The sequence below is a fragment of the Lepisma saccharinum genome, chromosome 16, assembly GCF_977018435.1.
Source record: "Lepisma saccharinum chromosome 16, izLepSacc3.1, whole genome shotgun sequence".
NCBI classification, from domain to species: Eukaryota; Metazoa; Arthropoda; class Insecta; order Zygentoma; family Lepismatidae; genus Lepisma; species Lepisma saccharinum.
Genome location: NC_139244.1, coordinates 20554077 through 20626165, shown reverse-complemented (window position 1 = coordinate 20626165; position 72089 = coordinate 20554077). Strand labels below are relative to the sequence as shown.

The window sequence follows — 72089 nt, the reverse complement described above, 5'->3', positions numbered from 1 at the left end:
GTTGTTTTGTTGGTGGATAAAAATTGAAAGCAGGAAAAACTATATCTGTATCCGTAAACTTTGTTAATGAGGTGCGGCATATACGACTGAGCATTGTTCGCAATTTGTTCCACGCCGTGGAGGAGTTGCGACACTTGGTTATCCTGTGGGCTAAAGAGTCAGGCACGTTGCATGATATACAATTAGGAGAGTCACTGATTCCATATTGGTATGTCCTATCTCTTGTCACTATAACACGATGAACCACTTTGTACCATATTGATTGGGCAGCTTTTGAAAGGTGTTTGGCGGAGACATTTTCCCATATTTGTGGCCAATTATGTGTATTGAAATCCCGGACTATTCGTGGTACTGTGTGCTTGAAACTATTGATTTCACTATATAACTTTTTAACAGATGGTGTAATTGTCTCATGTCGTAATAACTGGTAGCATACCTGTAAAGCGATGTCCTTATAAAACGAAAATCTTTTGGGGATACTTTGAATATCGATGGGAGCTTCTAATGGAATGTTCTGTATTATCTTCTGTATACATGCTTGGGTCGTTGACTCGTGCAGTGAGAAAGCTGTTTGAAGGCCAGTCTGTACAAACAATGCTCTTGCCTGTGTGTTCACGTGTATTAGTGCCAACCCACCTGTCTTCTCTGATAACGTGACCTCATTTATTGCCACCCGGAAAATTGTATCGTGCCACAAAAAGCAGCCAACTGCTTTGTTGACCTTGGCTAAGTGCTGTGTTTTGAAGGGCAGGATTTTTGCTACATACCAAAGTTTAGAGAGGGCAAAAACGTTGATAAATCTTACTCGTGTTTTTAAACTCAGAGAGCGCATCTTGTTCACTCTGAGGACGTAGATTGCCCTCTCGCACGTGAGATTACTATTGGCTTCGATCGTTTCATCGATATTTGCATAGAAGTTTATACCTAAAACTTTTATTTTCTTGTCTACAGGGATCGCCGTATTGTTTGTGAAAGGATTCTCCTTGCCAAGGGGCATCAGGAATGACTTTCGATTGTTTAGTTTTGCTCCTGATGTGAGCTCAAAAGTATGTATTTGGCTTTTAACACTGTACAGATCTCTTTCATCCTTGAGAAAAATCGTGACGTCGTCCATGAAACTGCCAACTTGTATTGTGGTGGAAGCCATAGAAATGCCCTGTAAATGATGTTGGATACTAAACAAAAAGGGGGCTATTGTGAGGACGTACAATGTGCTACTCAAGGGACTACCTTGTAGTACACCTCGTCGCATTTTAAAACTTGTTGTCAAGAAACCATTTATTTTGAGTTTTAGCAGCATATGATTATATAATGTTTTTATCCAATTAAGAAAAGTGTCTCCGAAGCCATATGCTTCTAAGACTTTGTACAGATATTCGTGGCTCACTCTGTCATATGCTTGAGAAAAATCTAAAGATAGAATTGCCTCTGATGCATTCTTATTTTGTTTAGTAATAATTACGTCTCTTATCGTTTGTAGCAAGTGATGTATACTTTGGGACGTATTACAAGCGAACTGTAAAGTGCCAATAAGTTTAACCATATATTTTTTTAAACGCTGATTTATGCACCTACTTATAAGTTTGATGTCAGTGCTCAATATGGAAATTGGCCTAAAATCTGTGACGAACTTTGGATTTGCCTTTTTGGGAACTAACACTATAACTCCCGTGCTACTGGTCTTCCCTATGGTCCCTGTTGTCAACACTTCGTTGACCCATTCCGTTAATTCGTCTCCTATTAGATCCCAGAAACATTGATAGAATTCTGATGGTAATCCATCTTCGGCTGTAGTTTTATTCCTCGGAGCTTTGAATACTGCATCATGAACCTCCTTTTTACTAAACGGTTGTGTGAGCTCAGTTCTTTCATTTTCTGTCAGTGACGCAGGGAGGTAGTTCAAAAAATTGCATTGCGTTTCTATTGGATTAAAGGCTTGACCAAGAAGATTTTTATAGTATTGCAAAAACCTGTCGTGTATACTATGAGGGCTGGTGACAACTTCACCGGAATCTAAAGTTAATTTATGAATTACGTGACTCCTGGCGTGTTTATGTTCTTGAAGAATGTGACTTAGTGTGGCTTGCTCGTCTGGGTCTATAGGAAGAATCTTGCTCTTTATTATTGCTGCAGATTTTCGTTTCCTATGTATAGCAAGTAATTGCGCTTTTATTTCATTTGCATAAGGACGATCGAAATTACCTTGCAATGCTAAACGATGTAGATCATTCAAGACTGCATACAAAAAATTATATTTGTTTCTTTGATCTCTACTAACCTCTGCACTGAAGAATTTACTGACCTGACGAAATTTAGGCTTAACTCGAGTTTCCCACCACTCGATTAGGGTCTTGTGTACTGGCCGAGAGGCCTTGAGTTCGTTCCACGTTTCCCTGATTAGCTGGACATAACTACCATTGCGTAATAATGTGCTATTTAAAAGCCAGTATCCGCTACCTTGTCGGGGTTTGATCAAATCTAAATTTATTTTGAGAATTGGGACACTATGATCACTAAAGCATACTGGAAAATTTTGAACACTAATTATGTATTCCTGAAATCTTGGTGCGACATAAAACCTATCGATCCTTGACGCACTATTGGAGGTGATATGTGTGTAACCTTGACTTTCGCCATTGGTGTGTATCCAAGCGTCACGCAGTTGTAACCCCTGCGTTAATTCATAGAGCGCACGTGAGAAGTTGTATCCTGGATTTTGATCTTGTGAACGAATTACGCAGTTAAAATCTCCCACTAGTATAGTGTCTAGTGTGTGGGATGTCAACTCGGGCCCTACAACTGTTGAAAAAAAATCTTCTCTTTCCCGTCTGTTTTGGCTTCCTGACGGAGCATACACATTACAGAGAAACACTGAGCCTAATTTGGCACTGATTTGTCTGCCCGTGGGATGGGGCACTACATTACGTAAATCCAAGTGTCGCCTACATGCTATGGCAGTCCCTTGTGCAAAGGGAGTAAAATTGTTGTAAACTTTAAACATGTTCAGTACAGAAAAATCATCTATGGCTACCTCTTGTAAGAGGGCCACATCAATAGACGATTTAATGAGAAAGTCATTGAGAGCAATTATTTTGGTCTTACTTTGCATTTTATTCAAATTTATAGATGCCAAGGTAAATGTTTGCATGATTAGAACTGTCCACAAAAGAAAACTAAACTTACTTACATTCTTCAACATTACTAAACTCTAATTTCTGCCTAGAATGCATTAACTATGCTTTCCACTAAATAAATCTGGGGTAAGTTTGTTACTCGTCGAAGGTTTCTCTTTAATTACATTTCCTGAATGACTTGTTAAACTACCCTTTGAAACATCTTGTTTTGGGGTACCAGGTTCTACTCTAAATTCGTTATGAACTATTGTGGAACTTACGCATTCATTATTTTTCTTCTTCTTTCTACGTAGCACCATGGACTCTTCCGCCACTGACCGTAACCTTGATACAGATCTTGACCGTGATTTCCTAGGAGAGGTAACTACGGGGAATTCTGACTCCGGGAACAAAGCACTTGGGGGTGGGGGCGGGGGTATGTGATGCATCTCCTCTGCAGTGGTCAATGTTGGCTGCTCCATCTCGTCCCTTCCTGTTGGTGCATTCTTCTCACTAACTTCCTGTCTGGTACCTGTCTCCTCGTCGGTGATTCTGGGGCTATCCGTGTTCCCTCCATTGCTATCTCCTGACGCTGGGACTTCTGCAACTAACGGAGCTGAATCTCTTGGTTTAGTCCGTACGGGTAGCACAGTTGGTTCATATACCATCGGGACATTGTCAGCGGGTATATTAACCGGACCCCTGCGGGGCTGGTTCCCTGAGGATCGACGCTTAGGGCACTGAGCAACTACATGATCCTCCCCCGAACACGCGAGGCACGTACGCACCTGCCCAGGGTATGTTACCCAATAAGAGTCTCCATTCATTGTTACATATGAGGGTATGGGTTTACGTAGTATCATTTTAATCAAGACACGTCCAGTTCGAGTAGGGTAAATGTGATCTGCAGAGTATGTCTCGTCTTCAATTTTTAACACTTCCCCATAAGACCTCATGACACGACTTATAACTTCTGCACTTAATTCGATTGGGACTACATGGATTCTGACGATTACATGCCGCTGGTGGGCCCATTCTACTTCAACTTTATGATCACCATCTACGTCACTGTAGATTACCTCAGCACCAAAATCATTTAGTAGCCGTTCTCCTACCACTTTTGTCGCAAATTTCACGTACAAACACTTACGAAAGTAATCTATTTCAAAACTGAGCACTTGGTTCGTAGGCACTTGGTAGACATCATGAAACCATCGATGAAAATCCAATGACGTAGGTCGCGTTTTGACCTCACGGAAAACAAATTTCAAGGTGTTTTCTCTTTGTGTATTCATCGTGAACTATTTCATCGTATCTTCACTGGCTCACAGTAATTGTAGTCAAAACCTCGCTTGCACTCCAAAGGAAAAAAGAACTAACACAACACTAGCAAACCGTATACGGCCCTAGCTAACTCGGACAGTTCGATAACTAAGCCTTCTCACGCGAAGAGTGGAGCTCGGTACGAACTGATACCTGCACGAGCTGCAGGTAGACTGAACCACCTCGTCTTACACTATTTGGTTTAGCACGCAGCATTGAAGAAACATTTCCTTTCACAAGATCGTTATTGAAAAATAAGCCACCGACGAGGATGGGATTCGAACCCACGCGGGCAGAGCCCATTGGATTAGCAGTCCAACGCCTTAACCACTCGGCCACCTCGTCTTACGCTATTGTGTTTAGCACGCAGCATTGAAGAAACATTTCCTTTCACAAGATCGTTATTGAAAAATAAGCCACCGACGAGGATGGGATTCGAACCCACGCGGGCAGAGCCCATTGCATTAGCAGTTCAACGCCTTAACCACTTTTTTTTTCTTTTTTTTTCTAAAGGAAAGGCCCTACGCGGAAGCTTCCCCCATCACACTTCATTCACTCATATCATTTCATTCATATTTCAATTTCAGGACTTTTTCAGGACAGACAATCACAAACATCCATGTCCGAGCCAAGATTCGAACCCGGGACCCCCGGCGTCGTAGCGCGATGTGCTAACCAATCCGCCACGGGTGCCGACAACCACTCGGCCACCTCGTCTTACGCTATTTTGTTTAGCACGAAGCATTCAAGAATCATATCCTTCCACGAGATGGTTATTGCAAAATAAGTCATCGACGAGGATGGGATTCGAACACACGCGGGCAGAGCCCATTGGATTAGCAGTCCAACGCCTTAACCACTCGGCCACCTCGTCTTACACTATTTGGTTTACCACGCAGCATTGAAGAATCATTTCCTTTCACAAGATCGTTATTGCAAAATAAGCCACCGACGAGGATGGGATTCGAACCCACGCAGGCAGAGCCCATTGGATTAGCAGTCCAACGCCTTAACCACTCGGCCACCTCGTCTTACACTATTTGGTTTAGCACGTAGCATTGAAGAAACATTTCCTTTCACAAGATCGTTATTGAAAAATAAGTAACCGACGAGGATGGGATTCGAACCCACGCGGGCAGAGCCCATTGGATTAGCAGTCCAACGCCTTAACCATTCGGCCACCTCGTCTTACGCTATTGTGTTTAGCACGAAGCATTCAAGAATCATATCCTTCCACAAGATCGTTATTGAAAAATAAATCATCGACGAGGATGGGATTCGAACCCACGCGGGCAGAGCCCATTGGATTAGCAGTCCAAAGGCCTTAACCACTTTTTTTTTTTTTTATATACAAAGGAAATACCCCCTACACGGAGGTATCCACACCATTCACTCTTTTCTCACTTTTACACTTTTCAATTCTTACATTTTCTTTGTTTCTTATTAACTGGACGAACACAAATACCCATGCCTTACCCGGGACTCGAACCCGGGACCCCCGGCGTCGTAGCGCGATGTGCTAACCAATCCGCCACGGGGGCCGACAACCACTCGGCCACCTCGTCTTACGCTATTTTGTTTAGCACGAAGCATTCAAGAATCATATCCTTCCACGAGATGGTTATTGCAAAATAAGTCATCGACGAGGATGGGATTCGAACCCACGCAGGCAGAGCCCATTGGATTAGCAGTCCAACGCCTTAACCATTCGGCCACCTCGTCTTACGCTATTGTGTTTAGCACGAAGCATTCAAGAATCATATCCTTCCACAAGATCATTATTGCAAAATAAGTCATCGACGAGGATGGGATTCGAACCCACGCGGACAGAGCCCATTGGATTAGCAGTCCAACGCCTTAACCACTCGGCCACCTCGTCTAACGCTATTGTGTTTAGCACGCAGCATTGAAGAAACATTTCCTTTCACAAGATCGTTATTGAAAAATAAGCCACCGACGAGGATGGGATTCGAACCCACGCGGGCAGAGCCCATTGGATTAGCAGTCCAACGCCTTAACCACTTTTTTTTTTTTTTTTTTAAAGGAAATACCCCCTACACGGAGGTATCCCCCACCATTCACTCTTTTTCTCACTTTTACACTTTTCAATTCTTACATTTTTCTTTCTTTGTTATCAACTGGACGAACACAAATACCCATGCCTTACCCGGGACTCGAACCCAGAACCCCTGGCGTTGTAGCGCGCTCTGCTAACCACTTCGCCACGGAGATCGACGCCACTCGGCCACCTCGTCTTACACTATTTGGTTTAGCACGCAGCATTGAAGAAACATTTCCTTTCACAAGATCGTTATTGAAAAATAAGGCACCGACGAGGATGGGATTCAAACCCACGCGGGCAGAGCCCATTGGATTAGCAGTCCAACGCCTTAACCACTTTCTTTTTTTTAAAAAAAAAAAGGAAATACCCATTACACGGATACACGGAGGTATTCCCCACCATTCACTCTTTTTCTCACTTTTACACTTCCTACATTTTCTTTGTTTCTTATCAACTGGAAGAACACAAATATCCATGCCTTACCCGGGACTCGAACCCAGAACACCTGGCGTTGTAGCGCGCTCTGCTAACCACTTCGCCACGGAGGTCGACACCACCTTGTCTTACACTATTTGGTTTAGCACACAGCATTGAAGAAACATTTCCTTTCACAAGATCGTTATTGAAAAATAAGTCATCGACGAGGATGGTTTAGCAGTCCAACGCCTTAATTACCTCGTCTTACATTATTTGGTTTAGCACGCAGCATTGAAGAATCATTTCCTTTCACATGATCGTTATTGAAAAATAAGTCAGCGACGAGGATGGGATTCGAACCCACGCGGGCAGAGCCCATTGGATTAGCAGTCCAAAGCCTTAAGAGTGGGCTGGAGGTTGGCATGAAAAGAGTTTTCCTGCCCCGGCGCGATACAGAGACACCTAGCGACATATCAGAGAACTAGCAATTCTTCTCGCTTGTGTCCTAAACTAGAGGAAGAGCCCAGGCCGGGGGGCAGAGGACCTACCCCCCATGGTGGAAAGACTTGCCACCATGTTTCCCCCCTGCCTTCACCACCCCCTCCCCTTCGTGACCGCTGCGAAAGGGCACCACCTGTTTCATTTCATTCTGGTTTTGGCTTCTCTCAAGATTTCTCCACTGGCAAAATATTCACTGCATGGGAAATGGCCACGGCAAACAGTCAGGACCTTCACAAATGAGATTTGGATTGAATAAATTTTGTTGATTACAGTGGCTGCTATAATTATGTAGAATTTCTCTTTGTGCGGTTGAGATTATAAATTGATAGTAAAGAAGGAGGTAGAGATTATCAGTTGAAAGTAACGACGAATCAAGTAAGAATAACTAATTGAAAGTACGCTGTGTAAATGTATAGCATACCAGTGGCAGTAATAACAAGGCAGAGGCATACTAGTCGCCATTTTTTTTGTAGGGGGTTTCGTGTATCTAATAGTAATAAGCACAAAAAATATTAACTGTTATTATTTTAACTACTACGAACAGTGCTGATAATAATTCGAGATGGACGGGAGCGAGACTATTTCGAATTTAAAGGAAAAAGTCTCTGATATGTGGAATGACCTAGGGATAATCAGAAGACGCGAAAGACAAACCAATGGAACAAAATGTACAACTAAAGTAGTATCAATGATGTAAGGTAACGAAAAGGTAAACATTGAACTTATACTTTATGTATTACCCATCTTAAAAACAGCTCAAACGTATTTGAAACTTTCTACATGTTATCATTTTGTATCATTATGACACGTGCTTCCCCTCGAACTAATATTTATTGTTGTTAATTTCCTTTCTCGTTGCACAAATGTTTATTGCTCTTTCCAGTTCTAGAAATATTTTTAATGTTATTCGTAATACCTTTAATTTGCTGCGTGATTTTTGTGTTATTTAATATTAAGACCTATTACTGATGATGTCACAGAATAGTGACTCACCTGTATGTATATATCTTGTAAGACCTGATGCTATGGTAATTATGGACTGTGTTTAGTTTTTAGCTTTGGCTTTCGCACCCCTCAGGATAAGTCACGTATCATATCTGGTCATCTTGCTCCGAAATAACTACAAGTATTACGGTCACAATGGCAGTCTTACGGATGACGACAAGATGGAATGTTTACTGGAATCCGAACAATTGAAATGTAACACCACCGAGAATGTAGATACGTTGATTGATTGGTTGATTATTTTTCGAGTAAATATATTTTACAGTATTTTTCAATAGCTGTTAACTCGACATAAATCTTCTTTACTGATTTGAGTTGATTTTTGTTATTTAGCGTCGCTTTCCCGTCCCTTTTGGCTAATCGCGACGAGTTTAAAATCCTTTTTACACCACAGTAAACTATCTTATGAACATGGACGTCCGCAGGATCTTTTCCAGGGCGGGGGCAAAAACATTATTTCAGTCTGAAATTATCACGCTCCTTAAACACAATTATAATGAGTAACATATATTACTGTGATGGAAATTAAATTATCTGTGAAAGATATATATATAATTATTATGTGGACATTCATTCTCCCGTGGGGGGACATGGCCCCTCTTGCCCTCCCTTCCGGACTCCCATGCTTATGAAGGTACAGGAACTTTTTTCCTAAAGAGAAAATAAACTGAATAAATAACAAGCAATAGCTCTGTCGTTGACAGCTAGCACTAAGTTCCTCTGCTTCAATGAGAAATGGATATTTCTTGCATGCTTTAGTGTATTAAATTTTATATGTACTATGTAAAGCAGAGGAAATATACCATCTTGCGTGAATAATATATTGTTAATTTCATACAGTGTTTATCCTCTGCATATGTTTCTAATTATACATTTTCGTAGTTGAAAATTACACGTTTGACACGTCTGTATTTGTATTTTATTTTCTGCTTCTGCCACATTTGACAATTAGCGACGAGGAGGATGAATGAAGACACGCACGCACTCAGTCAGTCACTCACTCACTCAGTCACTCTCTCTCTCTCTCTCTCACTCTCTCTCTCTCTCTCTCTTTTACACTCTAACACTCTATGTCCAGGCTAATGCCACGGCTGGAACGTGGAAACTTCCATGGTCAGACCATCGGGCAACTGCTGAGCGCGCTCGGCCACAGTTTCCTTTCTTATAATCAAGTCCCTTTGTGCAGTTCTCATCGTTGATTTTTTTAATTTTTTTTTTATTAGCGTTGCTTTTCTGCCACGTTTGGCTACTGGCGACGATGAGGATGAGTAATGGTATGATGAAATTGATGAAGAGACACATACAAAGAACACCCATGCTCAGGTCAGGATTCGAACCCGCAACCTCTGGTGTCGCAACGGGCTGTGCTAACCACTCTGCCACAGAGGTTGGCAAATTTATTTCGTGATATAGAAATACTTCTGGATGAATAAACTTTATCAGGGTACAAATTTTCTACGCTTTTCACTATTCACTTCACAACAAAAGTAAGCATTTCACTTGAAAAATCTACATTCCTCGTCTATAGTCCTTTTCTTACTCCCACGAAGTTTGGGAAGCCATATGGTTCTCTGAAACTTTTACAGAAACTGACTTTTCTTCCAGGTAAATCCTTGAAAATCAAGAAACAAACTCACAGAAAGTATGCACGCTGCCCTCCCCCAGCTGGCAAGATATTTTCGTACTTCAGAAGTAACATGTCCATCAGCTTGCTTAGTTGACACAACATCTACTCTATAATGGAATGTATACCTGTGTAGGGAAAATTGGTCAATGTGTTGAAGTTTGGATGAGTCTGGTCTTGTATCACGAGAAAAGAGAAAACGGGATAACTACAAATGTATAGATAATTTCAAGCATGAAGTGTTAAGTGGGGCCAAGGCGGGCCGCATTAACGGATGCTGGGGCCTACATGCGGCCCGCGGGCCGCGAGTTTGACTGGCCGAAATATCAGGAGAAAAGTCGTTACGCTTCTTCCAGGAGACTCGAACCTGCGCGCGTCCCGTAGCTGGAGAGCCCAAAGCATGACGCCTTAGACCGGACGGTCATGATGCAGGACAGCAGGCCCGTAGGCAGATTTTTTTGGGGGGAGGTGGAATGCTCATCCCTTATCAGCAGCTGCCATCTAAGGGCGAAAAAGTGAGGGAACCCCTGAAGATGAGTTTTTGTTTCCTAATTTTGATTTGGCAAAGGGGAGCTCTCTCACTGCACCAAGCGCCGTCAACCCTATGCCGGTCGTTTGAGTATCTTGAGTTTGAGTTTCTGCAAGTCTTCTTTATGTATAGATAGGCTAATCTACATTTATAGTGGGATTGAACTATTGGGCGTCCACCAGGTACCAAACTCGGGACCTTTTTTGACATTACGAGGATCATCTTTACCATTACGCTATAGGGGAGGCAAAAATATCTGAAACTAAGAAGACATTTTGAATGGACATGTAGAATGTAGGAGGCAGGGTTCGCGCTGAAAAGGAAGAAGACTGAATTCTCCCCCCCCCCCTTTCCTAACCTGTACATCTCTAATGTAATTCTCAACCAAGCCAAGAGTCTTGTCTAGTGTTGCCCACGAGACGAGACTTTGGCCTGTCTCGTCTCGAAAATATTCGTTTGTCTCGGGACACATGATCAATCTCATCTCGAATTTTTAAAAGCCTGTCCCGTCTCGTCCCGTGGGCAACACTAGTCTTGTCCTTCTACATTTTATGTCACTTTTGTTATTGTTATGGAGAATTCAAATTAATAATTTGTCTTTAAATCTCAAGTTAGCAAGTCAGCCAAAATTATGTTTTTATACTAAATTTTAGATTAATTGAAGATTTGCAAAGAAACAGTAGACCTTTTCATGATCCTTCCACTACAAAAACAAATGTTTTGTAAGAGTCACATCAAGTTTATGTTTGGAAATAGTGAAGTTCTAGGAACCACACACACACACACACACACATATGTAAGCAACAACGATAGTAGGCTATTGTAATTTGGAGAGGATATGATTTGTGAGCGGAACAAGCATGGGAATTTAACGAAGTTCCTTTGCGAATCATCAATTATGTGTGTGTGTGTACACGTATTTCCTATCTGCACCGTTGACTCACAAAGTACTACATGTGAGGTAAAACTATCGAAATGTAAAAAGAGGAAGCGCTACCACCCTCCCCGCCTTTTCTACATTTTTTTCAAATCGAACACCAGGCACGTATCGAGATATATATTTCGGAGGGGCGTCCTAACGTAATGTCTCAAAATAATAATATTAATAATGTTAAATTAAAATAAGTATAATTATATTAAATTAATTAATATACGTATTTTTATTACATTAATAGATAAGAAGGCGATATAACAACAGTGATACAGTATAACATCACGTATTCATTATCTAGCTTACGTGTAGTTAAGGTCGGCAAAATTTGTAAATAAATAGAAACTGCCCTGGCAAGGAAATTAATGCCAAATAGATAAAGAATATAATATTTGTTGAGTATGAAAAAATGATGTTAGATCCAGTTGACGAAAGTAAAATTCCTGGTAATATTTTGCATGTTATTATAAGTAGTAATAATTCTTGCATAAATCTTCTTTGGTACTGTCATTCAAAGTCGTATTGCTTTCCAATATTTTTGCGGAAATAAACAAATTGCGATTAGACAACAACCTTATTTTCATTACTTAATTGAAGTTATTTTATGATCTCATTAATTTTTGTACTTGGTAAGTCTTTCGGGGGGAGGTTGGGACTCCTGGACCCCCCTGAATACGTCCTTCGCGGTAGGGATCGAGATAAATTTACTGTGTCACTGGTTCCAATTCACGGTAAATATGCTCTGCTTCTCTACACTCAAACATACACAAACTCATGGCCTTCCTGCTTTCTTGGTTTCTTGCCTGGGAAAGAGGCAATAAATCAAGCTGTGACAGCTACGGGACCTTCTGAGGAGGGGACGGGACCCAGCTGTGCAGAGGATTCAAACACCCGCGCGAAATAGCCCTCCCGTCACCCTGGGGCAATTTTCGAACAGAGACATCTAGTGGCCAAGTGGCGAACTATGATGAATGAAATTCGGCTGAAGCGGCCGTATCTTTCGCCGTCGATAATACATGACATTTTTAAACAATCATTTTGGGCCGTGCAAGTGACTTTTGAAAGAAAAGCCCTCCCTAGCTCAGTCATAAAAGGATTGAGCATTACGTTAGTATGCATCATAATGGCCATTTTCGTTGGTGCTACCCACAAATCCTATAACCATTCTGTGCTTATTTACGTATTTCCTTATGGGAAATTGAAAAAAAATAATGGAATTTGTGCACATTTAACGAACTGAAATTGCATAAATGTGTCATGTACTCAAAGTTTCATAAACTAAGTTCACATCCACTGCGTGTTTTCCGGCAAATTTTTGCCCTAAAACGTTATATTCAACAAAATGCAAAAAAGCCCATGTTAAATTTAAGCGCTTTCCACGGCGACCTTCGCCAAACTCCACCTCCCTCTTAACCACTCGGCCACCTTTTTTTTTTATATATTTTTTTTTATTGTCTCTTCTGATATACAAGTTATGGAATTACATTGTTTTTGACATAAGTGTATTACTGCTATTAAAATTTGTATTTCTATCTGGTTAACCTTTACATATTTGTTTGACCTAAATTAAGTATAATGCACTAATAAGAAATTTGCATACCATTTCTTCCTTGCTTGGAGAGGAATTTTTTCATATTGTTCTTGCAAGAAGATACTGAATTGTTTCTGAAAATTGCTCTCGTCGTTGTGAAATATATATAATAAGTATTCTGTTATCAACTATTGTACTGCTCGTTGTTTTGTTGGTGGAAAAAAATTGAAATCAGGAAAAACTATATCTGTATCCGTAAACTTTGTTAATGAGGTGCAGCATATACGACTGAGCATTGTTCGCAATTTGTTCCATGCCGTGGAGGAGTTGCGACACTTCGTTATCCTGTGGGCTAAGGAGTCAGGCACGTTGCATGATATACAGTTAGGAGAGTCACTGATTCCATATTGGTATGTCCTATCTCTTGTCACTATAACGCGATGAACCACTTTGTACCATATTGATTGGCCAGTATTTGAAAGGTGTTGGGCGGAGACATTTTCTCATATTTGTGGCCAATTATGTGTATTGAAATCCCTGACTATTCGTGGTACTGTGTGCTTGAAACTATTGATTTCACTATATAACTTTCTAACAGATGGTGTAATTGTCTCATGTCGTAATAACTGGTAGCATACCTGTAAAGCGATGTCCTTATAAAACAAAAACCTTTTGGGGATACTTTGGATATATATGGGAGCTTCTAATGGAATGTTCCGTATTATCGTCTGTATACATGCTTGGGTCGTTGACTCGTGCAGTGAGAAAGCTGTTTGAAAGCCAGTCTGTACAAACAATGCTCTTGCCTGTGTGTTCACGTGTATTAGTGCCAACACACCTGTCTTCTCTGATAACGTGACCTCATTTATTGCCACCCGGAAAATTGTATCTTGCCACAAAAAGCAGCCAACAGCTTTGTTGACCTTGGCTAAGTGCTGTGTTTTGAAGGGCAGGATTTTTGCTACATACCAAAGTTTAGAGAGAGCAAAAACGTTGATAAATCTTACTCGTGCTTTTAAACTCAGAGAGCGCATCTTGTTCACTCTGAGGACGTAGATTGCCCTCTCGCACGTGAGTTTACTATTGGCTTCGATCGTTTCATCGATATTTGCATAGAAGTTTATACCTAAAACTTTTATTTTCTTGTCTACAGGGATCTCCGAATTGTCTGTGAAAGGATTCTCCTTGCCAAGGGGCATCAGGAATGACTTTCGGTTGTTTAGTTTTGCTCCTGATGTGAGCTCAAAAGTATGTATTTGGCTTTTAACACTGTACAGATCTCTATCATCCTTGAGAAAAATCGTGACGTCGTCCATGACTCTGCCAACTTGTATTGTGGTGGAAGCCATAGAAATGCCCTGTAAATGATGTTGGATACTAAACAAAAAGGGGGCTATTGTGAGGACGTACAATGTGCTACTCAAGGGACTACCTTGTAGTACACCTCGTCGCATTTTAAAACTTGTTGTCAAGAAACCTTTTATTTTAAGTTTTAGCAGCATTTGATTATATAATGTTTTTATCCAATTAATAAAAGTGTCTCCCAAGCCATATGCTTCTAAGACTTTTGTACAGATATTCGTGTCTCGCTCTGTCATATGCTTGGGAAAAGTCTAAAGATAGAATTTCCTCTGATGCATTCTTATTTTGTTTGGTGAGAATTACGTCTCTTATCGTTTGCAGCAAGTGATGTATACTTTGAGACGTATTACAAGCAAACTGTAAATTGCCAATAAGTTTAACCATATATTTTTTTAAACGCTGATTTATGCACCTACTTATAAGTTTGATGTCACTACTCAATATTGAAATTGGCCTAAAATCTGTGACGAAATTTGGATTTGCCTTTTTGGGAACTAACACTATAACTCCCGTGCTACTGGTCTTCCCTATTGTCCCTGTTTTCAACACTTCGTTGACCCATTCCGTTAATTCGTCTCCTATTAGATCCCAGAAACATTGATAGAATTCTGATGGTAATCCATCTTCGGCTGTAGTTTTATTCCTCGGAGCTTTGAATACTGCATCATGAACCTCCCTTTTACTAAACGGTTGTGTGAGCTCAGTTCTTTCATTTTCTGTCAGTGATGCAGGGAGGTAGTTCAAAAAAGTGCATTGCGTTTCTGTTGGATTAAAGGCTTGACCAAGAAGATTTTGATAGTATTGCAAAAACCTGTCGTGTATACTATGAGGGCTGGTAACAACTTCACCGGAATCTAAAGTTAATTTATGAATAACGTGACTCCTGGCGTGTTTATGTTCTTGAAGAATGTGACTTAGTGTGGCTTGCTCGTCTGGGTCTATAGGAAGAATCTTGCTCTTTATTATTGCTGCAGATTTTCGTTTCCTATGTATAGCAAGTAATTGCGCTTTTATTTCATTTGCATAGGGACGATCGAAATTACCTTGCAGTGCTAAACGATGGAGATCATTCAAGACTGCATACAAAAAATTATATTTGTTTCTTTGATCTCTACTAACCTCTGCACTGAAGAATTTACTGACCTGACGAAATTTAGGCTTAACTCGAGTTTCCCACCACTCGATTAGGGTCTTTTGCACTGGCCGAGAGGCCTTCAGTTCGTTCCACGTTTCCCTGATTAGCTGGGCATAACTACCATTGCGTAATAATGTGCTATTTAAAAGCCAGTATCCGCTACCTTGTCGGGGTTTGATCAAATCTAAATTTATTTTGAGAATTGGGACACTATGATCACTAAAGCATACTGGAAAATTCTGAACACTAATTATGTATTCCTGAAATCTTGGTGCGACATAAAACCAATCGATCCTTGACGCACTATTGGAGGTGATATGTGTGTAACCTTGACTTTCGCCATTGGTGTGTATCCAAGCGTCACGCAGTTGTAACCCCTGCGTTAATTCATAGAGCGCACGTGAGAAGTTGTATCCTGGATTTTGATCTTGTGAACGAATTACGCAGTTAAAATCTCCCACTAGTATAGTGTCTAGTGTGTGGGATGTCAACTCGGGCCCTACAACTGTTGAAAAAAATCTTCTCTTTCCCGTCTGTTTTGGCTTCCTGACGGAGCATACACATTACAGAGAAACACTAAGCCTAATTTGGCAGTTATTAGTCTGCACGTGGGATGGGGCACTACATTACGTAAATCCAAGTGTCGCCTACATGCTATGGCAGTCCCTTGTGCAAAGGGAGTAAAATTGTTGTATACTTTAAACATGCTCAGTACAGAAAAATCGTCTATGGCTACCTCTTGTAAGAGGGCCACATCAATAGACGATTTAATGAGAAAGTCATTCAGAGCAATTATTTTGGTCTTACTTTGCATTTGGTTCAAATTTATAGATGCCAAGGTAAATGTTTGCATGATTAGAACTGTCCACAAAAGAAAACTAAACTTACTTACATTCTTCAACATTACTAAACTCTAATTTCTATGTGATGCATCTCCTCCGAAGTGTTCAATGTTGGCTGCTCCATCTCTTCCCTTCCTGTTGGTGCATTCTTCACACTAACTTCCAGTCTGGTACCTGTCTCCTCGTCGGTGATTCTGGGGCTATCCGTGTTCCCTCCATTGTTATCTCCTGACGCAGGGACTTCTGCAACTGGTGGAGCTGAATCTCTTGGTTTAGTCCGTACGGGTAGCACAGTTGGTTCATATACCATCGGGACATTGTCAGCGGGTATATTAACCGGCCCCCGGCGGGGCTGGTTTCCAGACGATCGACGCTTAGGACACTGTGCGACTACGTGATCCTCTTCGGAGCACGCGATGCAGGTACGAACCTGCCCAGGGTATGTTACCCAATACGAGTCTCCATTCATGTTTACATATGAGGGTATGGGTTTACGTAGTACCATTTTGATCAAGACTCGTCCAGTTCGAGTAGGGTAAATGTCATCTGCAGAGTATGTGTCGTCTTCGATTTTTAACACTTCCCCATAAGACCTCATGACACGACTTATCACTTCTGCACTTAATTCAGTTGGGACTACATGGATTCTAACAATTACATGTCGCTGGTGGGCCCATTCTACTTCAACCTTATGGTCACCATCTACGTCACTATAAATTACCTCAGCACCAAAATCATTTAGTAACCGTTCTCCTACCACTTTTGACGCAAATTTCACGTACAACCACTTACGAAAGTAATCTATTTCAAAACTGAGCACTTGGTTCGTAGGCACTTGGTAGACATCATGAAACCATCGATGAAAATCCAATGACGTAGGTCGCGTTTTGAAATCAATGAAAACAAATTTCAAGGTGTTTTGTCTTTGTGTATTCATCGTGAACTATTTCATCGTATCTTCACTGGCTCACGGTAATTGTAGCCAAAACCTCGCTTGCACTCCAAGGGGGAAAAAACAAGAACTAACACAACACTAGCAAACCGTATACGGCCCTAGCTAACTCGGACAGTTCGATCACTAAGCCTTCTCAAGCGAAGAGCGGAGTTCGCTACGAACTGCTTCCTGCACGATTTGCAGGCAGACTGACTGGCCACCTCGTCTTAAGCTATTGTGTTTAGCACAAAGCATTCAAGAATCATATCCTTCCACAAGATCGTTATTGCAAAATAAGTCATCGACGAGGATGGGATTTGAACCCACGCGGGCAGAGCCCATTGGATTAGCAGTCCAACGCCTTAACCACTTTTTTTTTATATATATATATATAAAGGAAAGCCCCCTAAGCGGAAGCTTCCCCCATCACATTCACTCATATCATTTCATTCACATTTCTATTTCAGGACAGACTATCACAAATACCCATGCCTTACCCGGGACTCGAACCCGGAACCCCTGGCGTTGTAGCGCGCTCTGCTAACCACTTCGCCACGGAGGTCGACATCCACTCGGCCACCTCGTCTTACGCTATTGTGTTTAGCACGAAGCATTCAAGAATCATATCCTTCCACAAGATCGTTATTGCAAAATAAGTCATCGACGAGGATGGGATTCGAACCCACGCGGGCAGAGCCCATTGGATTAGCAGTCCAACGCCTTAACCACTCGGCCACCTCGTCTTACACTGTTTGGATTAGCACGCAGCATTCAAGAATTATATCCTTTCACAAGATCGTTATTGAAAAATAAGCCACCGACGAGGATGGGATTCGAACCCACGCGGCGGGCAGAGCCATTGGATTAGCAGTCCAACGCCTTAACCACTCGGCCACCTCGTCTTACACTATTTGGTTTAGCACGCAGCATTGAAGAAACATTTGCTTTCACAAGATCGTTATTGAAAAATAAGTCATCGACGAGGATGGTTTAGCAGTCCAACGCCTTAATTACCTCGTCTTACATTATTTGGTTTAGCACGCAGTATTGAAGAATCATTTCCTTTCACATGATCGTTATTGAAAAATAAGTCAGCGACGAGGATGGGATTCGAACCCACGCGGGCAGAGCCCATTCGATTAGCAGTCCAACGCCTTAACCACTTTTTTTTTTAAAAAAAAAAAGAAGGAAAGAAAGGGAATACCCCTACGCGGTGGTATCCCCCGTCATTCACACTTTTTCAACTTTTATAGTATTCTCAGTTTTGCACGTTTTTTTGGACAAACACAAATACCCATGCCTTACCCGGGACTCGAACCCGGAACCCCTGGCGTTGCAGCCCGCTGTGCTAGTCACTCCGCCAAGGAGGTCGACAACCACTCGGCCACCTCGTCTTACACTATTTGGAATAGCACGCAGTATTCAAGAAATGTTTTCTGGTTCTCCTAGTGATTTCAGAACATACCACAATATTTTGAATTGGTCTTAATTATAAAAAAAACAATAATTAACCAGGTTCGAATCACGACCTTAGCATGGGTGAATGTACCTATATTAATTTCTTCATATCATCACTCATCTTTATCTTTACAATAAGCCAAAAGTGGCAGAAAAACGTTGTAAACTATAATACAAATCAATCATTCAATTAGTCAACTCACTAAGTAACTGATCTTGAAGAGTACCAGAACCTTCCATTCTAGATAGAGAATCACTGATTATTATTATTATACGAGGGTGTACTGATAAGTAATGCCTTTTACTTTTTTGTGACGACTTTTCACCATCTCCAATCCATGTTTGAAACTTCTATCACCAGGGGTTGCTGAACTACAGCAAGGAAAATGGCAGCATGTAACCATGCTATGTCGGTGCACATGAAACAGCGTGTGGTGACCGAGTTTCTTAATGCAGAAATTATGTGCCCACAGGAGCTGAGGGGCAAAGCTAAGCAAAGCATAAATACCTATATCTTTGCGATGAGCGGGGGGCAGGAACTTTTTTTTAGAGTCCTTAGAACATACACACTTGAATTAATCTTTGAATAGTTTTTAATTAATTTTTGTTGCTCTGGCAACAAAAATATTGGTACGTATCAAGGTATACATCGAACCTTAAAGGGCTGGAAAATGTCACTATATTGTGATTATGTAAATATGTAACAAAATACTTAACATGTAACTTTTGGTTGAGAATTTGATTATCATTGTCTGTTTATATACTCTACTTTTTTCCACTATATTTTATGGGATATATATATTATTTATGTCTTCACAAATGCTCACATATACACACACACATTTTTTAATGTTGGTTACGAATTGTATAAATATGTAACACTAACCACGGCAGTGCAGAAGTAGCACACATATGTTTACCGGCATACGTGAAAAGTTTACTAATCTTGATTAAATAAAACAGTGGTATATTATAAAACAGAATATTTTCAACTTCTACCAGACTTTTACTAACGGAAACAGAACTCAATGAAATATTCATGATCGCATTTGTGTCAATATGATCCAGTTTTGACTTATGTACTTGACACAGTGCCACAGAGTTGAGACGCTTTCTGCTCATCGTACTTTGTAAATAGTTCTTGAAGCGATGAAAAGCACAAACTATTTTAGCCTCGCAAGAAGAATACAGCGTCAAAAGCAAGCGCACTGGTCTTTCTGCTGTTCTTAAATAGTTGTCCTAACTATGTACGTCACGGACACTGCTGGGTTGTAACGATCCCATTGAAAGTCAATGCATTCATTACAACCCAGAACTGTCCGTGACGACCATAGGTACTGGTTGGAACATGGCATATCTACAGCCATGGATGTCCCCAGGATTTTTTTCCAGGGAGGGGCAAGGAAGGTATTTTTTTTTTCCAGTGGGGTGGACAAACAAGGCACATTTTCCCCAATAATAATGTTGTTTCCTCTAAAAAAAAAAAAAAAACTAAAAAAAAACATGGCTTAAATCTGAATTTATTATATTCAAGCAATAATTCACACATATTATTGTTACTGAAATGAAATTATATGTGTGAAATATATAATTTTAGGTTGACTTTCATTTTCCAGGGGGCTACAGCCCACCCTTCGGGACGCCCATGTCTACAGCATATTACTTATAGATATTTCACGAACTTACTAATGGGATAATATCATAATAAATTAAGAACGGGCATATTTTTCGTTATTCATTTTACCACTCTAGTCCGATAAATAGTTCAATTTACATAATTAATGTTCCACCCAATTGTTATCATATTGGTCTTTCCACAAAGTATTTTTAGTTCTCTGAGATAGGGACAGGATTAGGACACTTCAATGCCAGTTCCAGACGTGAATCCATGCTCCTTGTCACCCGGGAAAAGACAGCCTCTTTTTGTTGTAGTACGTACGCACCTTCCCGCCCCAGGCACGTATGTAGAACTCAATTTCGGGATGGGTCCGACACAAGTGCTTTACATGTAATAATAATGATAATAGTAAAGTTTATAATCAATAGGTTGATAAGATCAATGTGTCTAATAAGCTAACTAAGTTTTACATGAGTTTCAAAACCAAGTCACTAGTTACATTTTTGGATCTCCTTTTTTCATTTTATTTTTCTCCGTTCTCCTATCTCATCTCTGAGCTCAACACCCACCCACCACAATTTACTGCTATTGTACAACAAAGACGATCAATTCATTTTCTCTTTTGTCTCTCTCCGATGCAAGTGATAGCCAAAACATTCCAAATTTTGGCGCCTCAGAAGTTCATAACAGATGTATCAACAGACGCTGATAATGAAAGTTACCTTACATTCGTGTGGAAAACCTACCTATTTTCCGGTGGACTGGCTCACGCAAGAACACGAGGACTACAGTATTCCCATGCTTCTTTCTCTATTCTCGCACATAATCGTAATATACCATGCATTTTCCTTAAGCAACTGTGTATTTGGAAAAAATAAATACTGCGATAGAGTAAGACGCCCATTTCAGAGCAGAATCCTGCTTCATTTTCCACTGAGTTCTGAAATAATTTATGAAATTTCCATCACACAAATAATATTTTCTTACAAAATTTAATTGTGTTGAAAGTTATACATAGGGAGGGGAAAATGAGAACTGGGGGCCCGGGTCCCCCTGCCCCCAATTGACATTCATCCGAGAATGAAGGCTTTTTTTATGGCTGATGAAAGCGTAACGACAGTACTGTCAGTATGATGGGCTGTTATGCTCACAATGAAACCCCTGCTGAGGAACTCTTAACTCTCAAGAAGTTCTTTGTCACACACGTTAAGAGTGTCCGTAGCGGAGCCGTAGCCCCATCAGCCGCCTCTGCGTACGCAAGTAGTAAGAATAGAATAAGTAAAAAGGGAAAGAACGGAAAGGAAAACCAATGTAAATAAGTAGAATAGGAAAGAATGCGAGAAATGAAATACAGGAAATGGGTAAAAGAGAAATGCAAGAGGATAGAAAGAAGATAGAAAACGCATGGAGTAGAAAACGGAAACGAGAATAAAGAAAAGGGGAGAGGAAAAAAGTTAAATAAAGTTAATGAAATGGAAGAATAAAAACTATGAATAAAAATGTCTTATGCATATGCCTGCTTTATTTTCAAACTATATGCCCCTCGTTTCTGGTTTTAAAATAGACTGTAGTTTCTCTCTTGAGCTTTAATGAAAATCACCACCAAAGAAAATGAGGTACATTTGTAACCTTGAGAATATTTGGGTTATATCAACATTCTCACTTGCGCGCGTGTTGCTTGACATATTGTCGTAAACTTGGTGACGACACTTTTAACGAAAAGTGAAGTTCAAATGATAAGGTCATCATCTGTGATACTTTTTCTTGTAATTCGTAAAAGACGTCATAAATATTTCATCACGTATATAAGGAAATTGTTATTTTCATTACGTAAATTTAGAATCAACATTTAGCCTAGGTTGTTCTCATGCACTCGAAATAATGATATATAATAAATACAGAGAAGGTAAGGCAGTTTATTTATATTCTGATATATTTCTGACAGAGTTGCTGTATTGATAAGACAATCTTTGCATAGGATCTGAAGTTAATGACCTCGTTTCTGAAATTCTGATGCAACATTCCAAAATGTTTCACGAGAGCTTTGAGCATTTCTTTACGGAAGTAACTCGCTGAAACCAGATTTGTTTACTTAAATTCATCGCATTTAACCGCTTCCAACCTTCGAAGCTTGTTTGTCATTATATATTTGATTACTCTATGTGGTATATTTGTACAGTTAGGTAACTTGAACATTCTGCGGGTAGTGATTAAAAGTAACATCACAAGAGAATTTTTATTCGAGTCTGCGAAATATTTTCATGTCGACCCTTTTTTGATGATGATTCGTGTCGTGTATTGTTTCCTTTTTCAATTGGTAACTGACTGTAAAAGAATGATCATAAATTAACATCATTAGTAAGATAGTTTAGTTTTGTGAACTGAACTAACAAAATGTCACTTGTATTATTTCATTATGTGAAGTTCTATGTTAAAGAACACGTTTTATGTATGATAGCAGAATGAAATTAAATCTTTAGATTTCTTTCAAGAGGAAACTAATACCAAATATCCTTCGCAGCCAGTACTAACAAAAAAGGACGGGGTATGTTACATTTTGATGTTCCTTTTTTAATTTATTGAGCAGTGCTGCCATCTGGAGTTCACGGATAGAAGTAATAGTAGAGAAGAAGCAGTTGGCAGATTTCGGTTGGCCTGTTCGGTTTATATTTGGATTTCTCTCGGAATTACAAGATTGACTAAAGGTAACTTTAAGTTTTCGGTTTCCATACTCGACTAACAGATGTTCGACAGCGATGTTTGCATTATGATATGATAAAGTGGAATTTCCACATTGAATTGCAGTTGCTACCGGCAGTTAGCGCTGTACTCGTGCTGTATACCAAGTGTTGCCATATCCTTAGAGCAAGCATAATATCCCCGTTTTCCCTTTGTCGTGCTTTTTCCCTCTACTCTTTTAGTGCTGGGAACAGCCAACATTCAACAACAATGCTTACCATGCGGGATTAACTATGTTAATACGATGGTACAGTGGGATCCATGAGTATTACCGTGCAAATTGTCCATGACTATTTTCATTAATTTTTCTCTTACTTCCTATGTGTTTTTAAGCGATGGATTATTATGTATGCTGGTGAAGAAGTTGTCAACAGCTTGTTTTGAGGCTGTTATTGGGTCAAATAAAGTGCACGAACATGGTGATGGACAATTTGCAAGGTAATACTCATGGATCCCACTGTACTTACACAAGAAAATAAAACAAATGAAAGCTTTTGTAAATACGCCATATAAAGATGTCGATTGCGATGTGCTTCTACTTTTATATTGGAATTAATATGGGTGCATCAGCTCCACTTCGCCTGATATAAAGGGAAACAAACATATTAACAACAAAAATTAACTAGTAATTCGAGAAGGAGACGAAATAATTTTAGTTGAGCTCTGCTTTTGTGGCCACGCTTGCGTGGATTCGTGAGTTGTTTCTCACTTTCTTTATTTTTCTTCTTCTTTTTTCCTGTATTTCTCAATCCCTTTCTTTCTTCTACTATCTTCCTCTTACCCTCGTTCTCTTTTTCTACCTCTGTCTATATTTTTCTTCTTCAGTTGTTCTCTTTTTCTGTTTCTCTTTCTTCCTCCTGCTTTTGTTTCTCTTCTTAGTCCTCTTTTTCTCTCTTTCTTTCTCTTTTTCTTTATTTTCCTGCTTCCATCTCTTTTTTCTTCTGTCTCGTTTTTCTTTCTCCTCTTTTCCACGCTCTTTTGTCTGCTTTTCTTCGTTTGTTTTCTCTCTCATTCTTTTCCTTCGCAGATTCTCTATCTACTTTTTTTATCCCTTCTTTATTTCTTTCTAATCTCTCTTTATCCCTCTGCTTGTGATTCTTATTCTGTTCTAAAAGATTCTGAAAATTTCTCGTACTAGGCTACAACTGTTTCCCTGCGGGCTGGACCACTCGGTGGCGACATCTATCTCCTCTTAACAAGAACCATGTTCAACACAGCTAGAAACCAATTTCACCACGCCTTTTGGCAAGAGCTGAGGCAGCACATGGCACTCAGCACAGAAAAGGATTAAGCTCAGGATACCGCACACTCTCACAGATTGCCAGTGCCTCGTTAGCCTACAAGAATGCAGATTCCATGAACGTACTGTATGGAAAAGAGGTCGACATTCACATCCAAAAATAATCCTACTTTCTTTGTTGTTACAGATGCAATCTTATTCTGTTCTAAAAGATTCTGAAAATTTCTCGTACTAGGCTACAACTGTTTCGCTGCGGGCTGGACCACTCGGTGGCGACATCTATCTCCTCTTAACAAGAACCATGTTCAACACAGCTAGAAACCAATTTCACCACGCCTTTTGACAAGAGCTGAGGCAGCACATGGCACTCAGCACAGAAAAGGATTAAGCTCAGGATACCGCACACTCTCACAGATTGCCAGTGCCTCGTTAGCCTACAAGAATGCAGATTCCATGAACGTACTGTATGGAAAAGAGGTCGACATTCACATCCAAAAATAATCCTACTTTCTTTGTTGTTACAGATGCAATCTTATTCTGTTCTAAAAGATTCTGAAAATTTCTCGTACTAGGCTACAACTGTTTCGCTGCGGGCTGGACCACTCGGTGGCGACATCTATCTCCTCTTAACAAGAACCATGTTCAACACAGCTAGAAACCAATTTCACCACGCCTTTTGGCAAGAGCTGAGGCAGCACATGGCACTCAGCACAGAAAAGGATTAAGCTCAGGATACCGCACACTCTCACAGATTGCCAGTGCCTCGTTAGCCTACAAGAATGCAGATTCCATGAACGTACTGTATGGAAAAGAGGTCGACATTCACATCCAAAAATAATCCTACTTTCTTTGTTGTTACAGATGCAATCTTATTCTGTTCTAAAAGATTCTGAAAATTTCTCGTACTAGGCTACAACTGTTTCGCTGCGGGCTGGACCACTCGGTGGCGACATCTATCTCCTCTTAACAAGAACCATGTTCAACACAGCTAGAAACCAATTTCACCACGCCTTTTGACAAGAGCTGAGGCAGCACATGGCACTCAGCACAGAAAAGGATTAAGCTCAGGATACCGCACACTCTCACAGATTGCCAGTGCCTCGTTAGCCTACAAGAATGCAGATTCCATGAACGTACTGTATGGAAAAGAGGTCGACATTCACATCCAAAAATAATCCTACTTTCTTTGTTGTTACAGATGCAATCTTATTCTGTTCTAAGAGATTCTGAAACTTTCTCGTACTAGGCTACAACTGTTTTGCTGCGGGCTGGACCACTCGGTGGCGACATCTATCTCCTCTTAACAAGAACCATGTTCAACACAGCTAGAAACCAATTTCACCACGCCTTTTGACAAGAGCTGAGGCAGCACATGGCACTCAGCACAGAAAAGGATTAAGCTCAGGATACCGCACACTCTCACAGATTGCCAGTGCCTCGTTAGCCTACAAGAATGCAGATTCCATGAACGTACTGTATGGAAAAGAGGTCGACATTCACATCCAAAAATAATCCTACTTTCTTTGTTGTTACAGATGCAATCGAAGAAAAGGGAATTTCTGAGTGGAAGTGCGTCAGCAGCGAAGAAACTGAAGCAGGATGTTGACCACTGGTGGAAACATGGCGCCATCTACCAAGTATATCCGAGGTCTTTTATGGACAGCAATGGGGACGGAGTTGGCGATCTGGAAGGTAAGGTGCCCAGTGTAATTAGGTGCGCATGACGTAATGTAGGGAGGGGAAATCTAAGTGCTCGAACTTATCAACAAATAATGAAATAACAGTGTTGCAATAAGCAGACATTTTAAGCATGAATACATGATAAATATTCATCATTAAATAAACATGTACGTAATGAAGAACACAAAAAATTGAAGTATTTAATTAGGTGGTAAATTGTTAAATGAGTTAATTACATAACCATAGGAGTCTTTATCCACCCAATTAGTGAGTTGGTGTTTTTTTAAGTCCACTTTATGCACAGTAAGGCTAATTGGGACTGGACCTACAGTTTAAAGTGGGATCCGAACCACTATGAACCTCCACCGGGTATCGAACCCGGGACTCCTTGATTACAAGGCGGCAACACTAGAACTGCGCCATCGGGGAAGCCCACCCAATTAGTGCTGGGAGTGGGGGGCGTGGGGAGATACAGTCCTCCAGTTAGGAACATTTGTATAAAGCACCTACCACCTACCCCTAAGTGGAATAATCATCTCCAAACATAGGGATTTCCCCTTCGATCCCTGTACCCAATAGACGTTGATCAGAGTCGAATCCAGCCACTTTAATCCGGGGGGAATATCAAACTTCGATGTCATGGACATCGAATTATAATAATAATAAGGCAATACTAATAGTTTTAAATTGCCCCTTACTTCTGATACGTAAACAAATTAAACTAAATTTAATTAGGTTTAATTGTTGCCTTGTAATCAAGGAGTCCCGGGTTCGATACCCGGTGGAGGCACATAGTGGTTCGGAGAACACTTTAAACTGTAGGTCAAGTCACGATTAGCCTTACTGTGCACAAAGTGGACTTAAACACCAAATCAAACCAATCAATCAAACCAATTAGGTTCAATTATCATTTTAAGAATGATATTATAGGAATCAATGAAATGATATTATAGCAAGCAATAATTTACATTCACAGCAAACTAAGGCGCCTAGGTTTTCTACAGCATATCTGTGGATGATGTCATCAACGAAACGTTTCGTGGGCTCCTCGTCCCCCTCAGCAATTGACACCTTCAGGCAAGGTTGGAGCGTATCCTAAACAATCATATTTCTTGATTTAGCAGTAATCAAAAATAACGATAATTTAAATTCTTGAATTATTTTTACTTTTAATTATAAAGAGGACCGAAGCAGTGCTTTTTACAACGAAAAAAGAACACAAAAAGTAAGTTCAACGTTAAATTAAAGTTAATGAATGAGAAACTGGTTGCCAAATTTCTTAGCTATTGTCCAAAATTTTCGAGTGGGGACTTTTTGATTTTCGGGCCACCCCTTCAATTCATCACTGACGTTGATTCATATTGTATCCTCAATGTAACATACACGTTACACAGACGGACAGACAGAGAGAGAGAGAGAGAGAGAGAGAGAGAGAGAGAGAGAGAGAGAGAGAGAGAGAATGATAAATAAGACACGGGATGAGAAACTAACTTCCTTAAGTCTTTAGACAGGTGTTTACAGGGATTATGGTTTATAGGGTAATTAATTATGCAAAAATCATATGATAGATAAACACTTGACTTTATTTCCTATTCACGAACTAGGAGGTTTTGACTAACACAATCGCGAAATGGGATCCTAAATGCGAATTACCACAAACGTTTTAGCGAATTTCTTATGCTGAAAGTTTACATTTAATTAATGTTGTTATTTGTGTTTCGACAGGGAAATAATAATTGACCACAGTTCATATTGCCGGATGGACACGACCAGTACATGTAGTCTTTAACTCAGTACGTCATTTATTTGTTCTCCACATGCACATGTATCTTGTGGAACGACCAGGTGAAGATAACGCAGCTTTCCGAAGGTCAATATCTTAGCCCAGCTCCGTGCACAATATTTCTATTTATAGCTATCATCACGGGTTGCTCGGATCGAACGTCGTGGCGTCGGCTGGTACTGGCTGTTGCTGCAATGCAAACGTTAGAAACTGCTGACCAGCTACTTAGAATACTTGATGCAAAGCATTGCATGTAAGGTTTTGCTCAGATTATTCAGAAACTACACTTTTTAGTGGGGAAACAAGCAAATTGTGCCAAAATAACAACAAGTTAGTATATTCGCGGGAAATTTGAGGTGTTTGTGCATGTTGAAGCTGTATAGATAAATCTCTGGACATGTGTCAGTATTTACATTTTTTGGGGGTGGGGAGGCATGTTTCTGTATAATTGCTTGTATTTTTTTACGCATAGGTGGCGCACAAATCTTAGATCTATGTGTGCTTGTGAGGTTCGGAACCTATAATGACAGGTGTCATGTTTGCATCAGCGTAAAACGCGATTTATCTCACTGGCGTACACAGGGTAGAGCTAATGGTGCTACATCCCCTCCAGAAATTTTGAGAAAATCAAAATTTTGAAAGAACTCGGGAGAAACTAAGAACTAAAGTCTCTTAAAATGACACCAATAATTATATTCGTTCAACATCCAAAACGAAGTAAAATGGTAATTACGCAACATTTTTTTTCTGTATGACCCGTACCCCCCCCAAAACGCAGCTATTTAATATCTAGGGTTACCAGATCGTTATAAGAGAAAAGTAGGACATAATGTCACAAAATGTAGGACACAAAATAATACATATTTCTGCAGAACACATTAGAGAGTAATTTAAAATCGACACTTTACAGTTGTTGTTTTTTTCAATATTTCTTAATTCTTGAATGCAAAATTTCCAAACTTGTAATCATACTAAACAATGCAACTTACTACATGTTTTAACTGGTACTTCTCAGAGTAGACAATTGTTCTCGAAATTTCAGGTTTAGTCAAAATATTTTTATGACAGACTGGACAGTCAAACTCTTTAAAATTATAGTGAACCAGTAGCAAACGTTTTACAAACTTCATGAAAAAATATTTCTCTCGTGAGTCCGTTGTGCTGATGGTAATGAGTAAAGCCCGGGACTTTATGTTATAACATATTTTTCATTTGGCTTCGGATCTAATATTGGGGTGAGATCTTTACATATCTGATGAAAATCAGCCGAAATAGACAAACTTGACAAAGCATATTTTGACATATTTCACCAATTTCGCGTTTTTACAACATATTTCTTCAATTTTGTTGTAATAAGACATATTTCTGTAAAATTTCGTAATTCTCTCGCACATAATCGGTTATTTCATATTTTTTTCTTCGTAGCTTTAGCACAACGGATAGTTCATACTGTCGATGGCAGGATATGGAAATTACGGAGGAAGAAAGGTGCCGTCTTTTCTTAGTACAGAACAATATAATACCCCACTTTTTTATCCCGCCGACAATTGATAGCCGTGCAAACATTGAGGAAAAATGTTCTCTGTCATTGTTGCACGGGAAGTAAAGAAGTTTCGTTGTCACAAATATCAGTCAAAAGTAAAAATAACATTCGGTACATTACAGCCCCTACTCTACTCTATCGGGTATAGGAGAAATTTGAGAATACTGTTGTGCATATTTTTGACTTTACTGGGAATATATCTGCATTTTTCTGACATATTTGTAATTTTTCATGACATATTTTCCAATTTATATGACATAATTACATACATATTTTACAGTTTTATAGGACATGAAGTCCCGGGCCCTAAATGAGAGTAGTCTCATTATGACCTATTATGGCAAACATATGTTTCATCTTGGGTAGTTTTTAGTTTAATAACAGGGTGTCTATGAAAATAACAAATCCAAAATTTTGATTTTTTCAGGACTTTTTCTTGGCCTTCTTCCCGTTTTTCTCGTTTTTATTCGACCCCTACTTAGGTAAAGTTGGAAATTAGCAAGCAATTAAGAAAACAAGTATCTAGTTAATGAAAAACTCCTACCAAAAGGACAGTTAAGATGAAAACTGAAGCTGTATTTAAGAAGAAAATTCGACCTGTTTTTTTTATCTATTAATGCATTCTGTACTGCATTTGGCAGCCTAGCGAGGCTCTGGCGTCTGGACTCTCAGCCAGTATAATCTTGTGTGAGGCTCTTGTTGTCGTCCCTATATGTCTATGAGGGTCCCTTCATCCATCTTATCTTACCATCATTCATCCTCATCTTCGTGATTCGCCAAAGGGGCAGAAAAGTGACGTGAAATAGACTAAATCAACCATGCAGACATTGCGATTGCAAAATTTCTTGACCACAATATATGACTTGTTGTTGTTGATTTTTTTTACATTTTCTTGACTTTCATGACCTTCTTGGCTGGTAGACACTCTGAAACTTTGTTCTCTATAGCCCTGCTTTACAATCAAAACATTGAATAAGAATGAGAAGCAGTATAAACCCTAAGACAGAAATTCCGCTCAGGCATTGAACAGTGACATCATCAGAATGTAGCCCCAAAACTGTGTTCGTTAATTGTGTTCATTAATTGCTTCCGTTTTTTTCATTTTGAGCAATGACTGATCAAAACAAATATCACTATTGAGTTTGGGAGTGAAAAAGTTAAAATATACAAAACAGTAATTTTGCCTGTAGTATTATATGGGTGTGAAACTTGGTCCCTTACATTGAAAGAGGAACATAAATTGAGAGTATTTGAAAATATGATCCTTAGGGAAATATTTGGGCCTAAAAAGGATAAGGAGACAGGTGAGTGGAGAAGGTTACATAATTTAGAAGTACATAATTTGTATTCATGTCCAGATATTATTAGAATGATTAAATCAAGAAGACTTAGGTGGGCAGGCCATGTGGCACGAATGGGAGAGGAAAGAGGAGTTTACAGGATTCTTGTTGGGAAACCTGATGGTAAGAGACCTGTAGGAAGACCAAGACGAAGATTGAGGGACAACGTTGAGATGGACCTAAAGGAAATCGGTAGGGATGAAAAAGAGTATATAGATCTTGCTCAAGATAGAGACAGATGGAAGGCCTGTGTTGCTGCAGTCATGAACCTTCGGGTTTAAGAAGGCTAGAGAGTTAGTTAGTTAGTTTCTCTTTGTTCAACTGAAACACGTATTTTCGTAATTAATATTATGTGAAGCTCAAAATGTAGAACATTTATATTTTTCAAATTCCTCCCGGACACCGGACATAAAACTAAAATGCAGGACAGGCCCGTACCCAGGATTTATTTGACGGGGGAGGGTAAGCCCGAAACTGAGGATTTTATATATATACATACATACATACATACATACATACATATATATTATATATATATATATATATAATATGTATGTAATTATAAAGGACGTATTTAGGGGGATTCAGGGGGTCCGGACCCCCCCCCCCCCCCAACCGACAGATTTATCAAGTACTGCAATTAAATTATGAAAATATACTGGTTTAACATTTGTTATATAATTTCCTCTGAACTTATTGGAAGACAAGGATTATATTTGGATTAAAGGAGTTTGAAGGACCCGAAGGACGCATTTAGGGGGTCCAGGGGTTCAGACTCCCGAAAGACTTACCAAATACTAAAATTAAGTAATGAAAATATTAGCATTGGTTGATAATGGATGGTTATTAATATCCTCTGAACCTTTTAGAGGGCAAGGATTATATTGGGATCATACGGCTTTGAATAACATTACAAAGAAGATTTATGTACGCTGCTACTCAAAATAATATGCATAAAATATTAATCAGAAACTTACTTTTCGCCATCTACATTTAACATCATTTTTGTTATTCAATAAGTATTCAATTATTCATCTATTTGACATTAATTTCATTGCCAGGGCACTTGCTTTTATGTAAATTATTCCGATCTTAACTACAGGTAAGCTGCGTATTGAATATGCGCTGTTATATCTCTATTCTTATACAGTCTTTTTACCTATTCGTGTAATAATAATATAATATGAATTTATGTATTGTAATTAGTGATCATTTGATTTAATATAACTATTTTAATTTAAACATTATTATTATTATTATTACTGAGACACTTGGTTCGGACCCCCCCCCCCACCCCGAAACATATTTCTAGATACGTGCCTGGTATGTATGTATATTATTGTCATTAAATAATTAATTAATATTATTAAACATATAAATAAATTAATTTGCTACATTTATAAATTAGGAAATTTATTCCTTTAATAACTGGTTCAAAATGACAAGGAATTAGAAGATAGGCGAAATGTTTTTAATAAGTGTTGAATTGTATTTAATTATTGTATTCTATTAATAATGATCATTGTGTTATGTTTCTATAATGGTGTAAATCCAGTGGCGCGCCCAAGGGGGTGTGGGGGGTTGGTGGGGGTTATAACCCCCCTTTCGGTCCAGCATTTCTAAAAAAGAACGTCAAAGGCAGGAAAAAATGGCAAAATGAGGACTGACTACATAAAAAAGTACACATAACCATTCCCTTTCGAAAATCCTGAGCACGCCACTGTGTAAATCTGTTAATGGTCTCTCGAAAGGAAATATTTCCTTATCAGGGCTGTAGCTAGATTTCAGCACCTAGGACGAGAATAGATTTTATCACCCCCGGCACCGAATTTGTAACACCCCCCCCCCCCCCTAGCAGCGTACAGTTTGATGCTTATTGCTTACGTTCCATTCTCAAAAGTATTCGAATAATACACTATTCAAAAATTAACAATGTTTTTAATTTTCATGTAATTGTCTTATACCAGCACCACTGAACAGCCATGGTTTGATTTGATATACAATAAAGATAACCTATGTTTACAATATAATATATTTATAAGTTAAATGATACGTGTTAGGAATGATTCTTATAATGAAGAACATGTCTGAATGTGAAATAACCAAACAAAAAAAGGACATTTTCTCATCAAGACTGCAGTTCGAAAAAAGTCAGGACAAGGATTAAAAATAGTGAAGTGTCTCCACCAAATTGGGACGTTTGGTAGCTTTGCATATATGTTTATAAAATTAAAATTTCTAAATATAGTAGACTGCAGACTTCTGGAGTCTGCCTCTCTCCAGAAAAAAGACAGTCATTTATTCAAGAAGAAAATCGAAATTCTTGCAAAATCTGAAAAATCGTCCATGTTGTTTTTATAGTTTTTTATAGGTTCACATTAAAATATTTCATGGCTCGAGAGGCGGGCCATGCCCCCTCCCCCTTGGGTATGGGCCTGACGTATCCCACAATCGTTTACCCTTACCCCGGTGTGTTAGTTATTACTGTTCATATTTATTGTTTGCCGTAAGGTTACAACCATGCTTCCACGATTGACTTGCATCTTTTATCATCGCGCTTCAACGATGGAGTAGTCTTTTCCCTTACACACACTCATTGATTGATTTAATTAGGTTATTTTACGTCTCTTTTCTTCCACTTTTCGACAGTCGCGACGATGAGTGATATGAAATTGATGAAGGGACACCCAGGCCAGGATTCGAACCCAGTACCCCTGGCCTCGTATCACGCTACATTAACGACTCCGCCACAGAGGTCAGCACAGTCATTGATTTATCCACATACATCAAACTCCTACTTAAACCCCCAACCTTGTTTCAACTCTATCAATTTATATAGATGACCAACGTCTCGTTACTTCTTTAAAATCGACTTTTAGAATAGTAATCAAAGAACGATAGTTATACATAAGCTAATTAGGACAGTATTACACTTTGGACATGTATGTCGTCACCGATTGTTATATTACTAAAGAGGGGAAAAAATTGGGGTGCGACCTGAATAAAATTTGGTTGCACAAACACCCCCTGGCGCCGCATATACCTCTATAGGTTTATCACAATATTAAGAAAGAATTGCGAATGTGAATGAGTTATTTAATTTGGAGTATCTATTCCACTGTACCTACAAAAATACCGATGACTAAATTATTTTAAATTTAGCATGTCTTCCTGTTTGAATTCTTTTAGAACATCAAAGGTCGGTATTATTTCCTGATGATTCTGGAATATCTTGCATGTTGTTCAGTAGCGACATCTATTCGAGAAAAACTTCAATACTTGCTGCAACCAGAATGTTACTTATCTCCCCCCTCCCTTCTTTCTTTATCAGAACTTCTTGCATGGTATTAGGCATGTAGATGTCGCTAGTGCGCACGTAGCGTTTCTTGCTTGTATTGAGATCCGAATGGTTGTCAGTTGCACGCGGGAAACAGTACGACTCGGTCAGCCATGGGAAATACCGACCTCAGCGCAGCAAACGAGGAAACAAGGCTCACGTCTTCCATAATTTCGCCAAATGTAAAGCTAGTTCCGGTAGCTCGAAATGACCCATACGACGAAGAAACTCTTTCTTACAAAGAGATGTATGCCGGTCTGTCTCGTGAAGCTCTGATGAAGTATGCGGATGATCCGTTGTGGGTTCGAATTCGGATGGCGTGTTTCGTTGGGTTCTGGTTAATCATTGCAGCCCTTATCGCCGCTTCGATCGGCATAGTTTGGAAAGCACCCAAGTGCTACCCACCAATGAGAGAGTGGTGGCAGGAAGGGGTTGTGTACAGTGTTCTCACCCCAGCTTTTAAGGACGGCGGTAATCCCCAACTTGGAGTAGGAAATCTGAAAGGTAAGGATGTGATTTTGTCAAATGGCTCTTCGTAGACATCTAAAATGAAGTTGGTCATTCCTCTTTTCGTAGGGCTTTGTAATTACAGTTAACATGCGCTGTGCGACGTATTTCTCAATGAACTTATGATTTTGGTGCTGGGTTTACTTTTACACCTCAAAAGTGCACTTTCAACCAGTCGACGATTTATTCACACCTGCAACACCTCCCAAATTCAGTGTGACAACGTTGTGCACATCGAACCAGCTTAAACTTGAAAAATCACCTCTCCAATCACAATAGAATGCAGTTAGATACAATCATCTATAGTTATCATATAAATATCATTTAGTTAACGCAGAACGTGCAATCTTCCAATTTTATCCTACGGTGCCCACGGGGGGGATTATGGCGCAAGTTGCGCCATAGAGATTTTTGGAGGGATTTTTTCCCTTCAAATATAAATTCCAAAATATATGTAAAAATTTTACACCTTAAATGCACCATATTTAACCCATTAGATTAAGAAAGGAAAGTGTTTTAAGGGTATTATCGAAGGGGGTGGGTGGAGAAATATCAAACTCTTGCATATTAGGCCTTAATTGACACGTGGGTTCTGGGGGGGAGGTTCTGAATTAAACTTTGGGGGTGGACAGTATCCAACTATAGATCTTAAGATTATGGAGTGTATTTTAGTTAGTCTAAAATTGGCATGGAAATTTGAGTATTATATTTAAAGAGGGAGATAGAAAGCTCTTGATAAAGTGTTAAATCTTAGATTGTCAATGGAATTCTGTAGTGGAGAGAGAATTCGAACATTAAATTTCGGATACTGTATTTACAAGTTTTCGACCCTGAACGTGCCAAAGGAGAAGCTGGAAAAGACTAAATACGTATCTCTGGAATGGATCTTAAAGTAGCTATTGACACCCCATTCAATTAATATTCTTGAAAGCCTGCAAAAAAATGGATGAAAAATTTTCTTGCTCACTTCGCTGTTTTGCACTGTAATGAGGTGAATGTGAAGTTTTTATATTATAACTACATTACAAGACAAGCGATATTCTCGATTATGATGAACGATTTTAGGGGTGGTCTTGAGTGATGGGCCCCCTGTTTAGGGAGGAGGGGCAGATCAAGTAAAGTGTTCAGTAAAGCTAAGGAAAAAGTTACTTTCGGCAGACACGCTGTCGTAATTAAATACTTTGTGGGGATTACGATATGGTTTGAGGGCGCGAATGATTTGAGGGGGATGCGCCATTGGCCTTGAGGGGAAGGGGATGGGCACCCCTAACATACAGCATTGAGTTTAGCTTGGTTACATTCCTTTGCATAACATGAAAACAAGTAAGCGCCAATCAACAACAGTCAGTCATTTTTTAATTCAGCTCCATAAAATCTGACTTTATATTTAGCGAAAATTGTACTGAATTTAATTGATAGTTAATTTTACTTCGAGTTTTGTGCCTCTTGGCTAATTTGCGAAGATGGGGATGAGTGATGAAATTGATGAATGGACATTCACAAACAACCAAGCCCGATCGGGATTCGAATCCGGGACCCTTGGGATTGTACTGGAGGATTTAACAAAATTTCTAAAGGGGCCCATGCAGATTGTTATTTCATTTTGCGAAAACTGTGGTAAAAGTTTAGAATCCGCGAAACTTATTTATTCAATTTTACAGGAGAAAGTACTTACCGAACTGACTTTCCGTACACTTTTCAAAAGTCGTGGAAGTGTTTTTTTTCTCATCGCTTAATTTATTTCGCTGGTGTTTCATGTGTTTTTGAAGATTCTCTCCAATGCACGAAAGCTGTTGCCTCTGTCGTTCCACTACGTGAACCAAATGTTGCGGGCGTTCGATGATGTAACACCCCGGTCAGTGTTTCCAACCGCACCGTTGTTTTCCAAGAACACGACAATTTTGAAGATGACAATTTTAACTGTTTGCCTAACCTTGCCGTGCATGGTTCATGGGGCTACGTGCATGGTTCGTGGGTTTTTCGAACCCGGAGAAAAATACAAAATCAGTAACACGAAAGTATGTAGTTTTCGGTGAAGGTTGGAAACACTGCACACCCACTGATCATCAACAACGCTAGTAAAGATTTCTCCGCCATATTGCGTGTAACGCAAGCGAAAACGAACAAACAAGAATTACTCGACATGTCGAAAGTTGAGATTATTTTCGTGAAAAAAAATTAAATGCCACCTTCAAGAATCCTTAGCAATGCAGAACAAGTACCAATGTGAAAAAGAAGAAAATAAAGGAATTTCAGACGTTTCACGGATACTAAAATTTTAATAAACTGGTAGACCAATGTCCCAGACTACCATATTCCCACCGCCGCAACCTTGTTGACATGTTCGGACTTATTTCGCCCTAGGATGTACTCCTAATGTATTTCCTACCGTCCCTTTGCATGCTTAGATTGGTTGTCCATTATATTCTGTAAAAAAATTGCAATTCATTACCTGCTTTAGTGTCAGTATTTCGCCTCTTAATATGAATTTGCCTAAATGTCATCTATCGGCAACAATTCGCATGAAAACCCAAACACATGTGTTAAATAGATTACGAATATGTTTGCTCTTTGAAGAGAAATATCATTAAAACAATATCAATATCGCAAAGTAGATGTAATTTTCCTGCTTCAATAACTTTATCACAGATATTGAGAGTAAATATTGAACTGTTTCATTACATACAGCGAATGTCTGCTCGAGATATTGTAGTGTAAATACCTACTATATATTTTTTTTTAATTGTTTTTCATAGGTAGAACGTAAAATAGAATTATCCTGAGTTTCAATTGAGAAGTGTGAAGAAAACTACTTTGTACTCTTTACAATTGAACAATTTTCTATTGCAAAACTGAATGCACTATTTTTGTTCACGATTTGGAAAGTTCTTCTCGCCAGTCCTGGTGAGAATACAAAGCTGCTGTGAAGGGATTGTCGCCCGTGCAGCCTACAAATATGAATCACAACCGTGGGGTACTTCTTGGGGAAAAGGGAAGCAACTTGCAGCCCGAGATGGCAACCACATGGCCTTAGTTTCTCATTCATCAGTGATTATGGCATAATGTATTAATATTAAATTTCAAGGGTACATATATTAATTTATGTACAAAGTATAAAAAATAGTAACGTTCTATTTACAAGTAACATTTTTGCTATTGGGCTATCGATTTTTAAACTAATTTACAAGGACGCGGGCTCTCCACTGCATTAGAAAGTAGGCAAGGCGAAGGCAACCGCCACGGGGACAGGTGGATGCATACCTAAGGTAGCGATGGGGAGGGAGGGGTTTATGGGTTCTTGTTGTCTCTTTTTTTTTAGCAGCTAGTTATATATCTTGTCAAATTTCCCTGCATTTGAAATTTGATGTGGGGCCAAATGAAAATGACCTCCCACCAGTGGCGTACGCAAGGGGGGTTACGGGGTTTAACCCCTCTTGAGTTTGTGAAATATTATGAAAAATGCTGTGGAAAAAAATGGCCAATTTATCAGTCAAAGATCTGGGACAATACCATTATTACTACTACTACTAATAATAATAATAATAATAATAATAATTTGAATTTTTATTTCCATGCAGCGCGGAGAAAAGCACAGCATTCCAAATACACGTGTCTTTCAGAGTTAATGGCTTGAAAATTAACACATTCTTGAAAATAAAATGAGGGGAAACTATGATTTGAGAGAGGAAAGTTTTTTTTTGTATCTCAGTTGCAACAATGTTCAATACACTGGCGTACGCAGGATATTTGGGAGGGGTGGTGGGCTGGAATAGTAAATATGGAAAGCACATGGCTTTGTTTTGGAGGGTAGGACGCATAAAAAAATATTTCGTAATTTTGGAGCTTTTCAGTATTATTATTATTATTATTATTCAAAGACAAAAAATGGTAATCGGGACTCACTTGAAAAGAGGTTTCGCATTTACACATTTTGATTTTTTAAAGTTCTTAACGGATTTTTATTTGAAAATTCTGATTTTCTCAATATTTCGGTAGGGGCTGTAACCCCATCAGCCACCCCTCTACGTACGCCAGTGTTCAATGAACATGTCATTTTTGTGTGAACAATGAGAATTATGAGAATTAACTAAAGAAAGTTCTTGGTTCGTTGTAAGCGGCTAATGTATAGTAGTCATAGACAAGAATACAGTAACCAGTTCGCCTTCCCATTGTATACCGCAGCACGTTTGAATGTCTCTTTAAAATGTCTCACTTTGTTGACTAGACAATTATTCAAACTACAATAAGCTTAACTACTTGTTAAGAACAGACAAAATGCAGATGTCAATTATCGGGGACATTATGCGGGGAAGAAGCCGGAAAAATTCAAACCAATTCCGGGAATCGAACCCGGATCTCCGGCGTGGTTGTCAGAAGCTCTACCGACCAGACGATCGCAGCTCCTTGGATGAGTTCCCTACCATGTTTATTTCAATTTATTTTAATATATTTTGTTGTTTTTCTTATGGATTTTCTTCATACTTAAAATGTCTCTCCTCGTTGACGAGACAATTATCTCGTAACAAAGAGAAAAAAAATGCTCCCAGAATTTGATAAAAATCGAATGACTAGAAAGAAATTTCGTTCTTGCTTTCATAAATACTATATTTATGTAGATCTCTACTACTTAATAGTAGCAGCGGTATTAGTAGTAATTCAGCTAATTAATTAATTATAGGTATTATTAATTATGAGTATCATTATTTAATTAAAGTATGAAAAACAATGGTAATATAAATTTGGAGAAAGTTTTAGAAATAACCCCCCTCCTTGATGAAATCCTGCGTACGCTACTAACCCTCGGACACGCCACTGCCCGTAGGTTTTCTAACACGCTCTGGCAGAGCTTCAAAAGGACAACCAGTTTGCCTAAAGCTCATCGTGAACTCTCACAATGTGAATCCTACTCGAGAGCGTCAGTCGTGACGAGACACACGTTTCTACTAGTTAACGTCATGCAGCAGTCGTGGCCGAGTGGTTAAGGCGTCTGACTAGAAATCAGATTCCCTCTGGGAGCGTAGGTTCGAATCCTACCGACTGCGGATATTTTTTTTCGTCACTATCGAAGCTTTTTATATTTTGTCTTTTTTTTAAATGACAAAAAAATATGATCAACCATAGCCATGTGGTGGGGGAAGGAATTGAAATAATGACTGGTGTTCAAGCCAATTGATAAGATTGTAATATTAATTGTAGTTATAATTTATTACTGTTTTTTATTAATAAAAAGTTCAAAAATTATAACCAATAGAATGTTATCTAAACAATGTGGATATAAATATTAATTTGATATAGCTACATTGTGTTTTTACATTTAACTTACAGTAAGTCTTCTTTTATTTTTAAAAAAGCAGTTGTGCGAGTCTGTGTGCAAATTTTCGAAATCTTTTAAACCAAAGTAGTCTTGACCAGATTTGAAAATGTTTATTAATATTAATATGTTAATACTGCTTAACAATATTAATGAATAAATGTACTTTTGTAAAAATCAAACTCTTCACATCGGCGTGGTTCCTATGAAATGAGAACTCTAATTTCCTAAACATTTAGATTTGTGTGTGTGTGTGTGTGTGTGTGTGTCTATATATATATATATATATATATATATATATATATATATATATATATATATATATATATATATATATATATATAATCAAAGTTCCCTCGATGATACGCCTATCGCAGATTTTGATTTTGATATGAACTAAAGGAATCAGTGTCGCTTGCACAGAGTAATTTGCGGAGGCTTCTTATCGGTTCATTTCCGCCCCGACATATGTAAAGACCTTCCTTGGTGTGTTTTCCCACAATCCGGAGTGCCATTACCGCCGCGCATACGTGTGTTTATGACGTTGCCCAGCTGCAGCGGTGTTTATCTTTGATTGAAAAGGAAGGTGATTGATAAATGAATGTAAGATGAAAGTATATATGAGGGATCTACATTGGGAAATTAGTATTTATGTAAAACTGAGACTTGAGAGAGACAAGAAACACTGCGTGGAAAGCAGTCCCTTATTTACGAAGGCCAGCAGTATAGGAAGAAGAGGGAGAACAAGGATGGTTCGATAGTTTGGGTAAGCAAATTTTCACATGTAAACTTTTATACGTATTAGAAAACGTGTTACATCTCATGATAAAATTCTTGAGACCTAATGTTCAATGTAAATCTTTTAGGTTTGCGTTAAGGAAAAGGATAACCCTAAATGTCGAGGTGTGTTAATCGTCAAAAATGGAAGAATTGTGCGCATCCCGGAACATACATGTGTGCCAGACCATGCTGGGCTTGAAATAAAGAAACTCGCGAATTGCAAGAAGAGTTCGTGAAGAAGTGTTAACGCCTGTTTGGCAAATATTCCGACAAGAAATGGATGAATGTCTATAATGCAGGAGGTCTTAGAAAGATCGCTTCGCGGGCTTGCAGCAGACGACAATATGGGGGTGTGTGTGCGAGAACCAATCGGGTCCGCGAATGAGCGAGCCCGGTTGCCACAGCTAGCTCGCTGCACCCTTCTGGAAGGGTGAGTGACCTCTGCCTCTTGCTACCTCGGCCTGTTTGTTCGGCTGAGGAGCAGACGACACGAGAATATCGGCAGTAGTGTGAGAGCGACGTCTGTTGTTAGCCCGCGAAACGCTCTCTTATAAGGCCTCCTGCACTATAGTCCGAGGTTTGGATATTGTTAGTAACGTTCCTGTGTACGACAGACAGAAGTGTACCTGAACAGAAAAAGGAGATAGATTTTAGGTGCTCAAAAAGATGCACCAGATGCAGATAATCTCACTTTACCAGAATCTTTGAAGTATTTTAATGACTGTTCTCCGTTTCTTCACCTTGACTACTCGGAAAATGGAAAACGGTTGTTAGATTTTGCTAGTGTCAGATCCAAAGATGTTCTGGCAGCCTCAGAAACCGTATTTTTAGGTGGCACATTTGGCGTCTGCTCAAAACAGTTTTATCAGCTGTATACCCTTCATATCGACATCGGTAGTACGAATACTGCTACTAACGTAGCACCAGTAGTTTATGCTTTACTTTCGGACAAAACCGAAAGAACTTATCAAAGATTATTTTCATTCATTAAGAACTACTGTCCTGAGATTAATCCGAAAGTGATAAGTTAGACTTTGAAAGTGCAGTACTTAAGGTGTTAAGAAACGGGTTTCCACTGTCACACAAATATCAATACATCGAAATGGACAAGCGTGTTGAGTGTGTTCTTTCGAAGTGCAGAAGATCGGGCGATCTTCGAGGATGCCTTCGAGCATTTGCATACCTACAAGAATTCAAATAACGTTAGTATTGTTCTTGTGCAAGTGTATCGAAATATTGTTTATATATACGTAGCTATTACTTGTATAATGTTTGCAAAAAATAACACTGTATTTATAATGTTTTTGACGATTTTATGTAGTGTATAGTCTAATGATTAAGTGCAATAGACTGGGCACATTTGTTGCTTCCCAAGGGTACATTTACGTAGTACTTGTAGAATGCTTGCAAAATTGTAACAATAGTTAATAGGCTGATGCTGATTTATGTATTTTGTGTTGTGGAATAAAATTGATACAAGTAATCCTGTGTAACGTCTTTTGAAGAAAGTAAAGTCATATTTGACTCCCTCGATAGGTTTAACATTTCAGTGTAAACACAGCTTTGCAACGTCATAAACACAAGTTTGATTTTATGTTTTAAGTCCACTTTATGCATTATGCACCATGTGGCCATAAACACACGTGTGCGCGGCGGTGATGACTCTGGATTGTGGGAAAACCCACCAAGGAAGGTCTTGACATATGTCACGGCGGAAATGAACCGATAAGAAGCCTCCGCGCAAACGACACGACACCCAACTAAATTTTCGACTATACGGTTTTTCTTGGATTCTTTTTTTTTTTTTTAATTTCTTTATTTATATATTTATTTTTACGGTTTCAGCAATTTGATTGTATATTCCTGAAATGAACTTTATGCAAGTGCAGTAATTCTACTCTCGAATAGTGGAAGCTTATTCTTTACCAAAAAAAGTGGAACAAATTTCTGAACTGGTTGCACAAATCTACGGTGAACTTATTGTGTAGTATTTACAACTTTCCTTATCTGCCGACACTATTATGTAATACGCTCATTTCAGAACAAGTTAACATTCATGAGGTGCAATCTACCTGCATTCTAATATGTGTGCTCCTTGTAAAATCAGCAGTTTTTCCGTTGCAGAAACAAGATCTTTTGTTACCAGCTCACACCTCTTATCACAACTTCCATTGACCTTGATGCAGCAGCATCTCCACCAGTGTCACCCCTTACCGAAGTCAGAATCGTACATTTCACATTACACGATGATTCCGTAATACCCACACTTCCGATACATTTATTTTTGAAGCTAGTTTGAAATGTTTTGCATTTACATATTTAAGAAAAAAAACTGGCACCCTGGCTTTCCAAAGCGTAGAAAATATTTAGAGAAACGTTGTAAGATTTTTTATATAAATGTTCCTTGAAAAATCCTGAATTCAATAAAATATACTCTTTTATTATGTATGTGCCCGTGGGCACACAATGTTGATTTAAACATGAAAAGACCTTGAGTGTATGTAACCACGCAGCACGTATACACATGTCCCTCTAAAACTTCACTTCTTTTAACTGATTATTCTCTGGTTTTGATTGTCTGTCTTAGAAGATATTTAGCACTTTGTATTCGTTCATGTTCACTGTACAGCCAATGGTATCATAGATGAAGTTATGAAACTAGTAGAGAAAAAATTAAATCTGGTACAATTTAAGTATTGATGCTTAACACACCATTCTGAGCACACTACTTGGTACGCTTACCTTTATCCAACCCAAACGTTCACGATGTAACCCAAATACTTCTATTTTTCTTGCAGGGATTCGATCGAAGTTGGATTACTTCAAAGAGTTAGGCGTGAACACCGTGTGGTTGTCTCCCGTGTACAAGTCCCCCATGGTTGACTTCGGATACGATATTGAAGATTTTACTGCAATTGACCCAATATTTGGAACATTGGATGATTTTAAAAACCTGGTCGGCGACATGAAATCGAAAGGTAAGAAATATTTGTAATATTTTTGTGTGCTTAGAATTCAAAATTACTTTCTAAATGTTTGCTTGTATTGCCTAGTGTGCAATCCAGAACCGAATTTAAGGGAGGGGGACACTTCTGGGCTTCCACCTGCAAATGGCCTCCCGTGGGAAGGATGACGGGTGAGATATTTGCGGTGTGGTATTTGTAACTAACCATCTGACATAGCTTGGACTAAGTTATAAAAAAAGTGTACAGCGGGATGCACAAGTATTTCTCGGCAAATTGTCCACGACTATTTTCATTAAATTGTTTCCTGCATCCTACGTGACCTTTAGACTGCCTGGCGGGTTTATGGAAGTAACCCCCTATTCCGCCGAGGCTTTTCCGCACGATTTTTAAATTTTTACACTTATTTCGGAAAAAACGTTATAACTTACACTATTGGACCAATCTGCTTCGGGTAAGTTTTATTTTAAAGCTAAGACACCAGGGCATGAAAATGTGTACAATTCAGAACGCCAAAGTGAAAAAAAATACTGAGCGGGGTGGGACGTGTCCCCAAATTTCCATGAAAAAATAATAAAAATCTGGACTTCGCCCCATCTTTCCCCACTCCTATGGGAAAAGGACGCAAACTTTTGCTTTCTATCCATAGTATGGAACTTTCGTAATGAAATGAAAGTTGTTTCATGTTCCTAGCTGGCACACACAATGTAATGAGCCAATATGTTGAAGTCTGCATGCACAGCTCGAAAAACAAGGTTAACAAGGACTCGAACACTTGACCTGGGCGTGTTGAAAGGGGGGGGAGGAAAGTGCTCCAACAATGACTGCTTTTCCCAGAAAGCCTGTTAGTGTTTCCACCACAATATAAAAGTATCAAGGTGCAAATAGCATGGGAATTGTACCTAATTCTTGTCACCTTACGGTGACAATGGCTAAGAGAGCCTCATTTTGTGTCACCATAAGGTGACACCGGCGGTATAGGACTTTATTTTTACGTGTTTTGTTTCAGTTTCTGAAGCTCGCATTGAATAAAACTGAGTAGGATACATGGTGGTGGGCAATTTGCTTGGTAATACTTATGCATCCCACTGTACCTGAGTTGAAGATTGGAATTGCATAGACTGAGGCAGAGCAGTGTTTCGGATCCCACTTTAAACTGTAGGTCCAGTCTCGATTAGCCTATCTGTGCATAAAGTGGACTAAAAACGGCAACAATTCATTGCAATAGACTGAGGCAGAAAATTACCATGCCGAGACTGTCAACAGTTCAATTCTGTGACAAAACCAGTTACAACTCTCCAGATTAAATTTAAAAACTCGATTCAATTCGGATCTACCTCAATTGTTAATGATTATGTTGTGAATTTTTGCATACTTCTAGAATTTTCTTATTGGTTCATTGCTTGACGTTTCGTTTGGCTTCCAGGATTGAAACTTGTCCTGGACTTCGTTCCAAACCATTCCAGCGACAAGCACGTGTGGTTCCAGAAGTCCATCGACCGCCAAGACCCCTACACGGACTACTACGTGTGGGCTCCTGGAAAAGGCGTTGACAAACAGGGGAAGCCAGTTCCTCCAAATAACTGGGTAAGCATATATTTATATTGTCTGTATATTAGAGGTATCCAATACATAAAGATGATTCATTATATAATAATGTTCGATAACTCTTAAGATTTTTTAACCAAATTATTTGTCACTTCTTGAATTAAGTTGCACTCCGATACTTCCAAATGTAATAATAAATCTTCAATGAAGATAGTGATGGATTCCCTCCACTTACATGATCTCTAAAACTAAAGTAGAATTCCGAAATATCTAAACCAATATAATTAAGTTATCCTCCCTGAGAAATCAGAATCTAATAAGTCAATTAACATTAACGTAAATTGAATTGACTTGATTGACGGGCGAGATTCACCTGTTACTAGTCTGTCACCTAATCTAACTACCAAATGACTGTATTGATCTCTAAAATTAATTAATCTTTCCCGGAAATTTTAAAATTAACAAACCAATGAGAAGTCTCCAACCTTCCCAAGAAGGTTATTTCAAAATGCAAATGTTTGAAAGTAGGTAGTATTTTTCAATTATGAATCTTTTTAATTATTATTTCAAGTCTTTCAAAATAACGGAGACAAGCTAGCTACTTATTTTGAGAAACTGGAATACACAGTGGTGGCAGTGGCAGCGTAGCAATTAGGGGGTCGGGGGAGGAGCAGTTGCCCCCCCCCACTTTTGCCCCCGAACATGCAATACTAAGCCTTGTCTACCAAAAGAAAGTAGCTGCCCTTGCCACCCCAGTTTTGGCATCCAATCGCCGCCACTGGTGATGCAGTTACTTTTTGAAAATAGTCGCCCTACCTCTGTCACTTTTGTCAAGTAACAAGTACCGAAATTGTTACTGTTTTCGTATAGGAGAAATTTAGCATTACAGTGTGTTCTGATACCTCTATACGAGTATTCATATAGGTAGTGATTGCTGCTACAACTCTTTTAAGCATTGACATTGGCTGGTAGCTTTTTGGGGGTAGTAATAGTCTGTGGTTGTTGGGTTTGGTTCTCTTAGATGATGAAAAATTGTTGTAACAGCAATACCACGACCTTTACATGCTGCAAATGTACCTAAACCCCGTACCAGCTAACTGTAGACCAGGCGAACGAGAACAAGTCTGTGCGCAAGTAGTGACGCGAGACTGCTCCACCAATGAACAGTGAGAGAAACTGGATTGAGTAATGGGCGACTGGAGTTACCAGCTTTCCCTGCTTCGCACTGTCAGCGTTGCAAACTTTTGAAAAGGATAATACCGTACGCACATGGCAAACGGATCGTATTTTTTGTCTCCAGGTCAAGATTTGGTTTAAGTATTTCTTAGGGAAATATTAGGGATAAGACTGCAAGTGCAAATTCTGACAAGCCGTGCATTTAGCGTACGGACTAAGGTCTGGACCGTACGTCCGTACATGTACGGTTGGCAACACTGCGCTTTCACCACTCGATTTTCCTCCTCTGCCGCTATGCGCAGCCCTGCTCTACAGTTAGCTGGGACAGGGTATAGCCAAATGTGTTGGGCGCTGGGGGGGGGGGGGGTTGAATTAAATTTATAGATACTTACTCAATGGATCTAGTATTACATGATACATAATCGTAATGAAGTGTGTAACATTTCTACACATGGAAAAAATATAGCAGACGACGAAAATCGAAGGAAGAAAATGGTTTTAAGTTTTTAATCTTCAAATTACTTCTTGTTCATACCGTGGGCCTTTTGGACTCCCTTCTCTAGGAAGTCATTGTCGCATATGCGTTGACGTTTCAAAGGTTCATGGGGAAATAGACAATGAGCTAAAATTAAATTTTCTCTGCTGCGGCCGAGAAGAAAGCCTGTGGTCAGTATCAGTGTTACGTAATCCGTGCGTAATCGCAGGTCATTGCCTGTGGAATTGGGTACAGCACTTGACCTTTATCACATTGGAATTTAGTTCCTGGAACCCTCCCAAGGCTAATGCGTGCGTGCGTAGGTGGGTTGTAGTATTCTGGCCATGCTTCCAATCAGTTATGGAAGGAGACGTTCTGAACTTGGAACCATATATTGATCCTGTGAAGCTCTTCATTGGGCTAAGGTTATCTGTATAGTCTGATTAAATGCACTACGCTTTTTGAAGTTTTGTTCAACTATGTTACACTATAAATTAAATGTTAATGAAATAAATGAATAGCATTAATTGCTTGTTTCTATTCTTGCGTAACTGCGTCCACAAATGTATTCCCTAGGAATGTCACCCTCTTTTAGATTCAAAATTCTGCATAGGATCACGTACAACCCTTTGCTGCAGATATCAGTTTTCCATAGCTCAAGCTCGTCTATCCATTATTACCCTACCACTTCAAATTTCCTTCTCTTCCTTGTTCCCTGGTTTGCTCATTTGTGCTGTCTACCACCATAGGCCATTTTATTAATACACTGCATCCATTAATTTTTGTAGGGGGGAAGGGTCGGGTCCTTGATAAAACTTAAGAGAAATGACAACAATAATAATTACCACGGTTATCATTGTTATTTCAATGTCTATAAGCTAATAAAAATAACATTCTATTCGAATTTATTATTTTTATGCGATCTACCAGAAGTGAATATCCAGCCAACTGATTTCAATCCTATTTTCTTTTTTCATAGTTAGTGTATTGAAATTAATAGTTATTGTATTTTCATATAAACTTTTACACAACTTGTTCAAGAAAAAGGACTTTGAAGTTGTCGAGAAATTTCACTCATTGTTGTGAACTCGCGCATAAAAGTAGGCTAACTCGTAGGCCTACTTTAAATTCTGGAAACTATGGAAGCATTTATTCGTTGGACTAAATGGTAGAATATGAAAATAACGTGGTTTCAGGATTTTATACTAAATATTTTCGATGTAATGCAGTTTTTAATTTGGATGTTCTTTTCGAATGCTAACTGAATGCACTTTATATTATTATTATTAATAAAAATTACAAGGTTTCTCCTTTCTGGTAACTTGATGTGAACGATGCCAATTTCCAGGGGGTTGAGGAGTCTGTTCGATAGCCCCCTTCCTCCACCTTTTCGACACCCATGCATCCCTTCCCCATAATTCTGTTTAACACTTATGATTGTCATTTAGAATGCTCTTTGTTAGCATAGATCTCTTTGCTACATCTTATGAAATTCATATCTCGAACCGACGTTCTTGTCTATACTGTTGCAGCTTCTACCAGCAAGAACGCTATTGACGGATGATGGCCTCCTTTTGTTGATCTACTGACAAGCGGATCATTGTGCAAGTGTAAATGTATTGGCAGCTTAGTTCATTTCTAAACTTCTATTGTACAGTGTACATCCTTCCTGTCTAGTTTATGGACCCTATCAAGCTTTAATTCAACTGACGTAAGGAAAGCAAGAGTTTGTGGAAAACTTGAGGCTTCCTAGTTTCTACTAAAGAATAGCGAATGAAGTTTTTTCATTTCTGCTTGTGCTTCTTTTCAGTCCAGTACCGATGGCTTTTAAAGGCAACTATGCCTATTATAAATTAATAACTCTTGTTACCTTTGCCGTGCTTTTCAAAGGACGAGCGATGGTGTGAAGAGTTGAATCCTGTTAACGTCAATAAAGCTCTTATCAGTAAATTTGAAGTTACCAACAATGGAAGTTGCCCCATGTATAACTGTACCATGGAGGCACATTTAGCGGATACAAAGTAGGGCCCAGCCCCGTAGCTAGATATTTTGGTGCCCTAGGCAGGATTGGTTGGGCGAAATTTTTAAAACCAGACTGTTATCCCAGAAATAAAATAATTACAATTTGTTTTCTTGCTTTGAATAAAGCAAATTTGGTATCACTTGTCACCCCTCCTGTGTGAATGCTTCAATTTCTTTATACAGGTTTGAGAATGTGTAACAGGCAGCATGCTACTTTGTGTGGAGGCTAGCTAAGTATTAATAGCCTGACAAGTTAAGTCCCGATATGCGCAGATCGCTGCGGAGCACTTCCTATTACGTCATCTACGTACTGGTCTGGCCTTGAGAGTACGAGTGGTGCCAACTCAGCAAAATTAAGCTAAAACAAATGACAAACTATTTTTACTGTGTGGATTTACGGTGCCGGCTCATATCAGTTTGTCAGTGGTTCATTTGATTTAATCCGGTCTTGGAAAATGCGTGCGGTGCGCGGATCGTAAACTGTAGTATTACGCACGCGCGTTAAGGTTTATAACGAAGAGAAACTTCTGGGCGAATGACTTCCTTTTTTTGAATGCAACATCGAGCAGTTTTTTTTAAAAAAAAAAAAAAGCAGAGTGGGGTTTCTTTTGTTTATCGTACAACAATCGCTACGAGAAGGCAATCTGATAACACGCTTGCCTGTGTTCATTTTTAAAGTATTGAAATGTTCTTGCTCTTTACTCTTGGCTGCATATTTTCGAAATGCAAAAATCAAATCATGCCGGGTCCAACGAAATCCACAATCTGCTCTGGAAAGCCCCTTAGAGGACAGGCCAGATAAATTGTTTACAATGTTGCAACATATTTGCGAAATCAGAAGAAGTTACATAAACATAAGTATAATGTTGTCGAGTCCACAAGCGCCACCACGGGAGTATCTAAATTGTTTCTCAAGTTTTAAAAGAACTTGATTGGATTGCTTTGTTGTTTTAAGTACACTTTATGCACAGTAAGGCTAATCGGGACTGGACCTACAGTTTAAAGTGGGATCCGAACCACTATGTGCCTCCACCGGGAATCTGACCCGGGACCCCTTGGTTACAAGGCGACGACGCTACCACTGCGCCATCGGGGAGGCCAAGTTTTAAAAGAAGGAAAAGAGTCGTTGGCGAAAGGTGAGCTGAATTTCTGTACTCAGACAGGTAGAAAGCAGCCCAGGAAAAAGCGAATACAAATTTCGTTGAAAATCCTCGGACCATTTCACTCCCTCCAGGTTGCAACACTGCGAACCAACGTCGCTGCAGAGAATGGAGAGGGGAAATATTGTGCGAGATGCGCAACAGCTATTTGCAGCGTCTTGTTTTTAAACTTGTCAAGTTATAAGTGCACTATCTTTGGTGTTTGGAGAAAGTGCTTGTCTGGTCTCTAAGAATCTGCAAAAGAAAAGAATATTAGATTAACTCCAATAAATATAAAGTGAATCGCATTTTTAATCAGTTTGGATAAACTGGTATTCTATGTTGCATATTTCAAAAAATAACCAATGAATGATGATGGGATTTGTATTTCATTTATATTTACTTGGTGTCCTTAATAAAATGATTTGCACTAATTACAAAATATTCTTCTTGTAGATTAGTGTATTTGGCGGATCTGCATGGGAGTACAATGATAAACGAAAGGAGTTCTATTTGCATCAGTTCACTAAGGAACAGCCTGACCTGAACTTCCGCAATGAAAGTGTCATTGAAGAAATGCTGGTATGTTTAATTTTCTACAAGTACAGTAACTTTTAAACACTGTTCAAATCCTGTATAAATTAAGATATTGTACATTACAATAATTGTTATTGGTGCATCAGTGACGAAGTGTCTTGAATGCTAAGATAGATATAAGTACGCATATCTTTTAGAGGGAGAGTGAGAGAGAGAGAGGGCATATCCTCTTCATGCAGGATGGCATATGCGGTTTATTTTCAAGTTATGAGCGAAAAGGGGTCAGTGGAACCAGGGTTTCAGAACTGTGGAGAACCTGTCCAAGTCCGCGCGTTCATTATATCCCCAGCGGTTAACAAAGGGAGCGGTGCTCTTTGTTAAAAGAAACACCCAAGCGGGCGGTTTTCTTTTGAAGAAACTGGAGTAGGAAAGCGATGTTGCCAAATTGAAGGAAAGGGTAAAGAAAAAGAAAGAGAAACAAACAAATTAAACAATATGTAAAGAGAAAAGACTCACGCACCCGCCTGCTCCGCCTTGCAACTACAAGAAATGTAAAGAAAATGTGGCAACAACGTCTGAGTGCACGCGCTTATCGGAAGCGGTCTGGCTATTGTTGGCTATTGTTTCCAGTGTTAAGTTTTATCAAAGGGTTGCCGATGGGTATATAATGAACGCGCGGACTTTTACTTTTATCACATGTGATGCAATAGAGTTGGTTATTTGCATCACTTCGAGCAGTTAATTCATTTTCCATTCTACTTGAGAGAGAATAACATTTTTAAGATAAACAGAATCTACCCTACTTTTACTGATGTATTGTAGAGATTTTTTTTTGTAAAGAAATTTAATGTTCAAAATTCAAATAAAAGGGACATTCAACTGAATTCATACAGTTGTATACTATTCCTAAAACCCATACAAAATACAATTTTTTGCATCTTGGCAAATACTGATCCAATGTTAGAACTTTTGCAAACATTGTTTTCAGCAGAAAAAGATTTTTCCTGTATATTTGCTTTCAGTCTGTGATGAAATTCTGGCTGGACCTTGGTGTTGATGGTTTCCGTGTGGATGCAGTCCCTCATCTTTTGGAAGATCCTCAACTTCGGGATGAACCCTCAAAGAACTCATCTGCAAAGGCTGGAAGCTATGACTCCCTGAGGCACATCTACACAACACACTTGCCTGAAACTCTTCATATATTGCGCAAGTTTAGAGAACTTGTTGATGAATATGGTGGGGAAAAGTATGTATCAGTCAGTTTGAATATTTCTTTTTTTACTTTGCTTTAGATTGTAGTTGCGAATGCAATCACAACAGTTGAACAAAACCAAAAATAACAAAGGCAGAAAATGCCTTGTTCCTCCCAGTTTGTGCCTATTGTTAAATATTTTCCACATCCTATGAAATTTGCCAAATTTGAATTTTCCTTCTAGGGGGTCTCTTTCTTTGATCACTTCTTTGCAGCTTGACCAAGAGAGAGAACCCCTGTGATGTTGTAAGCAGTAAGCGACTGGAGGGAGCATGGCTGATGTAAATACCTGTTTGCCTTTTCATCTTGTGCTTGCATTGCCAAAATGTGCTACGTTCAAAATGCAGTAGTCGCAGTTATTCAGGGCTTAGTGTTTGTATCATGAAGGGTAAACCGTACAGTGAAAGTAGACATATTTAACATTGGTGAATTTTTGACAACGAAACAAAGGGGAGAAGGTATAAATATGGCAACATGGGTCACTATGGCACAAGCAAAGGGGAAACGAGGAGAAACAAATGACTATGCATTTTAGTTACGGGAGGTTCTTCTCAACTTGGTCAAGTTGTACTTAAACCTTTGGCGAGCAGGACTCATTCTCTGGGAAGCCATTACTATTGAGCAAGCCCAGTTAGCCAAGAATCCTTAAAGCCAGCTTTAGACGAAAGCATTTCCTTTAACATTTTTGCTAGCATAAATGCTATGTAAATGCTTCCAAAAATCATATACCAGACAGCACTTTACACGAAATAATTTCATGGAACATTTTGGTTAGCTGTTGCGAGTACATTGTATGATACATACAGCATGATATGCACATCGAGTTACACCATATATGGCGAGTGCACGGTATTTACAATTGAAAAAACAAATATTCTTCCATACATATACAGTAAACGTAAAGTATATATTTAATCAGCGCCATGCTTTTATAACTAAAATCATTTCATACGAAGCGTTATTCCTCTCGGTTGAATAATTATAGTGTTTTAAAAATGTGAAGTGATACGTTGTTTACATCTCATGCGGCCGCCATTACAACTGCACTCGTGACCTAAAGGTCACTTCTGATTGCAATGGTTATGCTACGAAAAATGCTACTGAAATAGGACGGATCCTATCCTTGAAAAATGCCATGAAATGTGCCATGGCAACTGAAATGCCATAAGATTTATCACTTTACACTGTAGCATTTTGGTCATAGCGTAAATGTTAAGAAATATGCTTTCGTCTAAAGCAGGCTTAAAAGAGAAAATGTGACAAGCAGATCATTTTAAACCTCTCCCTGCTTCCTCTTCAAAATAAGCAGCTAGGTAGAAGACATCTCCATAGCAAAGTTAGTAACTCACTTGGACACTTATCCTCTATGTAGTCAAAACTAAAAAAAACTATAGGAGAAAAATATAACCACCTTCCAATGTCAAAACAATGTTTAAAAAACGTACTAACTTCTCAAACTGCTACAATTAGTTTTCCCCAGAACATTTATCTCCCTCTTACATAACATGCACATGTTCTTTGTAGCAGATACATAACTTAATTCATATGGCATATTTGCAACTGACAAAGCTCTTATCAAGGTCAACTGCCATAACTAGAGGAAATATGTCTGTCAAGCTGGTAGGAGAAGCTTGTAATCCCACCATTCACTAATCCATTTCTAAATACTACATAAGCAGCTTTAGATTTTGACTTGACCCACCTAGAGTTCACAGGTTTGCTTTTCTTGCTTGACAACCACATGTAAATGAAGCAAGTGATCAAGTTTATGAATGACCTCAATTCGATATATGTGTTGCCAGAAATATTTATTCTTGATTTGGTTATTTTCTTCAACCATGCCATTGCATGGGGACATGGATAATGAATAGTATTGCCTGCATTAGTGCAGAATGACACCTGCTACAAAGGTATAAGCATTCAAGGTCATAATCTGCATTATCATGCATGTAAAGACTTCTACTTGTGCTTGGGAGATTAGGAAAAAGTACTCTTCATTTCTTTCATAGGCACCAGATTGCACCTGATCATGGGCGTTGCCAGAAATTTTTAAAAGGGGAAGGGTTCAGGCCAATGACAACTTGAATAGTAGAAATCATAACGGCAATAATAAAAATAGATAATTATATACAATAATAAATATTAAACTAATATAAACAAATTTTATTCCAAATTATTATTGTATAAACAGTGAGACTTTACTGCTCGATTAGAAATAGGTCTTAATGTAAGCAAATAAATATCACTGAATAATCCCATAATATTTTTTTCTTTCAGACTATTAATGGCAGAAGTGTATGGCACAATAAAGGAGACTGTCTCCTATTATGGAAACGAGAGTCAGCCACTTGCCAATTTTCCTTTCAACTTCCTCTTCATCGCAGAACTAAATAACAAGTCTACAGCACAAAATGTGTATGACACGGTCAATTTATGGCTAAGAAACATGCCAAGGAGAGCTTGGCCAAATTGGGTAGTAAGTATTAATTTGTGCTAGAAATGTTAATTCAATTGCTAAATAAACAAACCATGCAATATATGAATGAACTGCTATTGTTGGTAAGAGATTCTTCAGTTTTTTATTTGGGGTGTAAGGTTGATTTATGGGGTATGACCCTAAATTTGGCCTTTATGAAAATATCTTAGAGCATGTTTGATAATTATGGTGTGTAGATAAATCACTGAATAGTAAGTTCATATCAAAATCTTAGATCTCAAAACATTCAAATGTCTCACAATTACTTCAAAACTATCCTTTCAGAAGCAAAGAATCTATACCCAGTTAACTCTTAAACAAATGTACGGGTATTACTAACTATCTAGCCATCTTAAACCCGAAAGTTCATGACTGCAGCAACACAGGCCTTCCATCTGTCCCTATCCTGAGCAAGATCTATATGCTCTTTTCCATCCCTACCAATTTCCTTTAGGTCCATCTCAACGTTGTCCTTCTTTGTCTTGGCCTTCCTACTGGTCTCTTACCATCAGGTTTCCCAACAACAATCCTGCAAACTCCTCTTTCCTCTCCCATTCTTGCCACATGGCCTGTCCACCTAAGTCTTCTTGATTTAATTATTCTAATAATATCTGGACATGAATACCTATTGTGCAGTTCTAAATTAAGTACCTTCTCCACTCACCTGTGTCCTCATCCCTTTTAGGTCCAAATATTTTCCTAAGGATCTTTTCAAATACTATGTTCCTCTTTCAATGTAAGGGACCAAGTTTCACTTGAATATTAAACGAGAAGACAAAAGTTTATGAAGAGAGAAGTAAAATGAATTTTCTGAATTAAGCCTACTTTTTATTTCCTCTTTCATGTCATTTTCATTTGTTAGTATTACTCCTAAGTATTTGAATTTGGAAACTGGTTCAAACAAGTTATCAATAATTAATTTTGATTATTACCTAACTTGTCTGCCTGTAAGCATATATTTAGTTTTTTCTTTGCTAACTTCCAAACCTCTCTAGCTGTTTTGAAAAATATTTTAGCATTATTCTTAATTGTATTTATATCATCCCCTAATAAGTCTAAATCATCTGCATATGCTAACAACTGAGTCACACAGTTTAATTTTAGTCCTTTGTTAGTTTTTTTACCTTCCTAACAGCATATTCTAAGGCAAAATTAAAGAACAATGGAGATAATGCATGGGCTTGTTTTAACCAGTCATGAATTGTAAATTTGTCACATTAATACCCACACAAATTTTACTTTGTGTCACTGGTGCACTTTTATCATATTAACAAGTTTTTTAGGTATACCAAACTAAACTAATATAATATATAATTTATCTCTAAATCAAATGCTTTTTTGAAATCAATGAATAGCTGATGGACATTTTGATTATATTCCTACTTTTTCTCAAGTGTCTGTCGCATGTGAAAAATTTGATCTGTAGTTGATCTGTTACATTTAAATCCACATTGATAATCACCTATCATATGGTGTTAGTCTTGCTAAAAGAACGTTAGATAATATTTTATATGTTGTTGAGAGTATAGAAATTCCACAGTAATTATTGCAGTTCATTTTATCACCTTTTTTTTAAACACAGGAACAATTATGGATACTTTCTACTGTTGAGGATTTCTTCTTTATTCCATATTAAACAAATTAATTTATGAATTTGACATATTTATGAATTCCCACCATATTTAAGTAACTCAGCTGGTATTAAATCAATGCCAGGTGCTTTGTTATTCTTTAGCCTTTTAATAGTATCTTGAACTTCAGTCAAGTTAGGTTCTGGAACTAAAGGTTCTGCTGTGTGGACTTCATTTACTTCTGATTTATCTCCTACATGAACATTTAAAAGGTCATTAAAGTAGTTCTTTCATCTATTTAAAATATCACTTGGGTCAGCCAAAAAATTGCCATTTTCATCTTTTATAAAATTTAATTTAGGTTGCCACCCCTTTCTATATTCATTTATACCTTTATATAAATCTGATATTTTTATTTTTGCTGTTTGTTTCAATTTCGTTAATTTTACTTTTAAAGTAATCTTTTACTTCTTATCTTGCAGTTAACTTCTTGCTTTATTCTATTCTAATTGCTTAGATTTGTATCATCAGAGTTATTTAACCACCTAAATCTAGCCTGATTTCTTATTTCTATTAGATTGACATTCATTATCAAACCATGGCTTACTTTTTCTTGGTTTATGGTATCCTATACTTTCTTTAGCTGCTGATTCTATTGCATTACGTATGTGCTCCCAATTCTTATTTAAGTCTGTTTCATTTATATTTTCATCATTTAAATCCTGCAAAACATGACATCTATTTGACAGTTTAATTTGGTAATCTTTCTAAATTCTTTCATCAGCAAAATTTCCTGTATTAAATTTTATAACTTTTAGATTTTGTTGCTTATGATTTATCACTGCGAGTATTTATCTTAATTTAGCAATTACTAAATAATGGTCACTGGCACAGTCAGCACCTCTGTGAACGAACTTCAATTATACTAGTATGCCTTCTCTTATCAATGAGAATATGATCTATCTGATTATGAGTTTTACCATCTGGAGAAGACCAGGTATATTTATGGATCTCTGTTTAAAAGTGGTATTTTTCACAAATTCTTTGAGATTGCAAAAGTAATTAATCTTATACCATTATCATTACTTAATTCACAAAGACTTTCTTTACCAATTGTGGGTTTAAATGTATTTTTTTTTACCAATCTGTGCATTAGTCACCTAACAGAATTTTCATATCATACTGAGAAAATTTATCAAAGACCTGTTCTAACTCTGCATAAAAATAGTATTATCATCTTTATCTTCTGTTGGTGCATGTATGTTTATTAAAATAATTTTCACCACCTACCCTGTAAAACTTCATATGACATCAACTACTGAGAAATATGGGTACATTAAATCAAAATGACAAATTGATAAAAATAATTGCCCTATTTACCTGAGGAAATTTGGAAAGCGAGAGGCTATTATCTTGGATGTTATAAACTTAGGTGTGGTTCAATGCAAGATGTAACTTATTGACTCCCATTGTTTGAGGAAATACACAGTATGCTATATTGGAAAACTTTCAATGGGGGGAAGAGGGGCAAATACTTATAATTTCTTCAGAGACATGGGGATTTTATATAGAGTATGCCTCTGGGGGGGAGGGGGGAAGTGATATATCGTGATTTCATCCGAAGCTTGAAATGGTTAGGTGGCAGGATGCATTTGCTCAAGCCTTGGGGCTAGCCAGGAAGGGTGTTCTTTGTTTTAACAAGGTGACAATGAGACTGCTGGAGATCCATTGCGAAAATTTTTCTAGCTTATGTTAACCTTCAGATTAGTATTTTTTCCCTCAGTTTTTCTCTACTCAAATTTTTCTGAGTTTTTATTATTTTTTTTATTTTTGTTCTTTCACATTTGTATTTTGACTACTATTACAACGATTATATTTGTAATGTAGGTATGTGAAATTTATTTCTCTGTAGTCTTGGTCATTGTGTACATATAAGTATTATATATATACTTATATTCTTACATAGCTGATGTTAATTGCATCATTGAACTGAAGCAAATTACCACTTTGCATTGTATTTTGTAACAACACTTTGTTCATGAACAGCTTGGAAACCATGACAAAAGCAGAGTTGCTACGAGATTTGGTCGTGATCTCATTGATGGCCTCCACATGATCACCATGCTGCTCCCAGGAACTCCAGTGACTTATTACGGGGAGGAGATTGGAATGGAAGACACTCCTGTGAAGTGGGTGGATACCAAAGACCCAGCCGGGAAGAATGCTGGTGAGGAGCATTATACGGAGTTCACCAGAGACCCACCTAGGACACCGATGCAGTGGAACAAGCAGAAAAATTCAGGCGAGTTTTACTTCACTGTTGTGACAATTACACATGGTCAAATTAACGGGAAGAATGGATGGGTTGATTGCTCTTCCTGAGAATTTACTTTTCTTTCCTTGCAGATGCATCCTACAGAATAGCCTGAATGTTTTTGGTTTCCAACTGATTGTTGGACCTTAGGCACAATGTAAGATTTGGAAGAAAAAGTTTCCTTTTCCAGTTGTAGCTAAAGCTTAGTCCACATGTAATGTTTTGTCAGTGTTGCATGATAAGGTAAGTTTGACAGATAAGACTGACTCAAAACACACAGCTACAATATTCAAGCTTCCCTTCTGAAAACACCATAGATAAAGCATTATTGACAAGTGTAGTTTCAGTGTGTGCAGTGAGATTGTAAAAAATAAATTTGCACATCACTCACCGTGGTCTCGAATGTGGTTACTTAAGAAGTAAATTCAGTCAATTTGGTTCATGAATTATGGCATGAGGATTGGCATAATTATTTACATATGGATATGGAGACCTACTGCAAATTATTAATGCTAGTAACCTCAAAAATTGAAGAACATGGCATTACTTGTCCAATATAGAGATGTGGTGCAAAATTAAGCAAAGTTGACCTATTAGTCAGATGTCTCTTCTACATGGAACGATTTGTCTTCAGTTTAGCTTGAAAACAAAGCTCCAGCTCATCAGTCTTTCAAGCAGTCGTGAAACTTCATGCAATACATCACACTTGCTGTCTACACAATTTTTTGTTTGATCCATCTAGCATGATCATATAAGACTGACAAAATATTTGGATCCGGCTTTAGGAATACATTAAATTGTTACATTACAATATTAGAGTATTGTGATTGATGAATGGATTAGTTCGTAATTTCTTCTTGGAAAAGTTATTTTGAGCTAAAGTACATGGAGCAACAACCTTTCGAGGCCCAAGATCTGCAAAGTGGCTTTTCATTGGGTGATGCATTGTCAAGCAGTCTCACCACCACTGTTTCCTGGCTTTCAAAACTACAGCCCACTACTTCTTTTCAAGTAACTCCCCAGTTGTCCTCAAGATGCTGGGTAAACACCAAATTTTTTTGATCTTCCACAGAGAATAGAACCCAGGACCTCTCGCACCAAAGGCAAGTGCTCAGGGCCAGCTCTAAATAAAATGTTCACTCAGGCGAGGTGAAATTTAGGTGTCCCCTACTTTCCACCCTGTACCTCCCTTCCCATCTATGTACCCTGGTCCTAATACATTCCACTTTCCTCCAATTAATCATGTTACCTGAGAGTGCTAACCATTTGACTATGTCTGAGTCTATAAAATTATTTCAGGGTGGCCATGGGTGGGTTAACTCCGGTGCAGTAAATACTTTCCCCTCAGATATTTGAAGCCAATAATAGATTTTAGGATAAATGAAGATTATCCCACCTTGAGGCCTAAAATCTCATTCTTTGCATCTCTCAGGCAACAATAAATCAATGTACATGAAGCATAAAAGTAATTATTAAAAATAACAATCTATCATCCACTGTCTAGTCATAAAATCTATTGGCATATTTGTAAGTTGCCTTATCTGATTGCATGTAAACAGACACCATTATATATTCACTTTTTCTATGCATTGACATAGTGCTGTGCTATTGTTAAATCTCTCTTCCTATCATGAATGTTCTATCAACTTGGAAGCATTTTCTGAAATATTCTCTCTTTATTCTCAATTGGGTCAATGTTTTTATTTACCTTACAGGCTTTTCTGATGCAGAGGACACTTGGCTACCTGTAAATCAAAATTACATCAGTCTCAATGTGGAAGAACAAGAAAAGGCCGTAGCAAGTCATCTCAAAGTTTACCAGGCACTTGTGGAATTAAGGAAGACCCAGAGCATATTGTATGGGGATTTGGAAACCAAAGTCCTAGAGAATAGAAGTGTTTTTGCTTTTACCAGGTAACATTAGTGCATTAGAAATGCCTATTGTTTTAAATCAAAACTGTACAGAATGTACAAATAATTTCAGATTGTTGTAGTAAACTTAAATATTAGAATATTATCAACCAGATATTATTAGAATGATTAAATCAAGAAGTCTTAGATGGGCAGGCAGTGGTGTGCCAAAGATTTTCAAAAGGAAGGGGTATATATACTTCTTGGTAGTCAGGCAGATTGGCAGAGATGGGAATGAATGGGAGAGGAAAGAGTCTACAGGATTCTTGTTGGGAAACCTGATGGTAAGAGACCAGTAGGAATGCCAAGATGAAGATGGAGGGATAATGTTGAGATGTACCTAAAGGAAATTGGTAGGGATGGAAAATGTGGATAGATATTGCTCAGGATAGGGAGATGGAAGGCCTGTGTTGCTGCAGCCATGAACCTTCGGTTTAACAAGGCTAGAGATAGTTAGTAAACTTAAATGGATGATATTCAGCGAGTAACTCCCCCCCCCCCCCAATTCATTGCATGAAATAATGCTCCGTTGCCATATTTTGAGCAAACAGAACAAATCCTGCATTGAAAACATACCGTGAAATCATTTTGCTTAGGATTTTTGATCGAGTCATTGAAGGTATGATTATAATGATCATATGAGGAATTTGTATCCATAAAATATTGCAAATTTCTCACTGTAAGAAGCATTCTCCTACACTTTCCTTAACACATGTAAGGAAAAACTTCTGTTTGCAAGACTTCATGCTCTTTCTTCCCAAAGTGAGTGAGCGATAATATCAAGTTGAATATCATCCATTGAATTGGAAGTTATAAGAAATCGCATTTTCTTGATTAGATCACACAGATCACTCCACTAAAAAGTTCTGTAGGAGTTTGGAAGTTTGAACTGAATTAAAGCTGAAGTAAGTCTTTAAGCTTTCCTGCCGACGAATGATGAAAAGATTCTCTAGGGCTATCGACCAGGTGAGTTATGGAGAAGATTCCAAACTTTCGAGAGCGATCATTCTCATCTTCAGAGTAGAAGTAAAGTGATGTTCTACCATGAAGATGAGTGACATTAGCTCTTGAAAGCCTGGAATCTTTTCCACAACTCGCCTGGTTGATAGTCGGAGAGAATCTTTTCATCATGAATTAAAGCTGTAAGGAATTGCAGATTTAATAGGTAACAATGACTCCGGCATGAGAAAGATGCTCTACAATAAGTATACCTAAAAATTGGCGACATCCCCCCTTCACCCACTTCAATAGTTATATCATTAAACTAATTACATTGGTTTACATGTGCATAGGTTTGCTGGTACCTAAAATCGTTTGTGCTTCTAACAGGATCAACTGAAAGTTTGAGGGAAGAATAGTGAGCAAAGTTCCTTCATTCACGTACATCCATACACATGGTATTAACTGCATATATTTATTCTCAACATGCTTTGAAACTAGATTGATCCTACTTTTTCACTCATATTCTCGGATCGGTTTGGAGGCTTTAACTACATATTCAGTACCTATCAGAGGTGGAAATGTGTCCCAGGAATGGAGGGAATTATCAGTGGCATATCCTGAAACACTGAGGGCAGAAGTTTATCCAGAATATTCAATCTGTTGGAAAGAGGGGCAAGGCGAATTCTATGTGGGGGGTGTAAACTTAAACAGTGTGTCAGGATGACCATAAAATGGGAGTTTGTGCAAAATTTTAGAAAGGGTGTGTTGAAAATTTTGCAGTTCTGGATAAATTACTGTGTGGGGGGAGGGGAGGCCAAGATGACAAGCCATAAAGAATCAGATCACATAATAGGACAGTTACTCTGCATTCTAATCTCTCTAACTGCCCCTTCTTGCAGACAAAATTCCATATAGATGCAGTCTCATTGCTTTCATACCGGAAAATTATCTGCAGATATCCCCTTGTCTCCCCCCTGGAATTTTCAGTCCTGCTATCAATTCAGATCCAGCTGTCAAAGCTGATTCCTTTTCACCAAATGAGAAGACAATATAATTTGAGTTTGCTATTTCAACTAAAGAGAACACCCTGTCCCTGTAATGGAACACTAAATTTTTTACCTGCTTTATCGTATACAGTGGAATCTCGATTTTAAGTTTTTCAGGGAACAAAGCTAAAAAATAAAAAAAAATGTGGGAGAATGTAAAATCGAGAAAATTTGATAACCTGTTGCTATGTTGGGACCATCAAGATTGAATGCATAATGCAGAAAAATGCAAAATCCGGGAATGTAAAATCTGAATTCCACTGTAATTACTAACAATTCAACAATTTAATGTGAGAAAGAAACCCAGTTCTCTCTCCAATTGTATAAATAAAACAACCCCTTCCTCATGTCCTCTCCCCTCCACCCCATTCCAAGCAAATAAGAAAAACTAGACAAATAAATGATCTTGTAGCCCAAATATGAATTTTTGTATGGTGGCATATTAAATGTGATTATCCCTGAAAAATCTTTCCGCCCCATCTGATTCCCCACTATTTTTTCTTGCACCCTCGCTTTCTCAATGTCTGTGAAATAAGGTGCATTACTTTTCCCCATGCAGCACACAGCTTGCCATGCATAAATCGCAAATACTTGTTGTAACGTAACCAGAACATTGTAACAGTTCTGGATTACTCGAGGCATTGTGTGCTATATGGGTACAAAGCTGGGAAATTCTTCCAGAAAGAATCTGCCTTATAATCAAACTGTCTCAACAATTACAATATTTATACCATGGTAAAGAATCACTGAATATGGAAATTTACCTGCATAAATACTGTAGTTATAAAGATATTCTCAGTATATTAGCCATGCCAGTTCCAAACATTCTTCTGAGAGTAAATGTCACTTCAGTCTTCAGGGATTACTTCAGGAATTGGTGGAACTGGCCTGATTGATATTGTTAATATCTTCATTGCTCACCTCAAGGAAACCTTCAGTAATTATAGCTGTTCGGTATCACATATTGCTTTTTCTTTCAGGTTGAGAAAAGACACTCCAAATTATGTGGTGGCAGTGAATTTTGCTGACAAAGATGTCTTAGTGGACCTTACAGCATTTGAAAGTGTTTCTCTGATTGCAGAAGTTTGCACTCAAAGTACTGGTTTCAAGCATAAACACATTAAAATAGGGTAAGAAGAAGAAAGTCTTAACTATATCATTTAATCAGCTTATTTTTTAGTCATATTTATAATTTTTCTTTCTCAATTTCATGTAACTTTGATTTTTCAGTTTACAAAATGAGGTAATGGGGGATGGCGATAGTAGTAATTTGTAAATAAATTTGATCCTACAATTGTATGTTGTACAGACTGGCATGCACACTGTTTTCGAAAGGGGATTACGTATAATTTTTTTAGTTGTCACCACTCATTTTGTCATCTTTTCCTGCCTTTCACATTCTATTCTTTTATTATAAATACTGGCCCCAACCCCCCTCCCCCCAGCCTTGGGCATGCCACTGCTATAGTGTGGTGCTATAAAGAATGGTAGGAGTGAAACATTGCTTTGAAGCTAGGGGAAGAGTGAACATTTTGAACCATGTATTCTGAAACACATTTGATTTGATGCTATTAGAATATTATAATTTGGAAGTTAGATCTAACTGCAATTTTTGTGTTAACTTATTTACCTTGAAAGAATCATCAGTGCTCTAAGTGGAGAGATTTCCCCCTCCTTCCACCTCCAAACTAGGGTAATTTTGCCACTCTCCCACCTGCTTCATTGTCTCCACCTTGAATCTTACAGGCATTACCCTACCCACTCTCAAACTTTACCAAGCATTTCCTCAGATAAGAATTTCCAGTTTGAGCAGTGGTCATAACCATTGATTTGAACATGCCAATGAGGATTATTGCATTCAGTTCTTGGAGTGCGGTCTTCAAGTCATGAACTAGAAGTCAGTCTTTTGAATTGCACTTAGACTGCAACGCCAAATATGATCAGTAAATAAAACTGAGTACTAGTTTTCCCCACGTTTTAAACAATTGTTTTTCACCATAGAAATCACATAGCATTTTCAAACGTTCGGTTCATATGCATATATTTTCACACATTAGAAGAAATTTAACCAACAACTTGCTGGCCCATAATGTATATTTAACCTGTGTTGCTTGCTTTCTACCTCCGCGATTTTAAACAAATGAACGAGTGCGAAAATCGCGTGACCTAGCTGTGCTGAGAGCTGTGCACTTGTGTACTTCTTGGTGCTTTCAAACTAGGTAACGTCACTTGCATCAAGATCATACCAACTCTGTACTTTTTACCTTTTGGACAGAGCCTTAGTACTTTAATAATATTATAAAATAAATACAGTGGACTCTTCAATTCGAGCTTAGATAATTCAAATTACTCAGTAATTCGACCAAGAAGTTTTTTCCTTTTGAAATCATCTTGAATGATGTGATGTTTTTGTTAATTCGAATTTTGAATACTCTAATTTTTCTTTTAGTGTGTCAGTTAGAATTGAAAAGCGCCCACTGTATATAACGAAGACAATTTGAGAATCTCAGCTCCTATTGAGCTTGTATTTTAATCATTAATTATTGTTAAACCTATCTTAAATTAGAATTGAAATGGAAAATATAAAAATGCACTTTTGCGCATTTGCTTTTGCTACTTTAGTTTTTATTTCAATGTACACTTAATTTAGTTTTTTTTCATTTCAGACATAAAATACAAACTGACGCAGTACCACTTGGGCCTAAAGAGGGAATTGTCCTGAGGTACATTCGAAGGGTGAAGTAATATTTTTCAAGGGAAGAAAAATTGCATTGATCTCATAATTTCATAACAGGATTTGAAATTGTTAAGCAAGCAAGGGTGGATCAAGATAAAAATGTGATCATTTATATTGAATGACTGACAATTAACTGTTCATTGCCTTCATAGCAGTGTTAGAGGATTGTTTGAATGTGAAATTGCTGATAATGACTTGTATGAAACACCAACAGTATTAATCACTCGTAGTCAATTTCTTTGTTTTTTGTGTACTAACATGTTTTGATATTTGACTTTTAATATAATTGTATCTTCATGAACTGTTTCTGTAGTTCAGTTTCTAGGATCTTGAACAGATGCAGTGATGCATAAATGAAAAACGATTTATTACTGATATTGGTAAGTTACAAGGATGTACATTTTTATAGCATCTATGACCAGAGACTGCCATACATATGTCAGACTACCCATTCCCACGTAATGTGAGCAATGTTTCCAGTCCACAACATTCCCCCCTGAATACTAAATTATCTTACATGAATACATCTACACATTTGCTCCATTTTTGATTGTTACATGTTTAGTCAGTATATCAGCTTCCAAATTTTCGGAGTTTATATGCTGTAAATACAAATTTCAATTTGCTACATCAAGTTTCGCAAAATTATATTTTCTATTTGTGTTTTGTTCTTGCCTTTACAGTATTACTTGAAATCCAATAAATTGCCAATTTACTGTCAGTTTTGACAATTACAGGTCTACTTATAAAGTTTTCAATACCTAACTTGGACATTAAACTTATGATCAATTTTAAATCACACAGACCTTCACATAATGCAACCAATTCTGCTTCACAAGTTGACAATGCAATCAAATATTGTAATTTGCTTAGTTTTGGGGTTGTACAGTCTGTATGCTTTTCTTCTGGAATACCAAACAAATAATCCTTTTCTCCTTTCGGTTGTAATTGTTCATTTTAGGATTTATTTTTATATTCTTCACAGTAGCTGCACACCTTAGGGTGGTCACGGTTACATTCAAGTGCTTCTCAGCACTGACACACACTATAAGCACCACAAAACTATTTGTGTTCAGAGATTCCTTGAGTAGTGGTGAGGATGCATGATCTCTGTATGGAATGTGAGCTTGCTTCTTGTTCAGAGATTCCATGACTAGTTGTAAAGTAAAAAAAAAGTAGTAAAGTGTTTCCCTGTGCTTAGCACCATGCCATGAAGGGTTAACGTTGTAAAGTCAGCAACCTATTATTTATGTGAATCGCTTCCATGAATTTGGAATTCTTGGACGAAGTGTAATCCGTTGCTTCAGACCCTGCCAAATCCACAAGATCAATTCTTGAAACTAGGGTCTCTCTTCCATTGTGCTGTTAGAAGTGTATAGTGAACACTGCATGTGACTGGGAGGAATGACTCTTGAAGTTGTTGTTACCCACTCATCTTTTTTCTGAACCTGTCGAAAGATGCCTTCCACAGGACTTGTGATTCCAACACATGTCACCCCTTTTTGTATGTCCAAGTGTTACACATTCACTTTGTCTCTGTGAATGCAGCAAATCATATGCTTCGTCACCATACACCTCAAGAAACGACTGAAATGTTGGTGAGAAGATTCTCATCTAAAGAAACCTTGCGGAATATTTAATAGAGCGCGCCGAGGCACTATGCCTCTGTTATATTCCCTGTTGTAATTCTGGGTACTGTGCCCATGGTATAAGTCTTTCCAGTTTCCATGTGTCCATAGGCCACCACCACCACCACCAATGCTGCATTGTAGCCCTGCAGTACCTTGTCCACCAAAGGGACCACTGACTCATCAAATACCTTCTCCTGCAATGCACTCTCTTCAAACATCGCATTGAACGCAAACTCCTTCTGCATAGCCTCTATAACCTGCAGTTCATCAGGGGTGAAATGCAACACCTGTGAACCATCCCTCTCATGATGTCTAGCTCTGACAGGAACCCTGAAGGGTTGCATCATATTTGTTGTTACCACTTTCACTAATATCTAATTTACTTTTAAGTGTATAAAATGTAGGGTAGCCTCTGCTGCCATGTTCTTTTTCAAACAATAATTGTTCTGTAATTAACTGAGACAATGATATGCAAATGTATGATATAGCATATCAAGTAATGTAAAGTGTATGCATGTAATGAAAATGTATTAAATTTTATAGAATAAAAGTATATTTTGTGGTAATTGAAGAGATCATTATTTTTCATAAATCATTATCTTTGAACTCGATGGAAAAGTGTTTGCATGATATCAGTAGCATAGTATCCTAGTATGCCCATACGCCCGGCATTCCCGGATTTAAAATTTTAAACATGCGTAAATGCTGTAAATATAAAGTAAAACGTGACTAATTATATACGAGGATGTATCAAAAAGTTTCGAGACTACATCTGCAACAGATGGCAGCACAAGGCTACAGGCACAGGGAGCACCAATCTTCATAAGTCAGTGTGCCAAGAGACATCGTCCTGTGTACATCGTGAGCTGTGCAGCTGGTGCTCTTCTGACCACGTGCGTTACCATGTCTGCAATTTCATCATGGACAGCAAGTTGGAAAAGAACGTGAAATTCTGTGTGAAACTGGGCAAATCTGCCACAGACACATGCACACTTCAAGAGTGGAAGAACATCACTGGAAAACTGCACGTTGATGGAGTTCTTGGCAGACTTGGACGCGGTGTTCCTTCTGCTCCTGGGTCTGCAGCTTTGGGACGAACTTGGCAGCAACACACTGCATGTTCAAATCACACGTGAGAATTGCCTGCACTGTTCCATATGGCACACAGACAATGGCAGCAATGTTGTGGATTGTTCTCCGATGATCCTCATGCACAAGTTGCAGAATGGTTTTGACATTTTCGGGTGTTGTGCTCGTCCTAATCTCTCATCTTCCAGTGATGTTATTCCACTCTTGAAGCGTGCGTGCCACTCAAAAACACCTTGCACGACTCATTGCAGCATCGCCGTACACTTGCCGAATCATGTCAAGCATCTCTTTGTGGCGGATTTGCCCAGTTTTACACAGAATTTCAAGTTTCATGCTGGCGTACGGAGCACCTGATTGGTTCTAGGGGTCATATGACCTTTCCTGCCTTCCAATTCAAGGTGCTGTACTTCCGATGCAGATGACAGAAGTAGAATTCCTACCCGATTTTTCGCACTCTTGCCCATAGACAAATCTCTTGCTTCTGCTCGTACTGTGTGATGTTACAATACGCAATATTGACTGACTTATCTTAAATTACGCAATGCAGTGGTCATTAATCACAAGAACAGTGAAGTGCATTAAAAACTAAAAGAAAACAGTTTTTGTCAAACAAGTTGATAAAGTCCTCGTGGTAGAAGTTCAGCCTGTGGCTGCTCTACCACCTAACCCACAAAACTATTTATTTTAAAAATATATTTTTTCGTTAGTATCTTACTGCCTAATATTGTGCCAGTGGAAATGTTTAGCATTAGTTTCAAAACTCTTAACATCGTATGATCTCTTGACAAAATTATATTAAAATGTTTATCAGCATTCTCAAGATGCAATAAACAGTGGTCTGAAACTCTGAATTACTAATAGGCACTGTTATGTCAGTAGAGTGTACGATTGTACAGTGGTTTTGCACAGCATGCTAAGATGCCAGAGGTTTCCGGTTTGAATCCTGGCCTACGCATGTTTGTTCTTTGTGAGTGTCTCTTCATCAACTTCATCAATATCATCACTCATATTCATATTTGCGATTAGCCAAAAGTGGTAGAAAGCGAAGTAAAATAAACCAAATCAATCAATAGTTGTATCATCCACAACAATGCAGTCTACTGTTCTAGAGGTGCTTGTGATTCAGGTAGGTTTTTTTTTTAATTACTTGCGTCATGCCGAAAGGTTTCCTCGATTATAAAATCCTGTTTTGCTACACATGTTATACGTGCGGAGCAAAATACTCCGAATGGTGTACAGTGTTTCTGACTTGAGCAATCTAATTAAAAATAGTATAAAACACCAGTGCTCCAAGCATTTGTTGCACACTGAGGCATCTTATTTTCTAGATAAAACAAGCATGGATAATGTTTTATCGGAACCCGGCTGACTTCATGTAATAAACACAAGGAGATTGTGATTTTAAATAGACAATACATATGTAGACTAATTCCATAAGTAAACTCTTGAGAGAAAAAAAAAAAAAAAAAAAAAAAAAAAGCCTACCCTTTCTTCGGACTTGAGTTCCCATCAGAAATGCTCATGCTACGCCACTGCATGATATAGGGGAAAAAGTGTACATGTTACAATACAGCAGGTTGCGAAGAATAGCAATTTGCAATTTGCTTAGTTTTCTGGAGCATATGCTCAAATTCATATGAGAAAAAATTGATAAAGCCTGTTTGATTGATTAGCAGTCTATCTAATCAGTCAAATCTATATATGTGGAGGGCCAACATGAACATCACAAGGACCCTATATACAATTTCAGTCAGCGGTGGCTCTAAGGGGAGAGCTGCCGTGCCATGGCTCTATCCTCAGAAAAAGAAAACTCACTTGCTTTGCCAAAATATAGTTAAATTAATACATTTACGAATGAGGAGATTCGAATCTCGTAAGCGTTCCAGCTTACGGCAGCCTCAATTCCTGCGTCGCATCCCCAGCTGTTCTCTCATTTCCTCTGGGCCAGGATAGTCTGGCCTGTGTGCAGAGGCATGAAAGTCTCCGCAGTTAACGAACAAGGAGGTGGTAGCCAGAAGACAACCAGCCATGCCCTTTTTCGGCTGGCACGACGAGAGCTTTTGCATTGTGTTGACATAGTTGCAAACTTCACAGAGAAGTGACTAATCCTGACAGATTTTTAATACTCGTTGGAGAAGTAATTCACGAGAAAGATAACTTTCCTGCATACTTGGCAAGAACGAACGTAATATCTTCCCCAAATTTATATAACCATTTAGATAGATGCGCCTAAAGAGACATCCAGACTTTTTTGTTATCTATTTCTTCCTTAAGAAAAGATATATCCCTTGCTCTCGCGCACACACGTGTTGCAACTGACGTTGACAATATTGAAGGCATTTTCTGTACAAAAGAATTGCCTAAATATCAAAGGGAATTCGCATCACCAGGGGATTTTTTACTTTTAATATTTGTAAAAAATCACACTGAAAATCTATCAGTATGAGAATTTCACTTGGAGATATAATTCAATTTCTTGCATTGAATTCTAAAAATTGTAGATCTACAGTTCGTTTAGCAGATAATCATATTTCAGTTGTTAGTAACACCGATTGTTGATGTACAGTCTGCCGTGCTGGGGTTGCAAATTATAAACAAAGCAAGGCGAGAATACAGTGATCAACTCGGTGTGTCTAATTGTTCGGTGTTTTTTTTTTAGTGAAGTGAAAGTGTCCAATGGTGTGCGAAAGGAAGGGTAGTTAGTAAAGGTGAGTCAGATTAGAGCATTATTACATACACAGTTTTCCAAGGTACTATAAGACATTAAATTAAAAGTTAAACAACTTGGCTGTCCCATGCCAGATTTAAACTTCAATTATATTTAAAAATATCAAAAAAATGGTAAAGGTGACGGGCGTCGAAATTTTAAGTCGCATTTATTTACTAGAAACTCTGGCCGACCTCCGCACAGCATGCTAAGACGCCAGGGATTGCAGGTTCGAATCTCGGCCTTGGCATCGTTGTTCTTTGAGTATGTTCACTCATCCTTATCTTCGCGATTAGCCAAAAGTAGTACAAATGCCAAAGGAACTCTGAATTTTTGTCTGCAATTTTAGTAAACTAAGCTCCATTAAAATTACCTCTTTCATTAGATTTCTATGACATGCTAGCGAAAATTTTTTGATTTCTTGATCACGTTGGCACTACCCATCATACTATCTGCCAGCCGCCACTGATTTCAGTCAGTGGAGAAGATCTAATACAAGCACTGCTTGCACTATTAAAATTTTAGTTAATTTACTTGTTTTTATAGTTTTGTCTTAGTTCATATTGAAATCTATTTTGTAAAAATTTACAGCCGCAAACTCCCTCAGCAGCTTCATTGAAGGCACCAGCCTGCTGTGCTTTCAGCCTCTATACAGGTAACCAATGCACCCAAAGCATTACACAATGAAGTGAGGAAATAGAGCCCCAAATTTGCCAGAATACCTCTGCTTTATCTTCAGCCCAAAAATTGCAGAGCCCAGCAGATGGTAAACAAAGATCGAATATTTTATAATGCAGTTCCAAATAGAAGGAATGGGTTTATTCTGGGTATCCTACTGGATGAACACCTTAGCTATATAGAATGCACAAACATGCTACAATCAAAATTAAGTAGTGTGTGCTATGCCCTTCAAGAAATGGTAATCTCGTGTATATAAAAATATATCTGATATTTTCTTGATATATCGCGATATCAAATTTCAGATACCCTAGTTACTACTATTGACTTAAACCCTTATACAGTACACACACTAACCATCCAGATACATACTTTTTATTTTCTTTATTTCAGATAAGCCTGGAACTTCAAGGAAATAATGGTGCTAATGGTTTTTAGAGTATCTGAATGCATCCTTCTTGTAATAAGTCCTCATCTGGTTTGAACGTGATTTGTCTCTAGTGTACAAAATCATACAATCTATGCAAACATGTTTCTTAAATATACGCATGAATTACTCAATTTGAAGAAAATAGTTCATGGTGTTTTCTTATTGTATATAACAAAACATTTGCTACATATTAAACATTGTCTATTTGTAAATTTTTGCAATTATTTGATGCATCACTAGTTTATAGTAAGGATTTCTTATATTTTCCTGTGATGGGAAAATGAATTAAGTTTAATTTTGAGAAAATATTTCTTGTAAATAAAACCACCAACTCTTATAACAATGTAGATCTACCACAAACATGCTTTTGTACCATTTAATATTGCAATGAATAATCAAATTCAGTGGGCAAGGTAGAAATTCCTGGGTGGGGGAATGCTTACTCAAATTATCCCAGCTGGGAGAACAACAAATTTTCTTAGTGGGGGATTGTGTTCCCTGTATCCCCCAATCCTCTTGTCATAAACTGAATTATAGTACTGTCAAAACACAATGCTCATTGGTGTTGAAAACTTCCGTTTCATAGCTACTAATGTATAGGTTTCCTTAAATACAGGCAATACGCAAAAAAATGTTGTGGTTTCAAAAGTTAATAAAAATATTTCTCATATTACACAGGCACAACATACACCTGGTGACAACTGTCAAAGTTTCTTATACGATAATTACAATCCTTCAGTGTGTGTACTCTGGGTAACAGGACACACATCCACATGGCAATCAAACTCATTCCAGACTCA

At 38.3% G+C, this 72089-nt stretch overlaps 1 protein-coding gene, 9 non-coding genes and 1 pseudogene across 10 annotated transcripts; 2 read left to right on the top strand and 9 right to left on the bottom strand.

Annotated features, from left to right (window-relative positions):
- Positions 1-4699: 4699 nt before the first annotated feature.
- TRNAS-GCU (transfer RNA serine (anticodon GCU)) lies at positions 4700-4781 on the bottom strand. Its single transcript has one exon. It is a non-coding gene; the product is annotated as a tRNA-Ser (tRNA).
- A 447-nt stretch (positions 4782-5228) lies between these two features.
- On the bottom strand, positions 5229-5310 carry TRNAS-GCU (transfer RNA serine (anticodon GCU)). The gene has a single exon. It is a non-coding gene; the product is annotated as a tRNA-Ser (tRNA).
- A 75-nt stretch (positions 5311-5385) lies between these two features.
- TRNAS-GCU (transfer RNA serine (anticodon GCU)) lies at positions 5386-5467 on the bottom strand. Its single transcript has one exon. It is a non-coding gene; the product is annotated as a tRNA-Ser (tRNA).
- Positions 5468-5542: 75 nt separating this feature from the next.
- Positions 5543-5624, bottom strand: TRNAS-GCU (transfer RNA serine (anticodon GCU)). Its single transcript has one exon. It is a non-coding gene; the product is annotated as a tRNA-Ser (tRNA).
- Positions 5625-6076: 452 nt separating this feature from the next.
- TRNAS-GCU (transfer RNA serine (anticodon GCU)) lies at positions 6077-6158 on the bottom strand. Its single transcript has one exon. It is a non-coding gene; the product is annotated as a tRNA-Ser (tRNA).
- Positions 6159-6233: 75 nt separating this feature from the next.
- Positions 6234-6315, bottom strand: TRNAS-GCU (transfer RNA serine (anticodon GCU)). The gene has a single exon. It is a non-coding gene; the product is annotated as a tRNA-Ser (tRNA).
- Positions 6316-17970: 11655 nt separating this feature from the next.
- TRNAS-GCU (transfer RNA serine (anticodon GCU)) lies at positions 17971-18052 on the bottom strand. The gene has a single exon. It is a non-coding gene; the product is annotated as a tRNA-Ser (tRNA).
- A 75-nt stretch (positions 18053-18127) lies between these two features.
- TRNAS-GCU (transfer RNA serine (anticodon GCU)) lies at positions 18128-18211 on the bottom strand. Its single transcript has one exon. It is a non-coding gene; the product is annotated as a tRNA-Ser (tRNA).
- A 15867-nt stretch (positions 18212-34078) lies between these two features.
- LOC146000326 (maltase 2-like) lies at positions 34079-66951 on the top strand. Its single transcript, XM_083137840.1, has 10 exons — positions 34079-34551; positions 43444-43623; positions 45035-45195; positions 50425-50550; positions 51528-51751; positions 54035-54233; positions 57851-58106; positions 59834-60032; positions 62998-63147; positions 64684-66951. The coding sequence occupies exons 1-10, from the start codon at positions 34161-34163 to the stop codon at positions 64760-64762; spliced, it is 1965 nt and encodes a 654-aa protein (XP_082993966.1). The 5' UTR covers positions 34079-34160; the 3' UTR covers positions 64763-66951.
- Positions 39515-39596, top strand: TRNAS-AGA (transfer RNA serine (anticodon AGA)). The gene has a single exon. It is a non-coding gene; the product is annotated as a tRNA-Ser (tRNA).
- Positions 65624-66732, bottom strand: LOC146000176 (kinesin-like protein klp-19; annotated as a pseudogene).
- Positions 66952-72089: the final 5138 nt, after the last annotated feature.

Excerpts from the sequence above, each read along its gene's own strand:
- LOC146000326 (XM_083137840.1), top strand. The coding sequence starts at position 34,161 with ATGGGAAATACCGACCTCAGCGCAGCAAACGAGGAAACAAGGCTCACG. Across the intron at positions 50,551-51,527 it reads GTGTCATTGAAGAAATGCTG|TCTGTGATGAAATTCTGGCT; the intron begins GTATGTTTAATT and ends ATTTGCTTTCAG. Across the intron at positions 51,752-54,034 it reads GATGAATATGGTGGGGAAAA|ACTATTAATGGCAGAAGTGT; the intron begins GTATGTATCAGT and ends TTTTTCTTTCAG.